The sequence below is a fragment of the Lepidochelys kempii genome, chromosome 27, assembly GCF_965140285.1.
Source record: "Lepidochelys kempii isolate rLepKem1 chromosome 27, rLepKem1.hap1, whole genome shotgun sequence".
NCBI lineage: Eukaryota > Metazoa > Chordata > Testudines > Cheloniidae > Lepidochelys > Lepidochelys kempii.
In genome coordinates, this window is record NC_136406.1 from 15,273,845 (window position 1) to 15,334,792 (window position 60,948).

Consider the following 60,948-nt stretch of genomic DNA (forward strand, 5'->3'; position numbering starts at 1 on the left):
GTCGCAATGCCACTCACACAAATTTGGCCTGGCCAGCTGCCCCACATCAGGGGGCTGAGCCCAGCCAGCCCAGCAGGACAGGAGCTGGGAGGGAACAGTTGATATCACACTCTCTGGTAAGTATTGCCCCCACACAATGTACTGCACTCCCAAGCTGGACAACACCCCATCTTCCATACCCCCATCCTGCACCCCAGGACCTCCGAATGGGGACCCCAAGGTACATCTCCCACAAAGACCCCTCTGTCATACCACCCTTCCGGATCCCCAGCTCTTCCTCCACTGCCACCCCAGCCCCTCCTGCCCCCCGACTCCTTCCCCCAACCTCCCCATCTTACTTACCCCCAGGACCCCAAATCCACCCACCCTTTTACCGTCTGCCCCCCATGGACATTTAGGGGTTGTGTGTTTTGGGGGAAAATCAGCTCATTGTCCTTCCCCCGGACCCCTCTGTCCCCATAACCTTCCCCAGCCTCTTACTGTCCCCCCACACCCTGCTGCCCCCCCATTCCTTCCCCATCCCCCTCCAGAAGCCCCAACTTTGTTCTCACTATACCCCTAGGTGCCCCAATCTCCCCACTTCACCTCCAAGCCCCCAAATCCCCCCTTACTCTCTGCCTCCCATGGGCCGTGAGGGGGCTTTGTAGTATTAGGGGGTTGTCTTATCTCACTGCCCCTCTCCTCAGTTGCTGGAGAGGGATATGCCCCAGCTGTTCACATCTGGATGGAGCACTTGGAATTTTAGTTCTGAGACTCTCCCCCTCACTGAATCCTGCAGGGGGAAGAGCATCTGGTCTGGGGGAGCAGGGGGTATCTCCGGGTTGTGACAGACCATGCATCAAGATTTACAAACGGGTCCTTCACTCCAAATGGTTGAGAACCACTGGCCTAATGGGTGTTTTCCCCTATTGTGATCCTATCCACGCCAGACATTTGCGTGGCCACCATCTTTCCTGCCTTCAGAACTTGTGAAAATCACTCCTTGGTCAGCCAGATGGGCAGAAGGCATCCTCCACCCCCCCACTTCCAAAGGTGCTAGTACATTCCCAGACCTTATTTGCTACAGATGGAGTGTCAACAAAGTTTTATGGTACACGAACCATGCATTTATCTTGTAATCTAAAGTGATTAATTAATGAACAATTCATTCACGGCTGCAGTGGAAATCAAAGGTCATGATAATAACAGGGACCATGCAATGGGGGGGAAAGGTTTGCTCCACTGGATCAGAGAAACCATCCGTCAGAGTCTGCTTTCTTACCTCCGGTAGCTTCAAAGAAAGGAGGAGGAATCCTCATGCACCAAACAAATAGGTGAGGGGCCATCTGGAGAACAGAAAGTGTCCTAGCAACCTGACAGTTATACCACCTGCACCTCACGCACCCTAGGAAGCATGGGGCGTGCTTGTGAATATTCCCCACTCTTGAGGAGTAGGCTGTGAAGGATCATGTCAGACCCAGGCCCGTAGGTCCTGCTCAGGCTGGGGCCACAGCAGCTCACGAGAATCAGTGGCAAAGGGGGCTAGCGGAACTCTAGCTCACAAAGGACTCTGCCCACAAAGCTCCTGACTGGGGGAGACATCTGTGGTCTGAGCATTGCCAGGGGCCCGATGGGTCTGGGTTGGGGACCCATGGGGTTTGAGAAAGAAAAGGGGTAGGGAGGAGGTGGGGTCATGGGCCACTGCGCCTTCTGTACACCAGCCTGCACTAGTGGGAGTAACCTGCAGTTCCCTCCTTGCACACGAGTAGGCAGCAGTGAGAGAGATTTCCCTATTTGAGGCACAATATCTCCAGCGCTCTATCATCCCTAAACAGGGTTGTGGCATGAAAGATATAATCTAGTCCTAAATTGCTGAATGGACGTGTGTACAAACGTGTGGGTATGTGTGTGCACAGGGGTGCGTGTATGTGCATTCATATATGTGGCTAGATCCGCAGATGATGTAAGTGGAGCTATGCCAGTTTACACTGGTTAAGTATCTGGTCCATAGTAACATAAACCTTGGAGACAAAAATAATAAATTAACACAATGCTTTGCATTTTCATAGGTTCTAAGGCCAGAAGGGAATATTGCGACCATCCATTCTGACCTCCTGTATAATACTGGCTACAGAACTTCCCCAAAATAATTCCTAGAGCATATATTTTAGAAAAACATCCAATCTTGATTTTAAATTTGTCAATGATAAAGAATTCACCACTACCTTTGGAAATTACCCTCATTGTTAAAAACTGTGCCTTATTTCCAGTCTTGAATTTATCGGGTCTCAATGTGCAGCCTATTGGATTACGTTATACCTTTGTCTGATAGACAGAAGAACCCATTATCAAAGATTTGTTTCCCCTGTAGGTACTAATAAACTGTGATCGAGTCACCCATTAACCTGCTGTTTGTTAAGCTGAACATGTTGAGCTCTTTCAGTCTATTGCTATAAGGCAGGTTTTCTAATCCTTTAGTCATTCTCATGGCTCTTCTGTGAACCCTCTCCAATTTATCAACATTCTTCTTGAATTATGGAAGTGGACCAGAAATGCATACGATATTCCAGTAGTGGTTACACCAGTGCCTAATACCTATGCCTTTACATTTAGCTGTATTACATGGCATATTGTTTGCTTGTACCCAGCTTACTAAGTGATACAGATCTCTCTATATCAGTAACTGTCTGCAAACTTTATCAGTGGTGATTTTATAAATATGTCATTCTCCCCAGTCATTCATAAATATGGTAAATAGTATAGGGCCAACAACCAGACCCTGCAGGACCCCACTAGAAACACATCTTTATAATTATATTTTGAGACCAATCAATTAGCCAGTTTTTAATCCATTTAATGTACATCATGTTAATTTTATACTATTCCAGTTTTCTAATCAAAATATTGTGCTGTACCAAGTCATACGCCTTACAGAAGTCTAAGTATATTACATCAACACTATTACCTTTATCAAGTAAATCTGTTATCTCATCAAAATATATTAAGTTAGTCTGACAGGATCTATTACCCACAAAGGCACATTGATTGGCATTAATTCTTTATTAATCGAGTCCCATAGAAGTTGGGCCATTATCTTTCCTAGGATCAATGTCAGACTGACAGGCCTCTAATTACTCAGGTCATCCCATTTACCCCTTTTAACTAGAGGCACAACATTCGCTTTCTTCCCGTCTTCTGGAACTTCCTCAGTGTCCCAAGAGTTATTGAAAATCAACATTAATGGTCCAGCAAGCTCCTCAGCCAGCTCTTTTAAAAGTCTTGTATACAAGTTATCTGGACCTGCTGATTTAAAAATATCTAACTTTGAAATATTTATTTGCTTTAGCAAGCTAAAGTAGTGGTAGCTCATGTAGAGAGGTTTTAGCTTAGTAACTCTTGAAAGGAAAGTGTGTTCTTCTAAAAACAATTGTCTGCCGGGACTTTCCTTTCATTGGCGAGTCTGCGTGTTACAATTGTTAGTTACTGTTCTGCACTCTCGCTCCCCGGAGAATTTCACTAGCTGCACAGGTGCAATGGTTTGCTGATATGCAAATGGCAATACAAATATAACCTTCCTCTGATGGAATGTCTCTATGTTAGCCTCATGACAGCACATGGGCCAGGAAAAGGAGAAAGAGAGTGATTCCCTTGAGGGCCTTGGTCTGATAACTTGTGAAGGTAAACTTCCTTCGCCAGGGTGCAGTTTGTCTGGTATGGACCCGCTCTTGCCAGTGTGGTAACATGCATCCTTTATGCTTGACTGAATTGTTTTACATAGGGCTTGAAGTCAATGGGAGCATTCTCGTAATTGCTACTCACTGTAAGGGCGGCATGGGCCCATGGTATTAGTGATTGTGTCCAGGCATTCTTTTTAACTAAGAACTAGCTTTTCCAAAGAGCTCAGCAAGTTGAGTGCTGAGCTTTTTTGAAAATGTGGTCCTTATTTGGGTGCCACAATGGGAGCTGGGCCAATTGCGGATGCTGAGCACTTGAAAATCTGGTCCTGTATGTGTAGTGATGTTTTTTTTTTTAATGTCTCCTAAATAGGGAATGATAACTGTTTGCACATCTATAGTGTCTTTCATCCAAGCAGCTCAACATGCTTTACAAACACTTAAGGGTCCAATCCTGTTTGCAATGACGTCAATGGGAGTTTCATAATTAACTTCAGTGGAAACAGGCATAGCCTATATTTAAGCCTAGCAATTTACCTTTCTCGCCACACACCCCAGTGGGGTAGATATTATTATCTCCCTGTAACAGAGTGATAGGGAAGCAAGTTTTCCCAGGCCACATACAAATATAGCTTGAGAAGGAACTAATTTACAGTACATAAGCAGCTCAAACTACCTCCTTTGCTCACCTATAGATAATGGCCCTGATCCAAAGCCTACTGCAATAAATGGAAAGACTCCCATTGACTTCAATGGGCTTTTGACCAGGTCCTAAAAAAACAGAAGAGGCAAGCAACATAAATTTACTTGAAGTGAATAATGTTTTGGTGTCCAAGGGCCTTGAAATGTACTGCTGCTAACTTCATTTGGAGGTGCTGAATGCTCCAGAACTGGAGGATTAAAGGACTTTGATCAGAGACTGCATGGCTCAAGGGGTTAGTGATAGGCTGGGAGACTTTTAGGGTTCCAGTTCAGATCCAGCTCAGGACATTAATGAGTGACCCAGTTACCATGTGATGACCATTCAGTAGCCCACATGGAATGAGTCTGGTGATCTTTGTATGGTTTCCAGTGTGTAGCTAGCTGAGTGTTTCACTAATTGGCCTTCTCACTGGCAGTCTCTGCAGAGAGACCAAAGACAGAACGTCTGTCACCACTAGCCCTGTTACCTTCTGCGAAATAGGGTAGAGACAGTCTTGCAAAAAGCATGAGCACATTAAAACATTCAAATGATGCGGTTTAATGCTGTGTACACTTTTTTAGGATTTTCATGCATTATAAAGCATGTTTGAACACTACAGGCAAAATGAGTTCTTCCATGTTCTATCACAATTACAGTATATCAAAAGATAAGGATCTCTCTGTCCTAACATCAACTCAACACCTTTATAAACCTTATGTTTATGCGTTTCTGGTTCCAGGCACATGAATATTTTTTTCCATTGACAAAAGAATTATTTTTATTAAAAGAAAAGCCACAATGAAGATACATTAAAAATTAAAACAGAGTTTGCTTCTTAACATTTTGCTCACTGTTCTAAACCTGCCAGTACTGCTACATTTCAAAAACTGGAAATTATTTAGATAATTCTTTAAGGCTTAGTGTGAAAGTTTCGCAGCAAAATGGGGAAACTATTTACAGTTGTTTAGGTTTTACTGGGTGGTGGGAAGGAAGTAGGTGACTCTAAAGAAGAAAATGCATTGACTTTTTCTTTTCTCTCTCTTCTGTTAAGCTGGTCCAGTTTATTGTGGTGAAAAGTGTCAAGAGGGAATGAAGTAAGTGTGAACAAGTGTGAAGTTGTTAAAACAGGTGCTAAAAAAGGGCCTGCTGGCTGTCCTAGTATTATCTTGAAATGCTACTTCTTCCACAACTTGTTACTGAGGCTTCCCTCTAATTGATGTGCTCTAGAGCAGTGCTTCTCAAGCTATCTGATGGGGGGGACCGGCCATTTTTTTTTCCAATGCGCGCGCAGACCGGCAGCCGGTCGGCGGACCACCACTTTCAGCAGCACTACTCTAGAGAGTTAGGTGCAGCTCTAGTCTTTCAGAGACTCCTGGATACTTGAGCCTTCCACAGAACTCCCCAGGGGCATAGAAGACTAAAGTGTTTGTTCTTAAAGCACTTTTTAAAAAGAAGCTGGGAACTATGGGCTGACTGTAACCTTCAGCCCACTGTTTTTTGGTGCAGAAAGCACTAAAGGTAGCAGAAGTGACACAGTTCCACTTCCTGAGGTGGAGCAAGCCAAGGACTAGCTGTCATGGGGAAGTCTACCCCATGTGCTCACCGCATAGTTCTATTCCACAGTGCCAGCAATACGGAAGGAAGGAAGGAAGGAAGGAGGCAGGGGCATGGCAGGCACAGGCTCCGACTAAATAATGGAGCTACCACTACAAGAATCTACAGGGCTAAACATCACACCCAGGAGCACCAGCTGTTACTACAGCCTTTCCCTGTAACTGTGGCAACAGATTAGCCACCCAACCACTCCACACTTCTGGATTAAGGGGAAGAGTAGTCCTTTCCATTTTAGGTATTTCTATACTGCCCCTCACTCTAGTAGCCAAGTGCTTTTAAAGGCCTGTGCAATGCCTGTTTAGGCTTTGCATGAAGAGTGTGAAGGTGAAAAGCCTTTGACCCTATAATAATGTAAAGTCACTTAAGGTCACCAGGCAGTATGTGTAGATAAATGGAATTTCTATTCTTCAAATCCACTGCTAACATTTACAGTGTACTTTATTTTCCACTGGCAAATCAACTAGTTCACAGGGAGCAAGAACCCCACTATCTCCAAGGCCAACCTGGCTTCAGTAACATAGAGCCAAAAGAATGGAGATTCTTAAAACACTGGGTGACAAAGTAAGGACCAGACTCTGCCTTCAGAAATATGCACACAAAAGTCCCAGAAAATTTGGTAGGAATTACTTGTGTATATCCCAGGGCAGAATTTGGCCTGTTATTCATCTTTATGTGCCTATCCTTGATTTGCTTGGAACGCAGGGAATGTGCAGTCTAAATCCAAAAGGTCAAACAAGGCTCCTTTTTTTGTATATATATAATTTATACATCAACTACCAGTATATACTATACTGATATAGTTTTTCCACAATTAAAAGAGTAGCCTATATTATAGTTAAATCTCTACATTTAACAGAGTTATATTAAGAAACTATTTAACATTCTGTTAACCACAGCCATCAAGCTCATTCTTAAGGGTATAACACATAACCTGCATATTGACCATAAGTTTCATCACAATTTCTTGATTTATAAATATGAAATATGATAGATTAAAGCTTAGTAAGACAAAAATTCTCAACATTTGGAAGCTAGGGGCTGCCTATCTGAATTAATTTGTCTTAATTAAATACAAAAATTTATTCAACATATAGAGCATTATTATTACGTGTGTTTTGTAGCATCTAAAAGCACCAATCAGGGATCAAGGCCCCATAATGCTAGGCCTTTTACAAACACAGAATTGCATTACATCTATTTGTTATATCTGCTGAGACTTCTTTAGCAATTACAAATATTAGACATTCTTTTTGTAGGTCTGTCCTTCAAAAATTCAATAAAATATTAAACAAAAAATAAAATTTATTCCTTAATGATACAATACAATTTGAAAAACCATATCAATGTTTTGTATGTGTGCAATTTATCAGTTAGCACAACAAAGAATTGACTGAGACAGAGAAAACTGTTGATCAGGCTGCATTTCAGAAAAATGTCTATGCAAAATGTGTTTTCATACTGAAATCAACTGAACCAGCAGTGTTAAAATAGGCCAGTAGAACAAATTAGGCTAGCAACAGTTTGCAAAGGTTTTTCATTTTGCAGTTCAGGTAATTTTGCAAAGTCATCAATGGGTTTTTCAACTCTGGCGTTTGAACTCTTTGCAGCAGGGGTTGGCAAAATGTATCTTGCAAGCTAAATGTGACTCTCAGCAGCCAACGTTGTGATCCACCTTCTTTCTGATAAACAGACATGGCCAAAACAGACTACTTGCTTCACCATGCAATCTTTCCTCTTGATCCAGTGGAAGGCTGCTGAGATCAAGATGGAGCACTGCAAGATGCAATCTTTAGTGTCTGTGAGCTACCCCTCCATATTAAAGATGAGGTAAGTGTCAATCTGCTCAATTTTATGCCAATTAGGGGGCAAATCCTTTTAAATTAGGGGGCAGATCCAGATTTAAATGGAAAGCAGTGGTGCTCAGCACTTTGCAGGTGTGGGCCTTATGTACTCCTCAAGCTTCAGTGCCAATATGTGACCAACGCAGTCCTGGGCCCAAGTGGGAGTAGTCCCAAACACACACTCATGAAGTTAATGAGGATTTTCATGTCAGATAAAAGGTACTCATTAAAATACACTGCTCATTGGGCCCAGAAAATGGCTATGAGCAATTTATTTTGGTGCAGTATATCTTAACAACACTTCTTTGCCTGAGTAGTGGTGAGAAAAGTCTGCCTACTAGGGGAAGATACTGTGAAACCTCTTTCAAAAAACTCTGAATGTAGCTCGAATTGAACTTTTCACAGGCGCAGTGGTTGATTGCTCACTTTATCTGGGAAATAATGGGTGGGTAGGTGGTTGAAGCCCTGCCTAGCTGAACAATGAGTGAAGAGTGGGAAAGTAAATTCTGGGCAAAGTAATCTTCAAGGATTCTATGGTGGAGTGAGAAAGAAGCTGGTGGTATTTGATGTAATATACATGCAGTAATTCAAGGTGTTTCCTGTGCTAATGACTAGGTAACACTTCACTATTTGTACTTTGTCTTATTAATCTTTCTAAATGATTTTGTTTAACCCTAATGAGAACCATTTTTTCTATGGTGTACATATATATTGATCATTTTTCCCATGAAAATACAGCCATCTTTGGAATGAAATGTAGAAACTGTTTATCAGCTCACAGTAATTTAGGACAGGAAATAAAGAAGAATACAGTATGTTTCTGCCCCACCGTTTTTAGGCAACCTCCTATTGTAAGAGACCAACTCCAAAGTATTTCCAAATATACTGAGCATGAACCTAATGTCCTATCTGATTTTACAGATCTTCTGTAAGTCAGGAGTAACTCAACTGAAGGGTTTTGTAGTAGTGCTGCGGCATGGGTGTGTTTGGGACGTAGGAGGGACATCCACTCAGCTCACTAAAAATGTCCCTGGTAATCAGAAGTTTTCTACCACAAAGGGATTAATAAAAGTATTTTACAAATATGTATCTACAAATTGAACACAAATGGACAAAAATATCTTCCCCACTCTGCACAAAATATATATATAGACATACACTTAGCACTTATATAGTACTTTTCAACTTCATAGCATTTTACAAACATTAATTTTATTAATCTTCACACATACCCCTATCAGGCAGAGAAAATATTATCATTCCCTTTTTACACGAGGAAAATAAGTCAGGGAGAGGTGAAGTGATTTGTCCAAGATCACAGAGGGAGCCAGTGTTAGAATTCTGTATTTCCTTACACTCAGTCCTCTATTCAGAACACTAGCCCTCACTTTTGCTCCATGGAAAAAAGTAAAACATTACACAGCAGTTGACACAACACTGAAAAAGTACAAAATAAATGCTCAGACCAAATACCCACTGGATGAAAAAATCCAGCAAAACACATCTAACTCTACATTATATAAAAGATTTTAAAAAAATAAACATACACTCAGCAAAATTATCATATTCACATCTTCAGCACAATGACTAATAATACAGCTGCAGAACAATGATTAGATTAAAACTATTTTAAAAACTGGCTTCAAAGTAATCGCAAATACTCATTTTGCAAAACAGCACATTTCACTCCAAGGGATATCCCCATGTAAAACCAGAAAGTGTGATTGAATTGTCCGCTCCCACACATTCTTACATGAAGATTCTCACGGTAGCTACTGCAAATTTTTGCCAGGACACTATGATTCTACTTGGCAACGCTAAATCCAAAATATATTGAGTCAACTTCTATGCTCATCTGCACAACCACCTGGCCATCATTGAAGTTACATGGGTGTAAATGAGGGTAGCATCTGATACAATAAATTTTGAGCCGAGCGTTCCTCTCACAAAGGTGTAACACCAGTGAGAGGAGACTCGGGACCTTTATTTTCACATTCAGTACACTGTCATTAGAAAATTGCTTTCTCAATCAAAAAGTTTTCTTTTTATTTGTTCTATATGTTATCGTCTCTGTTCTCTCCCTGAGTTATAGTAACCTCAAACTGCCCAATCCTGCAGCCCTTAGATAAGCAAAAATTCCATTTGCCTTAATGAGCATTTTGTCTGCCCATTGCTATTTTAGAGACTGCTCCTGCACCAGGTGAAGTCAGTGTGAGTTTTGCTGTTGATGTCAACGGGAGCAGAATCGGGTCTTGAGTCTCATTGCAATTTTGTTCTGTTAGAAAGACACATACTTGATCCATTAATGAAAAGCAGGATTTCCTTCAGAATTTAGGGGCAAGCCAACAAATGGTCTCAATGGGTATCCCAAAAGCGTACACAGTTACAAAAACTAAAACCCCAAATAGCTCAGATGGCTTATTTTGGTATTACTGAGTAAGAGATGAGGTGGGGAGAGACTTTAAAGAAAGTGAACAGAGTGGAGTAAGCAAAAGCAAAGTGTGGTGAGACAACACACTTTTAAGACTTTGGGGGAAACATTTAAAAGTTATTTGATACAATCTCCCCAGATATGTGTTTTCTGTGTTTCAATAATTTGGCCATTTTAGGAATACCTCAGAAATTGAAACACTAACAGAAAGTGTCTCTTGGGTGTTATTGGCTGGAATACAGTGGTTCTGAAAGGGCAGTAAGGATGGACAATCTTTTGTGCTGAATTTCAACTTTTTTTATGAGAATTATCACATCAATATTTGACTTTGTATTTCACTCATAATACAGCTAGATGGCCATTTTGCTATTACTGGAAGCAAATGTTCTAACAAAAATACATGTTAAAATATTTAAAAACATCTTAAGTTGCTATAAATTTTCACAAACATAAAGTTCATACAAAATCTGTATCTGGCTATCTTTGGTGTTTATATATCGTGCCAGTCACCACAGTATCTAGGCACAGATGCTACAGAATACTGCATTTTGAGTAACAAATAAAAAGCCCCATCAGTACTTTGCTACTACAAGGGACACTAACTCTTTTAGGATTGGCACAGAAAAATATTTAAGCAATTTTTTTAGTCAAATTTAAAAAACAAACAAATCTAAAACAGATCCTTTGGTCTCTTGGAAAATCAATCCTTTTACTTCAGGACCACTCTGTGCTCTCCTCGTGCTATATGTGAGGAGAATTCATATCTGTCTTGGCTTCTGTACCCACACATGTTGCATTCGAAAGGATCACGGAATCCGTGGCATCCCATATGAATGGTGAACATCACATAATCCAAAAACAAGACACGACAATGGTCACATCTGTAGACCCCGATGACATCACCTTCCTTATTGATAACCTTAAAGGCATCACGTGGGCATATGGTTGGTGGCTTGATTATGTCATATGGCCTTGGGAGCTCCTTCAAGGATTGGAGGCCATTGCGGACCTGGGAGGGGATCATTTGGTTTTGATGGTAGGTGTGATTCTGGCGCTCCTCATGGTTGCTATCAGTATCTGTGGAGTCTTGGCCACTGTTGTTTGGGGAAAGGCCTCTGTCAGAAGACAAACTTTTGTCTCTAAGATGGGCATGGCTCTTCTCTGTATCTTGTGGATTGCCATTTGACATTTCAGAGCGGGTGAGTGGTATGGGATACAAGCTGCTGATGACAGGGACCATCTCAGAAGTGGGAGCTGGTGGGGTTTGTACAAGCGGACGCAGTGCTTCTGCTCCAAGATAGCTGATCGCATTATTTATGGCCTGGTCCATCATACGTCCTTGCATCATTTCACTTTCCTTTTCATACAAGAAACTGGAATTGTAATTAATGTCAAAGCTATGTCGCTTCTCACCTACAAGAGAGGAAAGAAACTGAATTACTGAGTGGATTGTAAAAGTATTGAAACTCTAGGATCCTTTTCTAAATAGCAGTAGGCCCTGAGAAGGAAACAGATTTGAATTTAGCTATATGCTCTTTGGGGCAGGGATGCTGTTTATGTAAGTAAATTGACTTTTTGACGCACAAGCCTATAGGAAATGGAGCAATAGAGAAGTTAGTTAAGCAACTTGCCGGCCAATCCATCACTGATCTTGATGGTTCTGGGATTTAAGGAAAAGAGTAAAATTAGGAAAGCTCGTCAAGGATTCATTTCCTTCATCTTTACAGAAAATCATGTGAAAACTGATTCATGAAAAATAAAACAGGCAAAAAAGTCAATTAGTCAATAAACAAAATCCACAGCAGGTCCTTAAGGTTTAGAACATTCCCTCTAGCTCTTTGATCATCTCCTGAGAAATTGTACTCGTCTGTGACGGGGAGGGTAAACTGGCCACTGTCAGAAAACAGTATACTGGGCTAGATGAATCCGTGGTCTGACCCAGTATGGCTGTTCTTATATTCTTATACCATTCATTGATAGATATAGATATGGATTTTATATAAATATATGATGTATTCTCCCCTTTACTCATCTCTTTCTAAATTAAGTAGTTGGAAGGCCCCTTCAATAAGATTACATAGGCATAATTCTGGGACGACTGCACTTAAATCTTTTTACATTTCTTTGCATGGGAGCCCTCACTTAAACTTTCTTTTTCCAGCTCTTTTGTTCTTATTGGGCCTGATTCTTCATGATGTTACTTGGGTGTGAAACTGTAGAAGTACATTGGAGAATTACACCCATTGTATTTTAATACATTAAAATTAACAAGAATTTATGCATATTCCCAACCTAGACTGTGGCATAATATAGCTCCCCTTGGACTGGAATTGTTTCCTTTTAACTCTGTGAAGGATCTCGGATAATACAGTATTGAAAGCCATATAAGTAGAGATAATGTATTCTTTTGGAACATTACATTACATAGGGCTAGATTTTGACCATCTCTAATGCAGTCACACAGGGGAGCAAGCCCACCTCTGCCCTGACTATGTTAACGCTGCACACATTGTACTCAGCCAGGCATCAAGGGAATGGGGAGAGAGCAGAGGGGCTACACAATTGAAACGCTCCTCATACCCCTGCTAGCAAGGTATGGGACAAGGAAGGTTACTGTGGGTGGAGCCATGGCCCAAACCCTTTGTGTGCCAGGTGCAAGGAAGGAAGAAAGCTGCACTCCAAAAAAGACTGAAGTAACTCTTTTGTGGATGTCTAGAAATAAGTAACTGAATTCTGTGGTTTAAATGAAACTTATAATCTTTCATAGTTAAGAAAATGGACAAGCCTGAATGTTCACATGCAAGTGACTTGCAAACATCAGATCCACTAATCTTTGAGTTACGGTAACTTGAATAGTACAGATGTTTATCAGTCACCTGTAGACACTATGACTCAATGTATATGAAACTCACCAGGTTTCACTGCAAAGACAGCAAAACCAGAAGCTCACGTTTCTTTTATAAAACACTTTTATAAAAAAGGTTAGTGAACCACAAGAATGTAACTGCTTCCAACCCTCAGCAAAACTTGTGATCCAACTTCTATTCAGAGGGAACAACAATGGTATAACACATTTGAATGACTCATAATACCAGTTCTAGACAAATGAAAGGTTTAATCAAAACTGAAATAAAAAAATAACAAGAGCAAAAACATACAGAATCTTACTATGAAACTCCTGTTAAAAAGCTCAGCAGTCATTGAAATAAGACATGAAACAAATGTCCTGCCCTCTTGTGGTCATTAACGATCTGGCACTACTTTTCCCAACAGAGATGTGAGCCCTCAGGACCTGTTCAAATTCCCACTTAGTTAATTCCATTCTGCTTCCCTAAGATTCCATATGATAGTTCAGTTAGATAGAATATCCTACTTCACTCCCCTGACATAAACAGGGATGTCATGTGCTGTGCACCTTTAAAAAGCTTCCATATTCCACACCATAAACAGTGGTGAGTGAATGATTCCTACATGTATTTATCAGGTTATTAAGTTTGTTAAGCACTTTGGGATTAAAGGTGTTTCATATTAAATAATATAGTAAGTGGAATTATTATTAGATCTCATTATTGAAGGCACTAAATGTCAGAAAAATTAATAAGTGTATGTTCTTCCCTGCATTTACATCATACCAAATGATAACAAAACATTATAGGCAAACGGATGGAGTTCCACTGGTTTTGTTGTGTTCTAAGTCAGCAACCCTTTACTTAAAAGGAGACAAAAGGCAGCTCAAACTTTGCCTCATTAAGACAGCAACAAGACAGGGGTGAAAGAAAAGAAGAGTAGATTAGGAAGAGGCAAGAGAGCACGAGAGCAATGGAATAAAGTAAAGAAGATTAATTAGGGCATAAAGTAGTGATACAATTTTATTTATTGCAGCATTGTGGGACATTGCAAGAGATTACTGTGAGTTAAGTTGCTATTGCTCCCAGAGGAAGCACCAAAAAGTTACTGTGAAACACCAAATTAAGAACCAAGCCTGCATTCTCTTCTACTGTTGATTTACAAAGCTAGCTACTACACATTTTAAGAAACACCTTTCCCCAGTTTATCTTTTTCAACTCAGTGCAATGCAAAACTTTCCCCTTCAGAATTCACACGATCATATAATGCAAACACATAGCCAGTTGCTGCTCAGTGATGCTTACTCTACAGCAGTATGCAGATTTTTGTGACATGATGAGGTGTGGACACTGGAAAAAGGGAGTGAACCTGCTTCCTGTTGCTCTGCTAACCAAGGCAGGCCATTTTTCATTAGTTACTTCACACAGAGAGCTGGTGGTATTTGCTGAAGTTTCAGAACTGTACGAGCACATTTACCACTGGGGAGAAAGATATTTTTAATGCTGCTCTCAAAAAGAAGGTTTCAGAGGAACAGCCGTGTTAGTCTGTCTTCGCAAAAAGAACAGGAGGACTTGTGGCACCTTAGAGACTAACCCATTTATTTGAGCATGAGCTTTCGTGGGCTACAGCTCACTTCATCGGATGCATACTTCTCAAAAAGAAGTAGCACAAAATGAGCCATATGGGCAGCTGTGTAAACTGGCATAACTTAATTGATTTCAGTAGAGCTACTCTGATTTTCTATTAATAGAGCTACCCTGATATTCTATGATTCTATGATTTACACCAGCTGAGGATCTACCCCAATGTATATTCTATTCAAGAGATGAGGAAACACAAGCATAGTCACTACTGAGTGCAAGTTTAATTGAAAGGTGTGCCTACCAAGCTATATTCCTATTACTGGGTATCAGATCCACTTAACACACAACTAGAAAAAATGGCTAACTGAAATGGTAATTACAAACTGCTAAATACTACAAGTTTGGTGCACAGAAGTACACATTAGAAATCCGGCAGGAAGATGGGGAGTGGAACATGGAAAACTTTTGCCTGAACAGCTGTTCTCCCAAAATCCATGGAAAGGCCAAAGGCAGAACCTCTGCAACAGGAGCCATGGGGAAAGGTCTCAGGTAAGTTTTAGGAGTCAGGCATATGGTTTGTTCATATATATTCATATTTGTCCTGGCAATTGAAACTGCACATACCCACACAAATTATTTACACCAGTGGTTCTCAACCTGCAGCCCAAATAGCACACAGCTGCGGCCCATCTCAGCTGTGTGCTAAAGGCCGCAGGCTCCAGGCTCCCAGCTGCCCTGTCATGCAGCGGGCTCCAGGCAGCTAGCTGCCACACGGCCCCGCATGGCGGGGCTTGGGGTCCGGGCAGCCAGCTGCTGCTCAGCCCCGCACAGCAGGTCCGGGGTCCTGGGGCCCCGCATGGCGGGCGTTGGGATCCCTGCCCAGCTCTCCACTCCTGGCCCCACTCTGTGGAGGTGTCTCTGGGCAGAGGGTGCGGAGCATAGGGGTTTGTGCGGGGGTTTAGTTGGGGGGCACTGTGGTTCTCAACCTGCGACCCAGATAACACTTAGTGGTTCTCAACCTATTTAATATGCAGCCCACAGAGTTACACAATGGGGCCACTGCTGGTCAGAATGTGATACATAATCTTTTAGAGCCATTTACATGATGGGCCAGAATTTGGCCTACAGGAAGTGTGAGAGTCTGCAGTGTCATCAGAGGAGTCAACAGACAATTTAATAGTTTTTCTTCTCAGTAGACTTTTTCATAGAAATGAGCCTAGGCTAGCCTGTTGGTTTACATCTCCTTATCCCTCCTTCCTGAGGAAATGAAAAATCAGCACCCTTCTGAGAACTCTTGTTTCCCAAGAAATCACAAAACTGTCCTGGCAGATTTTTCCTCCTGCTCATATAGTTCAAGAAGTCACAAAAGTCAAGTCAAGGTCGGACAGACTGCTGCTGCAAACATGCCACTCAGGAATAAGAGGGAGTGAGTGACTCATGCTTTTTTCACATATTACCCAACATCATCGCTGTAGTAGAGGTTCTAGAGAAACAGCATGTTTCAGAACTCGATTACTCTATATCACTAAAAGAATGTCCCCAGTGCCCCCAACCTTACCCCCCAAAACACTTATTTATACCCCTGTGTCAGCTTGCACTGTTAATAAACTGTATCAATGCAGCATTACAATAGAATAAAAAGGACTCCGTCCTGCAAGGTGCTGAGCCAAAGCACTTCAGCTCATGCTTAACTTTAAACACATGCTTAAGTTCTAATGAAAAATTCAACACGTGCTTAAGTGGTTTACTGAATCAAGGATTAAGTTCTTTGCTGCATTGGGCAAGAGTGTTTAGCACCTTGCAAAATCACACCCCCAATGAATTATGATGACAAAAATCTGAGGCTGGTCTCAATACCAAAAAAACGACCTAAAGAACTTGAAAAGCATTTTAGGAATCACAGTATGGCCTGCAAGGCCTAATCCCCAAGGCCAAAATTTTCAAAGCTGGGTACCTAAAGTTAGAGTCCTAAATCCATAGTTAGGTGCCTAAGAAAAAGCAGCTTGTTTTTCTGAGGTGATGAAAGTTGACAAATTCCCACTGAAACCAATGGGTGCTCTAGGTGCTCAGCACCTTTGAAAATCAGGTCACTTTTATTTAGATGTCTATATTTTTTACTTAGGAGCCTACCCTTTGGTACCCAGATTTGAAAATTTGGGCCCAGAATTTCAAGAAGCATCTTTAGTACCCCTCTGTGCAGGGTGCAGATCAGACTATATGAAAATGGATTGCTCAAGTTCTGGCAGATGATTTCTATCACTATTCTCTTCCTTTCTCTTCTCCTGTGAGTGTGAATGTAAATTACCACAGAGGCCAATATTTGCAACAGAAAATGTATATTAAGAAAAGTAAACATCTTGTACCACATATATCCCTCTGGAAAATTTATGATTAAGGCATAACTGCAGGCTAATTAAACTCCCGAGCTCAAATGCAACTTCATATAGTGCAAAATAAATAACTATGACCAACAGACAGAGATAACAGCATCAAACACTGCTGAGAAACAGGACCTGCCATCAAACTCAGATACACAGGATTATTTAAAAACTATACCTTTGATTGGTTAGCTATTTTAATTAGAATACCACAGTGTATAGTTTTTTATTCTCTAGCTATATATGAGGTAAGTATTATTACTAGTACTATATACCCATTTCAGCAGGCTACTTGACAAAAAGAAATGTGTTTTAAACTTATTTTAATCTCTGCAGAAAACATCAGGCATATTTTAGTACACCAGTGGTATAAACTAGAGTCAAATATTTTTCTGTGATAATTTGTTATAATCTCATTTTGAAAGCTCAAGATTCAGTAAAACTTTTAATTTTATAAACATTCATTAAAGAAAACAACAAATTATATCAGACCTTGCTATCTAAGATTTCCAATTTGCCAAACATTGATTTGATAAAATTAAATCCACAGTAAATTTTATGGAAATGTATTGTGGCCATATTTTTTTTAACCAGAGCAAGAAAAGGGGTTGACCCTATCATTCATCATTCAGATTGAAATTTTTAAAAATGACTTTCAAAAATTCAGTAATTTTCTGTCTTTGGGCTCTATTCTGCAGTGCCATATGCCTCTGCAAGGAGCTACTGAGCACTTTCAACTTCCATTGACTACGATGGGGGATAAGGTACTCAGCCCCTAACAAGATGAAGCCCTCTGATTCTTCCCCAGTAAAACCCTGGTAGAAAGGTTTTCACACACACATACAGCTCCAAAACAAAAGCCCCCATAAAATATATATTTATTAACCATGCAAACACTAACACAAACAAGTACACAAAATACAGTATGAATTCAGATCTATTGGTCATTTACCTAATTGAACAATTTCTCTTGTTTATCAAATACATATAATCAGTAAGTAGAAGCACAGCAGGAAAGCAGAAGTTACCTTATTTAAATACATGATGGACTAGAAAGGGCCCTTCAAAACAAGTACTGCTATTGTACCTGTTGGTTACCAGCCCTCACACAGTTAACTGCTGCATGTGAAAAGACTTTTTATTCTTACCAATAAATTTCTGAGGCATTGAACTTTTTCGCTTTGCCACGTTGCTCGCTAACCTGTCCAGCACGAGTGCTCTTTCAGTCCCCATCTCTGCTTTGATGTGCCTTGCCTCCACGCTTGCTAGTTTGGAAAATGTGAAAAGAAAACACACGTAGGTTAAAAAAAAAAAAAAAAAAAAGGAAGAGATGAATGGTTTAATCTCCGGAGTTTGCCACAGTAACTGGAAGGAAACAGTTTGGAGATCTGATGTAAACTTGTTTTGTTGTTTTTCTGTTGTTCTTGTTCTTTGCGTCTTGGGCACCAGTTGCGGTCAGTGGAACCAAGCACAGAAACGCACAAAAATCTTGCAGTCTTAAGCTCGTGCAGGAGAGCATAACCCATACAAAACCAATATCTTCATTAGCAAGAGGAAGTGTAAAATAAACAGGCTGGACGTGGTTGGTTACAAAATACAGATGGAGATATAAGCCCTGCTCGGCTTTCCTTTTGATTCTGAGTAACACTATGTGACAGCTGCAGACCAATATAATTCTTCAAGACAGCTTAAAAAAAGATACAGTCCCTATGTTATATTATCAAAAAAGCTCAAGTATTTTAATAATACTGCTCAGAAACTAGGGTTGTTAGTAAAATAGCAACAAAGAAACATAAAATCTTTCTATAAATTTACATTTTTTAAAATAGTCTTACAATACTGTCTTCCATTCCCAATTTTTTTCCAGATTCTAGAAAAAGTCTTATCTAGTCTTACATTTTTTCTGTTTGTTACAACTGAAATTCACTGTGCACTCTCTATGCATCACTTTCAGTATTATTATTAGATATTCAGAGCTATTTAAAACTATTTAAACTGCCTAGAATTTCTGAAATTTAAGCATACTTGGTGTGTGTCTGTTCTATGTACCATTCATCTAGTGCTGTGGCTCTAGCATTTTCCAGAGTAAGACCCTAGCTGTACTAGCCAGGGCCCACTGTCACACATTCAGCTGTGAATGCTCTCAACCTCATCAAATTATGAACTGGACCAGCCATGACTACTTGTTTGTCACCTCAACCCAGTACTACCAGTCTCATTCTGATTTTAACTGCTCTAGCCCCCAAATTCTTGTTTTCTCCTCAGGAACAGGTATTATTACTAGTGATATGTATTAGAGCACCACTAAGAGACAAAAAGAAAAGGAGTACTTGTGGCACCTTAGAGACTAACCAATTTATTTGAGCATGGTCACACCGTGGTAGAAACTAAACAAACATATTAGAGACAGACTGTGCCCCAAAGAGCTTACAATCTGAATGGACAAGATGGACAAAGGGTGGAAGGGAAGTAAGTTGCCCAAGGCCCCACAGCAGGTTGGGCTGTGGGATGACCTCACTGTAAATGGACAATTTAAATGTTACAATATTTCATGTGGATACCATAAGCTTTGGTGTCTTGCCTAGACAGGAGAGAAGTCTTATCATAAATGGAGGATACATAAACATATCATGCTGCAGACCAATTAAGTGCAGTTTATAAAGTATTAGACCTAAATTAATCTATTTGCTAAAAATACAGCAGTAGAAATAATGTAAAATATGGCTGTGATAACAAAAGTGCCCAATCATTCTCCTTTAAGCTACTGTGCAATATTTTTCTGACATTTAAAAATAATTTAAACCTTAGATGTTTACTGTTACTGATATTGGATGTATTTTAATCAGTACTAACCATGACCCACCAAACCTCAGCCATTATTTAGTTTGTCAGTGTTTGCACAGCGTTTTGAAAATGTAAAGTGCTTCACAAGTGTTAAGTATCAAACTGCTCCTGCCATGAAATCTAGCTATATATATGACTCAGAATGGATGGAATAACTGGGTCTGTATCTCCATTGTGTTACTCTGGTTTTATGCAGGTGTATCTCCATTGATTTACATGATAAATCAGGCCCACAAATGAACACATTCACAGTGTTTTAAAGGTAATAATATCTTGCCTTTATATTGTGGTTATTTTTAATCCAAAGGATCACAACATGCTAAACAAACTTAAGAAAATATACATACTATAAACAGAGATCACTATATCATCAGCTAAAATGCAGCTGCCTCTGGGGTGAAAGAGTATACAAACACAGCATAACAATTGAAGTGAGAAAGTGAAGCATACCAGAATCAGTTGAAACGGCAAGAGAAAGTTAAGTTGCATTTTGGCCAGTATCTTTGAATTAACTCTTGCAAAGCATGCAATGGGATCTTTAATGTCAGCTTACATCTCATCCAAAAGCTGTCACATTCAGCAACACAATACGCCCTAGCATCATGCTGGGGAATTTGGTTTGATACTAAGTCAGGGGGAAGAGCACCCACTACTAAATCCCCAGCACCACTCCATATGGCACCCTTGGTTATCTTTGGAGGTCTCCTATCCAAGTTCTGAATCATCCTAAACCCAGTAAGCTTTTAATTTTGACAGGATCACTGTACAAGGCAGTTTGCTATTAATAATTAAAAGAAACTCAGCAACCCACATCTGTCCTGAACAAAAACAAGTTAGGTATTATGTTTTCAACTATGGTCACTTTTTATACCCAGAAGCTTTTCACTGGAACGAAAAATATCCATGCAAAAGAGGGCACAATAAATATGTGATAACAATACTGCTTACTTGTTTATTTCTTTCCTATTCACAGCTCTTTGTTTGCTTTTTCGATTTTCTTTTATTCCTCCTACACCTCTAAGTCTTTCCTAGTATCCTCTCATCAGTTGTTGTTGTTGTTTTTTAATATACATTCTCAGAGCTACTTTATATATCTATTGGTAGAACTCTAGGAGCAAGAAACGGTGAATACAAGATGTTTCACTCAGCGCAAGACCTATATTGGGAGTTATCCTTAGCATCTTGATGTCATATTGGTTTTATCAATGCCATTTATTTACCACTGATGGAACCTCACTACATTACAGTCTAAAATGGTAGACATGCAGCTTCCTGCTGGGTGACACTAATATTCTGTGCAGAGAAGATATTGCTGAAGAGACACTAAATATTGACCTACATAGTATGTTCTGGGTCATCTGGAAATGTCAATTTTCTAGACTGTTGTGTCTCATGATTTTAAGCTTTTCTTCTGCATGCTAGTAGCCCTTTGTTTTTAAGAAACTGCAAAATATGGGCTGCAAAATATATTTGCAACCTCTTCAAAATGTAGTTCTAGAAAAACAATATGTTTGTTTCTGTAGCAGGGGCATACAGGCATAGGCGCAGCTGTCCCACACCTTATCAGTGTAGCTCTCCCTGTCTAAAGGCTGGCCTGAGATACTCCCATCTACCTGTTCATTCTTGTCCATTTAATTAATAAAGAATCATACTTAGCAGTTATGTAGCATTTTTCCTCATTCAAAGATCACAAAACACTTCTCAAAAGATAGGTAAGTATCTTTATGTCCATTTTATTGATGAAGAAACGGAGGCTCAAAGAGGCAACATGTCTTCTAAAGTGACTGCAATTGCAGTTGGTCAGTTTTTGGCCAGTCTTTAGGAATGGAACCCACATCTCCTGACTCCTACTCCGGTACTTTATTCACTTGATTTGTGCTGGAAATGGCCCACCTGTTGATCACTTTAGATAAGCTATTACCAGCAGGACAGTGGGGTGGGAGGAGGTATTGTTTCATGATTTCTGTGTGTATATAAAGTCTGCTGCAGTTTCCACGGTAAACATCTGATGAAGTGAGCTGTAGCTCACGAAAGCTCATGCTCAAATAAATTGGTTAGTCTCTAAGGTGCCACAAGTACTCCTTTTCTTTTTGCAAATACAGACTAACACGGCTGTTCCTCTGAAACAAGTAGAAACTGTCATTTCAACATGTAGTTAACAATATAATCCAAATACACCAGGCATCTTTTTTTGTTTTTGTTATTTTGTCACTTATTGACCTAGGATGGTTCAGAAGGATCTGGATTTAAATCAGCAACCATCTGAACACTGATTTCTGAATGGCTTGACAGAGGCACAAGGAAATGACAGATGACTTGCCCAAGGTTACATAGAGAGTAACTGAACAGCGTGATCAAAAACCTAGACTCTTAATGAAGTTATACTACTTTAGATTGTGATCTTGATATGTCATTCAAATCAAATAATGTTGGCCATGGTTCATCTTTGGATGGGACAGCACCATAAAAATTCCCAAGGATGCTGCAGGAAGTGTTGGAGATTCATTAGGTATTATTCTTCCCTCTGAACCTTCACTAATCAATGCCCTAGCATGGTGTTAGAAACACTGAGGAGCTGTCTTTCAAGTGAAATGTAAAGCCAAGTTTCTGATCATGGCCTTCTACCCAAGAGTAGGACAGTGTTAGCTCTAGTGTCCTGACCATTTTCAACTAAACTCTTCCTGAAGTCGCAATTGGGTATGGCATTCTTCACTTAATATCTTAGACATCTATGTAGTGCTTATAAATGCTGTTGTCCAGTGTTTGCATTTCAGGTGTAAGTGTATGTGCATTTCAGTGTTAGTCCTGTGTTTAAAAAACATTTTGGGATGAAAAGCATTACATACATGTGAGCTATTTTTCATTACGGACCACCAGTCTTTTGCTATAACCATTAGATTAATTATATTAATTTCTTAAGAGAGCAGAGACTCATTATACTAATTTCTTAAGAGAGCAGTGTCTCTAGAAAGCTCTAGTGTCTACTACCCTGCTGTAGAAATAGAAGGAGCGGGTCCTTTTCTTCCAGTCATGAACATTAATATTTTATCATTTGGCCTGTAATGAATTGTTTCCACAATGTGGTCTCTGTCACACTGTGACTATACTTTTTAGTGCATGTGGGCATCATTAGCAAACCCTGAAGTGCTAAATGAAGCTCAAATTAGAGGCATTGTTTCCTGTCTCATCTACTATGTGGTCACTAAATAATGGAGAGTGGAACATAGAGGTGGGTTATTGTGCTAAGAAAACGGTGTGATCAGAGATTGTTATCAAGGACAGAGCTAAGTTCTAACAATACTGTTACATAAAATCTTTTTTTTTTTCAGCAATATTGTTACCATGCCACATTCTGAGCAAGTAGAATACTAAAATGCAATGAGAAATTATTTAAAATTTTAAAAGAATGAATGAACTAGAGACTGCTGAAAATTCTGTTTCACTAGAGATCTGTTTTTTATTTATTTCCCTTTTCCTTCAGTTCACTTGTTTAAATTGTAATTCTACAAACAGTCTGACACTCAACTTTTAAGGGATACATTAGGTTTCCATAATACATCTTGTATTCTGCTGCTGCTACTATTATTACTACTGTGTTGTGTTTTTTTCCAGTGATCTCAAAGAGCTTTACAAACAATAATTAAGCCTCACAACCTTCTGGTAAGATAGGTGCAGTAAATCGTATTCCTGTTTTAGAGAAAGATAAACTGAGGCATTAAGAGGGTAAGACACTTACAGGACTCCCTGTCCCCTGATATTACTTATAACTTTTGGAATTCAACTTTAGATATATGGACTTTGTCCAGGAGTCATTAAAAAGAATAAATATTCTCCAAGCTTTGTACAGAGCCTGTGTGCCTCAGGGAAATTATGTTTGTGTGTTTGTTTTTAGTTTATTTTTTAATAAAAGAAGGTTAACTTTTGCATTTAGAAGTTAGTAACAACGTACAACTACTGGAGAAGGATGAGAAAAATATGGGATCTGCCTCCAGATTTTATCCTCCTGAAAGCAACAGGAATAGGCTTGGAAATCAAAACATGGATCTATCTTGAGGAAAAACTTTATGAAGTATATTGTCTGCTCCTGGGGTCTATCTAGTTCCTCTCCAAGCCAGAGTGAATTTCTGGCTTTTACTCAGAGAACATAGGTCTTGGTCTTACTCTGCTCTGGTTTTCATAGAAGACAGTAAATAGAAAAATCTGATCCATTTAAGTACAAATCAGAATATTCATCCAGTTCTGAGACTTAGGACAACATTTCCAAAAGGGCTGAAGTGATGTAGAAGCCTGAATCCCATTTTCAAAAGAGACTTAGGCACTTAGGAACCTAAACCTCATTGACTTTTGATGAGACTAAGGCACATAAATGCCTAAAATCACTTTTGAAAGTGAGATTTAGGAGTCCAACATCTCTTAGGTATTTTTGAATATTATCCTGAATGTCTAAAAATGTCAGAGCAACACTGTAATGTGTAATCCTTGAAGCTCCATATGGAAATCATATAATTGTTCCCATGGCTGATCTACATAATCACATGTTCCTATTACTATTATCCTCATCCTCCCCCCACAATTTCCTCCATGTATTTATTACACCCCTTTCCTGCACCTTGTCTTAAATTAGGGTGTAAAGCTCTTCTGGATAGAGACTGTCTTTTACTATGTGTTTTTGCACTTATTATAATAAGACCCTTGTATTACTTAGGCCTTCTGGACACCACTGTAATAAATAATAATCATCACAATAGCAGCAGCAGGGTTACGGGTAAGAGGAGCAATGACATGACAGTTCAAGATTTTGCTCTTGCTGTCTCAACCTGTGGGGAGGAAATGCCACACTGAGGTGGAAACTTCTGAAATGTTGACAAATGTAAGGTGAATCTTTTTGCATATCAGCCATTGTCATCAATGAACATTCTACATGTGGAACAAGGGCAGAATATGCCATCTAATACAGTGCCTAACAGCAGCGAATTGAATAGAAATGCCTCAGCAAGATTGGAGTTCCTGTTTTTCATAAATCTTACAGTGCCACTAAAAAACATTGCAGCATTTTTTAAGCTGTGAGGCCTTAAAAGCAGAGTATACTGATACATAATGCTGTACTGGAAATTTATATTTCCTCTATGACCAATTTACGCACTATTTTAGCACTGTTTATGGATAAGTGAAAAGTTGCCATTCTGAAGTGAGTACAAATGATGGGAACTACTATAATGCAGAAATCTACAGTAGGTATAAAGTTTCTGTGCCTCAATTTCCATGTGGTGGGCATCTCAATGTGATTGCCACCATCTGAGTGTACCTTGTAAGATAAAGCTGAAGTTATGGTATGTACAGGTTCTCATGAAAATCACAACTTGCTGACACGCTCAGTTAACCATTTCTTTGTGCGCAAAAAGGAAAACATGCTATGAAGCACTAATTAACCTTGATAAATCATCATTTCCTGAATTTTTTTTTGCACACTAACGGCCAAACCTGCAAGCAGCTCTGCAAGTTGGGGAGGAATCCTTGCACCCATTACAGAGTTCTAATAAATCAATGGGGATTCATGAGCTCAAGGGCTTACCTTTGTGGTGCTACTTGCATAAATAGGGTCTAAAATAGCTGAATATTTTTTCTTGATAGCCATATCCCTACAATAATTTTGTTATGTTTGAAGTGTCCATGTTAATTCTGTAACTTTATTACTATTTATTATTATTCACATAAAAGTATTTTAATCCTTATTTTTAATTTTTTAATTTTCATATTTTATCAGAGTAAAACATGCACTTAAACTCTTTGTTTGAAAAGAAACATCTATTTCAAATTCAGAACCAAAAATGAGGGGCTTCATACTTTACGTTCACTTTTCAAGGCAGGAAGTTCCTAGCTATAACAGCAGGAGAATGGGAGCCAGAATGCTGAAGTTTTCATAGATACTAAGGTCAGAAGGGACAATTATGATCATCTAGTTTGACCTCCTGCACAACGCAGGCCACAGAATCTCACCCACCCACTCCTGCGAAAAACCTTTCACCTATGTCTGAGCTATTGAAGTCCTCAAATTGTGGTTTAAAGACTTCAAGGAGCAGAGAATCCTCCAGCAACTGACCCATGCCCCATGCTACAGAGGAAGGTGAAAAACCTCCAGGGCCTCTTCCAATCAGCCCTGGAGGAAAATTCCTTCCCGACCCCAAATATGACGATCAGCTAAACCCTGAGCATATGGGCAAGATTCACCAGCCAGATACTACAGAAAATTCTTTCCTGGGTAACTCAGATCCCACCCCATCTAACATCCCATCACAGGCCATTAGGCCTATTTACCATGAAATATGAGTTTTAGACTCATATCTGCTACTGACTAATTCTGTAAACTTTCAGCAAGTCACAACCTCTCTATGCCTGTGTAAAATGGGGATAATTATATATTTCCTACCTCATAGGGATGTTGTGAGGCTTAATTTATTTTATGTTTTGAAATTCTCTGATGAAAATAGCTATGAAAAGGGAGAGTATTATTGTTGTTACTTTTGCCACTGAAATATTTTCTGAAATCCAGTATTGGAGTAATGAAAAGGAAAACAGAAGTTCCAAACTATTATTGGAAATTAACTTTTAAATCAGGTGACAAAACTTCGCTTCAGAATAACTAAAGGAATTCAAGTAGCTGACCAATATAGACTACATGAATGTAAAATTAGTTTGCCTGCATTCACAAAAGGTTCTGTTCAATCATTAAACTACTTAGCTACTATCACAATATACATGACAGTTATTTTTATTTTGTTTCAATTTAGAACAATAAAAAGAACCTCTACTCTGGCTCTGAATGCTGTGTCACTTATTTAAAATTACAAAACTAAGCTCAATCAGTTGATCTCTTCTCCAAGTAGCAACTCATAATCAAATACTAATACCCATTGCCTTTGCCTATACCTCAATTTTCCCATTTCCCTTCAAAAGCCAAGTATAACATATGGGCCCCCTTCAGTGTGCCCTTAAAGTGGGCAAATGGAACATAGATTCTTTCTGTTCACATAAATATGCATATTTCTATCTCCTTGTTTATTATTGAATATTTCTCATCGAAACTTCTCTCTACATTAGAGGCTGGTCCATCAAGAGTGTCAGGATCCCCACCCCATTTCCATCCCCTAGCCCAATACTTTTGCAGTTTGAAACACTTACAAATTCTAACTGATTATGATGGTATCAGCAAATATTAATCTACTGAAAAATAGTTCTGAATGGACTAACACATGCAAACAGTTGCTGTAATGAAATACCAGCAGCAACTCATCCAATGAAATAAACCACATAATAGTACTAGTGTAGGACTAATTTAATTTAATGTGGGTGTCACCTACAGAAATGCTGTGTATGAAGAATTCTGGATGTTTTATTGAAAGTAACAGTGAAATAAAAAAGTAATTAAAATAAAAGCATTCTTTAACTAGCTGCCTGAGGGATGCATTAAACTAGACCTTTTTATGAGATCTGCAGCCCCTTAGGTTACTTGAAATGATTGTAGTGAAAACTGTTTTCAGGCTGCAAATTAACAGTTTGCCAGATGCCCTTTTAAAGGCACTGTAACATACAAAGACAAGCACTGTAATCTGATAAACTTACCAGCCTCACACATGCCAGTGCTCTGCAAGTAAGTACGACAGCGCTCTTTATGCTCCTCTAATGAGCTTCTCTGCTTGTAACTCCTTCCACAAAACTCACATTTGTAGGGCTTCTCCACTAGAAAGAAAAGATGGCAGGATAAAATAACCACATGAAACTGATGATGCCTTCCTGGCATATGAGCACATAATTACTGATAACTCTCAATTTAACACTTGGGGAATGCCTTAAATTCCTATATAATTGATAACTATTATTATTATTACTATGAAATCAAGGTTAACTAAGGGTGAAATTCACCCTGGTATGGAGGGTCCATACATGGCCCTCTTCCTTACTTAAGTCCAGCAGTGCCCTACTACAGTGATGGAATATCTGTCAAAGAGCTTCTGCACTGCATGCAGCTGAAATTTGTGTCAAATAGGCTGGAAAATAATGGGCCAACAGGGGAAGACCAAAGGGGTCACTGGACCTGGATTTGCACAGATTCATATATCCCAATATGATATCATGACTGCAGAGGGGCTGTACTGGAACCCTGCAGACTGCTCACAGGTCAGGGTCCAGATTCTGTTCTCACCCAAACTCTGCAGATCAATCAAATTTGTGGTGTATGGGATATAAATTCATCTGATGAAGTGAGCTGTAGCTCACGAAAGCTTATGCTCAAATAAATTTGTTAGTCTCTAGGTGCCACAAGTACTCCTTTTCTTTTTGCGAATACAGACTAACATGCTAGCTACTCTGAAACCTGTCACCCTAGGACAGTAATTTTATGTTAGTAAATTTATAAATAATTGCTAAAATATGCCTGAGATTTTGTAACTAGGCACAGTTTTAACAAAATGAATACAGCACTTTGCATGGCTGATTTTTCCTGGTAGAATATAAAATAAATATGCAATAGATACATATCTGTTGATACCATGATAACATCACTAATGTAAATTATCATCATTTAATTAGCATGTTGCTTTCAAAAGATCTAATCAGAAATTATCGTCTCCCTCTGTTCATCCTTAGACTAACACGGCTGTTACTCTGAAATCAGAACTGTTCAGTTATCCTTAATGCATTTCATATCCTAAGATTGTAGGAGGCAGTGCTCTTAGGATCAGAGTTTCATAAGTTAGCCCCCACATTTGCAGAATCAGGAACAAAACCTAGGAGCTCTGATTCCTAGTACCCCACTCTAAGCACTAGCTTCTCTTAGCATAACCCCCTAACGTAGAGACACTACACTTGTGTGAAACAGGACTTGCACCATTGTTACTTAACCTGGTAATTTATAGGGGTGAGGCCCTGTCTGCACACAATCTTGTACTGATTTACTTAAACAGGTTTAGTTAAAACAGTGGAAGCCCTTGTGTGGATGCTCTTATTTCAGTTTCAGAGTGGCTTATTTCAATGTAGGTTAAACATGTTCCTAATCAATTTAAAATAAACTGAAATAAACCTGGTTTTAACTGAAATAAAAGTGTCCATACAGCCTTTACACTGCTTTAATTGAATTAGTCTAAAACGCCCCTTAAGTTAAACTAGTGCCACTCTATGTGTAGACAAGTTCTAAAGGCACATAGGTGCAAACCCCTTCTTGAAATCAGTACAACACATATATATTGGGGGTTTGCACTCTATACCAGTACAACTCCCCCCCCCCCAAAAAAAACCCAGTATAGTTAGGACCTTTGTTTATGTATTTAAAGATTTTAACATCTTTTAATTAGTCACTAACAGGCTTCTCAGAACAACTTTAATCACAAACAGCTTCCGATTGTAAGGTTATTAGTTCACATATTGTTTGGCAGCTGTGCCAAAGAGGGTTGCTGCATTGTTGATTAAGATGTGTTTGACACATGATGTTTTTATGTGAGTCCTGATGGGGACATGTAGTTTTGTTGATCTGGGCCAAAGTCAAATCAGAATCTTGTTTATCCATGTAAGATAATCTCATTTTTAACTTTCAGAGTAGCAGCCGTGTTAGTCTATTTGATTCTTTGTACGGTTAAACTTTTTTTCTGCATGTGGTAGTACATAGATAGTATCTGTCATTCAAAATCCTTGAATCTGTCATTCAAAATAGAGATTTTTCTAAACCTCTATGTAATACAGTAAGGACATATAAAAATAAACAGGAGTAAGTGTGATCTGATTGTTAAAGAGCAGGACTAGGAATTAGAATGTATGGGTTCTATTCCTAGGTTTCTGATTGACTTGCAGTGTTGGGACAAGTCACCCCCAGTTTTGTGCCTCCATTTCCAAATCTGTAAGAGGGATATAATATGCTAACGGGATATTGAAAAAATTAATGAACATTTGTTAAACTCTTTAAGATATTCAGATGAAAGGCACTAAAAAGGGCAAATATTATTTGGTAGTTGAGTGACACCAGCCCTGGGTATTCTCCTGGGGCCATTCTGATGATACAGGATAGGATAGCTCTAATAGACAAGAATGAGAGAAAGCCCTAGTGGAGTATAGTTCACTGCAACTATAAAAACGGAGGGTCTGATGGCATGGCCACATCTCCTAATGGAGAGGCCATACCTAGATGTTATGCAGTACAAACAAGTGGAGTAGCTGGGTCTCTCTCATAGTACTCTCTCCTGAAAGTAAGGCTTCCTACAGCCTTTTCCCTCACTAGCACATCCATGCAGCAAAGAGCAGAACTGAGCCCCAAGGTGGAATATACCATATATAGAACTAGGGGTCATTGCTAATTGTTAGGTCTCCAGAATCCAACTGCCAGATTAAACCTTGTGGATTAGCCCTTTCTATTTTCCACAACTGATGTCCTAGTGACACACATTTACAACACCTACGTGTCTCTGTAGGCACTTACCAGAATGTGTCCTTAAATGACCAGTTAGTGCATCTCTCCTTTGGCAGGCATAGCTACAAAGATGACATTTAAAAGGTTTTTCCCCTGTATGTAGTTTAATGTGGCGGAGGAGGTTACCCTTCTGAGTAAAGGAAGCTCCGCACTGATTACACTGGAATGGCCGTTCACCTTAAAATGACATACAAAAAAAAGGACATTTAATATTTATATGGATATCACCTCCAGCCCCTCACCCTTTCCTTTTTGGAGGAGTAAAGAATGAGATACTGGATCAAATTCTGTCCTGGGACACAAACACCACTCCTGTTAACCTCAGTGGAAGTTACTTGTGAATTTGGCACAATGTGTCCGTTTATGAGAAATATTCCAAATGTATAGTTTTTCTGTGGACTGGAAATAAATGTTCTTGAGGAAGTTGATTCTAATATGTTGAGAATTTTCAGGGGAAAAAAACTTTTTTAATTCTTCCCAGTCTGTACCTAATATGATAGTTGACTTTGTGTTAAGGTATGGTACAAAGAGAAGCATGACATACAAGCAAGATGCAGCAACCAGCAAAACAGCTTGACTCCTGGTTTTTGACTAAGTATTTATGTGATGAAGTGCTAGTGCCTTTCATCCAAAATTCTCAAAACACTTCACAAACATGCTTTTACAAACATTCAACCCTGATGAGATATGTAAATATTATTGTACTCATTAGGCAGATGGGTAAAGAGAGGCACAGAAAGATTAAGTGACTTGCCCAAGGTCATATTTGCAGGTTCAGGAACAGAACAAAGAGCTGTGATTCCTGCTACCCTTTTAATCACTAGACCACACTCAAATCATATGGTATCAAAATGTAGCTCTTTTAAGGATAATATAGGGATATTTACCAGTGTGGCTACGTTTGTGAACCATCAAGACATTGAGGCTAATGCAGGCTAATCCACAGACATCGCAGTTCATCTTTCCACTAGTTGGCCTGATGTTGTCATATGAACCAGAGTGTCTCTCCAGTTTAATGCTCTCGTATTCATTATATTCTCTTGGATAGCTGTAAGGTATTTCAGATTCTTCTGTATTTTCCATAGGCTCTGAATTCAAAGCACTCTCTTCTCTTTCATTGTATTCACCCTTCACTTTAACCAAGTCATCTGCAGGTGAACAATAAAGCACAAAATGAAAAATTATGTTAGAAGCTATAATGTCTCTCTAAAACAAATCCACATCAGCTAATTTAATATAAAAATGTTTAAAATAACTCTGCATGTTTGACGTAAATCCACAAAAAACAATGAAATACAGTTAAGACATCAGTCCTCATGGATCTTGCATTTATAGTGATAATCTTAAAGAAATAATTTTTATAAAAATTATACATATTAATTATATTTTGGGGATATTTTGCTTCTATGTTATATAAATATATAATACACCATATATCAAATTGTTATTATGTTATATATACTGTACAATATATAAAAGAAAATATTTGTTCACATAATACATAATTAGACTATAGAGATTATTGCCTCAGGGTGTCTGTCATTGAGGCCAAGAATGCAGGGGATTCTTGTCCCTTCCTCTGAAGCATTTGGTGCTTGCCACTTGACTAGATGGACCACAGGTGTGATCCAGTATTTAATTCTGCTGTTCCTATGTTGTAGTGTGAGGAGAGCCCCTTTTAATTTAATTCTTCTCAACAATCCTCATCAGGATTTTCACTAATTATCACTTCAAACAGCAACTTCTATCCAAGGATCTCAAAAGCTTTTAGAAGCATCCATTAATTTCCATTAAAATTGCAAAGAGAACTCAGGGGTCAAATTCCTCCCCAAGATATTTGCTCACAGTCACATAGCACGTGTCTGACAAATAATTCAGGTAGCCCTGATTATCAGCATCCTGCCCTACTGGTAGGGCATACTTGGCCTCCTTCTCCTAAATGTCCCTGGATAGGCTCCTGGTCCTTTGAGTTCCCATTTTTTCTGGGTGGCTAATGATGAAGACAACCTCTTAGGTTTTGGTTAGAAAATGACCCTACTGGCAAGATGGGACAATGGTGCAAGTAGTTAGCCATTTGCAAATAATAACCCCTCACTCAGGAGACAATGCTCCAGGAGTAAAAACATGAGGAGACTGACCATTCTCTTAGAGATAAAATATATAATTTCCTGTTTGAAAGTATTGCACTCCTGGCCACCTGCTCCTTTCCAGAAATGAGGGTTAGACAGTTAAATATGGCCTTCCTGCTAAGCAAGGTGCTTGCCCTTTCTCTAATGTATAGAACATGGACTATCAAAACTGCATTATCTCTGGATCTGATAAAGAAACCACATCAAATGCAGAGAAAAAACAATTGGTGCTAGTGAAAATGAAGTGACAGCATAAAAAAAAGTGAAAAAATAAAAACCAAGCAATAAACCCTTTCATGAAGTCAAACTTCTCAGCTGAAGTATGGAAGAAAAATACTCCTTTGTCCTGAATACTTGCAGTGAGCTCAGGCATTTATATGGGCACCAAGTATGCTTTTGTCTAAAAATATAACCCTTTCTCACTAGGGTGCAATTTTCTGCCTGTGGCCTTACTTCTGGCTTAAAGGTGTGGGGATGAGGGGGGGAGCAAGTGGCTGTGAGGGTCCTGGTGGTGAGGAAAATTCCAGGAGGTCTCCCTCAGTTTTTCCCTTAGATGATTCTGTCAGAAGGAAGTGTGTTTCTTTCCCCTTTCCTCTCTGTGAGTGGGGAGGTTGGCACTCAGAGCCCACAGATCACCCAAGGATCCAGACTGGTCTTGGGTAATGGTCCACCAGAGGTTAATCTACACAGGTACCTTATTTCTCCTTATCTGTTTCAGGAGTAACCCTGCCTCCCTATCTACCTCCTGGACAGTGCATCTCCTCAGAGTAGCAGCCGTGTTAATCTGTATCCGCAAAAAGAAAAGGAGTACTAGTGGCACCTTAGAGACTAACAAATTTATTTGAGCATAAGCTTTCGTATGTATGTAGCTCACGAATGCTCAAATAACACTGACAGCGTTTCCCTGCTTGAAACTATTGCTGCCCATTCCCATGCCCCCAAATAGGGGATCCTCCAGAGCAGACTGGGCTCAAGCAAAAGTTAGTGTAGCCTCTAGCTGTATAACTTTGCACAATACTGACTGCTAGTTGTTGGGGGGAATGTTAAACAAAACTCTTTTCCACACAGATTTATTTTTTAATAAAAGAGGGCAATCCTTACAAAATAATTCATCAGGTCCTGCACAATGTGTTAAAAGAAAGTGCACATTGCAGCTGCACCTTGCTGATACCTTCAGAAATATGTTTAAATTTCCACTTACTAATTAATGTTTTACCTGTCATCTGTATTAAATGCAGCTGCTTAGGGGAACAGGTTGGTCTTAACCTCTGATGTAGAAGACTTCTCTATAGTTTTATCCTTTATGTTTCCCACCACAAGTTCATGGTTCACATCTTTTTACTCTTTAGAGAAATATACCAATGTTCGTGAATAATATACATGTGTTTTGTCCCTGATTTCCACTGGGACAGATTAAGCAGACTGATATAGTTTAGGCTATATCTCATGGTTCCACCATGGAAAATAACTGTGTTTTGCTTTTTCCTTATTGCACACTGTTTGCAATGTTTTTGTTTTCTGATGATAGATGAGAAGGATGCACCTGAGTTCTGATCAAGGCCCTCCCCCCTAAATCATCACTACCACTCCAGCTGTCGGTGATATCCCACCAAAGCTTGAGTGCTTTTCAGTTTGCACGTAGGCGTTAAAAGAACCTCAACGGAAAACTGCAGCTACTGACAACTAAAAGATAGCAGAAAGCAGAACCTATTAGGGAAGAGTTATTTCATTTTGAGTGAATGTTGGTATAGAAATATTACCTTAAGATGTTGGCCACAATTAAGGGGAAAGTAGTACTAACAAAGTACCTCAGTGTGCTTGTGATAGGCGAAGGGAACAAGTGGCAATATTTATGCCATTTTCCCAAGGAAAAGAAAAGAAATGGCCTAGGAAAAGTAAGTCAATAACTGATCAAGTGGTAGTAGAGGTCTGCACTGCCATGCAGGAGACAAATTCAGTTTCTAGTCTAGGCCTTTTTGCTTTGCAAGCTGGCAGGCATAGGGAGGCCTCTGGAATCATAACACTAATGGTTGGGTGGGAATGCTTCATGTTGCATAAAGAGAGATTTTGACAGGTTCTGGAGAGTACCCAATCTAGTCCTCCTCAGACAAAAGGAGAATGCACAGAATTGTGGAGGAGAATTAAAGTGAGGAAAGACGAGGATATTCTTAAAGGGCTCATTGAAGTACATATAGGAACCACTTGGTTAAAAAGAATTATTGCCATAAGAATTATTGCCTCTTGTGTATAAGAATTATTGTCCCTTACGTGTTCAGGAAAGTGAAGAGGTTAATAGAGAAGAATTAATTAATCTGTCCTGGCCTGGGTAACTACTTTTTGGGGCCTTCCGGAAGACAATACACACAGCAGAAAGGATCTGGTAGATTTTACACAACAAAGTGGTGGTGTGATACATTAGGGCTGATGCACATGGTTTCATTTCCTGGGGTGATGATTATGAGATGAAAGACATACTCCAGAGTAATATTTTTGTTTCACCTGAAACGCTGTAAAAACAAAGGGTTCTGGAAAAGATCCAAAATATAAAGCTGTGATGGCAACATCAGACTGAGTCACCACAGAAACTCTGCATATATATGCTCTGTAAATTCAAGAATAATAATACACAGTCAACAACAGCAAATAATTAAGAAAAACAAGTGTGTTGTCTTGACTATACTCTCTAAGAGGAATTCTCAGGGGAACAGCCTTCAATTGCCATGCTTAATCCAATTCCTTGACATCAAACACAGGGAAAAGAATGTGAGTTTTGTGCTGTTACTGAGCAAAGTTTGTTACTGAAGTTACAGAAGACAGAAAGATTAAGAATCAGAAGCCATTAAAGGCAACAGCACAACAGGGTGATGTTGCTCAAGTATTGTACGAGGAGTGGGGTCATAATAATGAAATCCTCGACACATGCAAAAAGTCAAATGGATAACAAAAGAAACTTAATCATCTTAATGTGGCGTTTTAATGATGCTACTGATTTGCTATGCCAATTCTGAGATAATGAGCCCCCTAATGCTACAGATGTTCAGCCAGACTTAAAAAAAAAGAAAAGAAAAGAAAAAGCTTTTCTTGTATGCCATTTCCTAACTATCCAATTAAACAAATTGTGAAAGCATCTAGATAGTTTACCAGATTTTGACAGCTGTTCATAGGATTTAGAAGCTTGGAGCACTAAAGAACAAAAACAAATCTCTCTCTCTCTCTCTCTCTCTATATATATATATATATAGAAGGATTAGAATGTTTTGTGACTACCTGTACCTGACTGATATTAACTGATGAATTGTTACATACAGTATGCAAATGTCTCCACAAACTGTTCCTAGAATTGTGAGTACAAGAGAGAATTGTGAGGTACTAAAACCACTCTTTGCCATCTCACAGAAAGTGAGATTTTCTAGCCTATGCTGACAAAATAACACAGTTGCATACCACAAAACTGAAGAAGTCATAAGAGTTTACATATTAAAGAGAATTCACAATCCTGAATGTCTATGAAAAACTCAGCAATCACTACGCAATGAACATAACGCAATGTGTACATACTGTAATTCCATAACATGGCAACCATTTTCAATCCTGTCAAGTGAAAGCATAAACAAAGAAGAAAAATCCATAATCAAATACTTGAGGAGATGCACACAGTTCATCCAATTACAAAACCTTAGATAAATTACTTCTTTTCTTTCCTTTCCATGTTTTCTTAAGATTCACAAAAGTGTTAAATTACATGTTCATTAAAAATTTCAATAAAGATTACAAAAATATTTTTCAGTATATTTAGTACTGGAGAAAGGTGCCAGGCAGGCAGCTTGCAATTTAGGCCAGGTCTAAACTACAAGCACTTTGCCAGTATAGACATAAAATTTTTATTAACGTTAATGTTAAAAATTCTATAATACACAGGTTAAGAAAAGAGTGTCTGTACATCTGGGTATAGTGCATAGATTATCCACAAATACAATGTTTGTTTAAAAGTCATAAGATACCTATAGTGCATAATCAGCAATAACCCAGATTTAGGTGAAAAAATTTAACAATACAGTTTAAATATTAGCATCCAAGTATTTGAGTACATCACTCATGAAAAGTTGTACAGTGAGTTGGTTGTAGAAAGCAAATATAGGAATGAGTGTAGATTGTCCCTCAATAATTGAGCATTTACGGTAAGGTGTCCATTTAAAAAATACATATACTGGTAAAGCACTCCTAGTGTGGATGCAGCTTTTACCAGTAAAACTATGCTTTTGCTGATATTACTGCATCTAAGGGATTTTGATGACACAGCTAGTTGGTCACAAATCACACCTCATCATATCTCTGACCAACACAGTTATGCCTGGCCTTACCCACAGGACAGGGACAACACAAACAGATACAGAGGAACTTTCCTTCACACCATTATGTCAATGTGGCTGCAGGTATCAACTGTAAGGATGAGAATGGAATTCAAGTCCTCCTGGCCCAGTCAGACTTTGAGGTTTCTCTGCTGAAAATGGTGATAAAGCCAATTAATGATGACTGTGATGATGTTTTCTGTGAGAAGATCATTTGTCAGCTAGGCACTGAAATGGATATTCTCAAGTCATTTCATAGTCCCCTGAACAACCATCAGATGAGCTCTACTAATCTGGACTGGATTAACGGGCAAGTAGAAGTAAAAGATTCCACTGCCTAATACCAGTCCTCTGAGCCACCCCTCCTCCATTGCAGCTCTGACATGGTCTGGAACAACCTTTCTGTATTTCTCCACCTGATTGTCCATTTAATTTCAAAATTCATGATTCCCCAGCAGTTGACTCCAGCCATGTCCCCTTCTGCCCTAGGGATGGAATAGACATGGCTGGAACTCACTGTACTCTGGCAATCCCAGTAGGTCTTCTAGCCCCATTACAAGACAATGGGTTTACCAGCAGGCTGGGGCTACACTACATTGCACCAGGGATTGGGTGGAGCAGCACAAAGCCAACTTTGCTTCACGTTCCATAGGTGTTCCAAGCATTGAGCCAGTGTGCCTGAGATTTTGTCTTATCAAAATAATTATTTAATCTATGGGTCAGATCCTCATCTGGTGTATTTCAGCAAAGCTTCATTGGACTTCAGTGAGTATCTGGCCCTACTGTCCTTTATTACCGTCAGATTATTTTTGCCTGTTGCAACTAGTGTCTTTAATCTTAGTTCTATAATTCACCGTCTACATTTTAGTGATAAAGAAATAAACACCCGTTTAAGTTATACACTGTATACAGCACATTTCAAGGGTGATATCTAAATGAGCCAATGTAGTGTGCACCTGGTAGAAATTTCACTTCTAAAAATAGAAGAGAAACTTTTATAATTCCTCTCTGTGGAATGCATGTTTTATGCTAATTAGTCTCTTTATTTTTATTCAGACTTCAGATAAAAATAGAAGCAAATCAGACTGAAGTACAGCACTTCAAATAGAAAAATCAGGAATACTCTTCCAAGCATTTGTACATTTAACTTCTATCTATAACAATTCCCCTTTTAATAACTGTCCTCCAAAAATCAAAATAGAACCTGATGTATCTTAAAATATAATTAAATTACCACAAAATAAATCATAAGAATTATGCTGGAAACTCAATAAATTGGTTAGTCTCTAAGGTGCCACAAGTACTCCTTTTCTTTTTGCGAATACAGACTAACACGGCTGTTACTCTGAAACAGGAAATTCAGAGTTAACCCTAACCCTCAGCTTCTAACATTCTGTTTTTTTTCCCCTGTGGAGACCTATAATTTCATGAAGGATCCTATGCCCAAATATTTTAAATGTCTGTTAGCTTTTGTGTATTATCAATTGTCTGCCCTATAATAATGGTCTTTCACTTTATCGTGCTTTCATTCAGAAAGATCCCAAACCACTTTACAAAATGTTACTGATTGATCTATCTATATAGGAATTACATTGTCCAAAGCTAAGTGCTATCAACTCTGGACTGAAAGATAGCAACCATATATTATATCCAACTAAAGCTGCAGTGGGAATTTAGGGAAGCGGACTGTAATCATCCTGGATGGAATGTGACTAGAACACCAGGCATTATTTGGGGATGAGAGTTTAGTATTGATTCAGAGAGAACACCACTTCCTACTTCATCACCTGCAGTGCCTGAATTTTATCTTGAGTTCTCCCATTCAAATCCTGTCTCTGCCAATGTTGCTTAATTTACAAGATCTTCTGGCATTGATTTTCTGAACTTTTTTTTTTAAAATAAAAAAAGAAGATTAAACTCTGAGTTTTTCTGTTACTATTTAGATAACATGAGTCAGAGAACACAACTTGTAAAACTACAATTCCTAAAGTCCAGAAAGCCAGATACTGAAGTGTGATTTAATGGTTGTGATTGTAAGACAGTTGAATCAGAAAACATCTGGACATAACAATCAGACTGAAAGAGGTTATATGTTAAATTCTGATAGTATAACCTTTAAACACTATCGAATGAGATTAAGAGACATATTACTAATGTGATCAGTCAGGCTTGACTTTCTTTGGTCATCTGGTTTTTAAAATGCATTTCAAAACCTGAACTGTTTAAAGTACAATCTTGCTAATCACTCTCAAATAGATTTTCAAATGTCCTTTATTCCAATAGCACCTGATAATACTAACTGACATTTATATAGCAAATTTGATTCCAAAATGTTTTCAAAATTATGCACAATATACAGGATTGAGGAATCACTCCTGTGTGGAGTTTAGCAGCCAGTACACCATAGTGCATAAGGAAGGGAAAATTTTGGCCCAAAAAAGCAAGGCAAATTCCTACTCTTATGAAAAGTACCAGTGGAAATTTAATGAACATGCAGAGAAGACAGGACCTTGGTTTTTAAGGTACTGCCCAAAAGACCCAAACAGATTAAACCGCATGAAACTCAAATTATCTATTTTGGAAGAATGAAAGGTGAGTCAACCAAACCAGGATTTGAATGTATAATTCTAGATAATCCAGGTTTTGAAACTAGATTTTTAGATCACAAAAAGCTTCCCCTCCAGAGTTACTTTGTTGCGATAATATAATCCATTAATTACTTTTGCACTTTAATCTAGCTTTGACCGCCTCTGGGTTAATTTCTGCATTCCAGCATCCTTCCAGTGACTCAAACATTATTAAACTCATCCTTTTTTGCCACATAAATAGGTCTGGGGATAAAGTGTGAGTTATCTTAATTGATATCCTCTACTAGCCCATGTTTCTGTAAACTGATTCTTGTCTAATGTGACGTGTGATCTGATTTCCAGGGCCATTCTCTCATCTTCACCTCTCATATGTTGTGTACCGCATGGGAAAAAATAGGTCCCCGGTCTAGATTTCATTTCAGTACAAAAAGAATAAAATTGTCCCAGTTTTAATTTCACAGTTGTATTGTATGGATCTATGGGTTACATACAGTGTGAACAGAGGAAAGGGAGTACAGACCTTGAGAACTAAAAATCTATTGAATAATAGTATGTACCTTTTTCCTCCTTGGCCTTGCCTTCTCTGACCAGATATGATACAGATAGTCACATACCTCAAAAGAAATTTAGTCTTTTTTTCCTAGGTAAGGATAATGGATTAAACAGACTAAGGAAATGACTGCACATTTCTGGCTAAGGCAATCAAGATTACTGAGTTTTCATACCTCTAATTCCTAATTACATACCCCTAATTCCCTGTTATAAGTGCCCAGTACAACACAATCTGCAACTGTATGTCATTCATAAACAAATTGTAATGAAACTGACTAATTTTTGTTGATGTCATTAAAAATGTTTGGCAGTATTGCTTTTTGTTGACAGTACAGTACTGCAGAGTTAAAACAAAGTAGAGTAAATCTTTTGTTGATAACATTAGGGAGATGTGACTTTCAGTTCAGACATAGCTATCAAAGCTCACAGACTTGACACAGTTAACCAGTACAGACTCCTTGCCTGGTTTTAACACTTACAGAAATCCCCTGTTAAGTGAACTTCTGCAGCAAAGTACTGCTGATGTTGTGAGATAACCCCTGAGTCCCATGAGCGGCAGGGCTCGATCTAGGCTTGGGAGATGTAATATTCTGATAAAAAACGGCACTTCCTTTTCAAGCAGATAAGTGCGTGTGCTAAACAGCACCACTGGAACCTCAGTGAGCGCCTAAGCGAGGGTTTGTCAGCCTCTCCTGTCTCACTCCAGCCTTTTAACCGCCCCCTTTCACACACCTAAATGCAGCAGCAATTAGCATCCATAAACCACAAATGTGGCTTCTATTTCTTTTTATTTCACAACCATGAAAGCTAGCTAACATTCATAACACTGAAAAAGTAGTCTGCCTCAACCAATGATGGAATTGAGACTTTAATTATAGTACTTGTGCTTGACCTGTGTCTCCCATGGAAACAAATATTTTTAATTTAATTTTTAAATTAAGGACTCTTCACTTAAGCATGTGCGCCACTCAAGGCCACCAGGGTGGGGGATATGAAAAGGAAAGGGAAGTCTAAATCCTTCCCCCAATATCTGCCTCGTTGCTTGTCTCTTTTCTGACTAGTTACAGGAAGCACCATTGGAACACTTTTTTTCATAGTTGCAGGCAGGCATACACCATGTGCACCACAGCATACAACTTCAATTCCCTTGGGGCAGCAAGGGTTCTTTTTGTTCTTCACCAAGCTTTTTATTAACCTGCTACTACAGTTCTCTGTCTAACTGCTTGCACTATATTCAGTGATCATACTAAGGTCAAGCTCATTTCCTTGGGCTGTGTGTGTGAAAGGCTGAATTTCACTCACCATGTGTAACCTTTCTATGGCAGGTTTTGAGCATGCGGCATGCAGGCAGAGGGAGCATCATATCACCCAGTGTGTGTTTGTTTGGCCAAGGGACTGTACAAATTCGAAATTGCTAGCTACAACTGCAGATTTTCTTACAACTGATTTGCAATGTTCCTGGGATGCTGCTTCTTGTTTTCCACTGAGAACAATGAAGAGGGATACAGAAATGCAACAAGAATATTAGCTTTGATGAGATATTTTGACATTATATCATAATTCATTTATTGCCATTATTTTCTGTAATGTCAAAAAATTAGCCCAAAACTTCTACCAAACCAGTCCAGAGTTGGACAATATACAGATTGCAGTTGTCCCCACCTCGCACAAAGCTTGAAACTATGTCTCCATTACTCTATATGGAAACCACCTCCCCTGATAATGCAAGATTAATAAGTGAACAAGCTCTAAGAAATGATCATTGTTACCAGGTATGGATGATTTAATCATATAACAGGGAAAATGCTGGCTTACAGCAGTAATGAAAGACAATTATTATTGTTGGAGATATCTTTAATTGAAAAAAAAAAATACTAAACTATCAAATGCCTGATCGCCATCCAAATAGATGGCTGCCTGCCATTCAGCAGCTGGAGAACACCGTTTGGGAATGGACAATGACCACAGGCTGGTGGAACTGAGTTCTTCTCAAAACCTGGCATGAGCGTCCATGGCTGTATAACATCAAGATAGGAAAGGAGGCTTCTCGGTAGGCCTTTGGTGAGCTAAGCTTGATAGTGAAGCACCAGAACACAGGGATGAGAGCACTGCTTCAATGTGGAAGAGATTTTGGACTTCCCTGTGAAAAAACTGTCCACCCTGGTCTTTTGGGGACAAGTTTGATGATGGGAAGTCAATGGAGGGTATGTTGTGGAGACTTGCAGGACAATACAAAATGTGTTGCAGGGTGCGTGATCAAACGGAGTAAAAAGGCCACATGAGGGGCCAGAATATGGACAACCCTGGTTGCGCAGGTGTCATCAAAGCCTGGTTTGACCTGTATAAGTTTTAGGATTGGTGATGATGAAAAGATGGAAAGAGCCCAGCTTAGCCTGAGTCTGCACTCCTCACTTCCATTTCCAAAGTCGCAATGGTGGCACCATCTTTTCTGCTACTAAACTCTTCCTTAGGCCTGGAACATGCCAGAACCCCAGCCTCCTTCCCACATCCTGCTATAAGTCAAGCTCCATGACATTGTGAAACAGGGTTCTGTGGTTTGCATGGGGTGTGGAGGTCCCCATGTAGCTCTTCCATGGCATCACCACCCAGAAGAGTGGACGTTGTCAGCTTTGCTACTCTAGGACCTTCTCCACCCACAACGGGATTGGGGCAAGCATAGCATTTGATTCACACTAACTGAATCCATTTAAAACTCTTTACATTTAAACATTTATTTTTAATCTTCAAAGCTGCAGGGGTGATGAAAGCTTTGGTGGATCATCAAGGGATGTTCATGAATGTGTACACAAGGTGGCCCGACAAAGAGCATAATGCCAGAATTTTCAAAAACAGTGGACATGTGACGAGCAGAGAAAGGGGAACTGTATTCCTACTAACAACACTGACATGTTACCACTGTGATTCTGGATGACTCTGCATACCCATTTTTGCCACGGCTAATAAATCTTTTCATAGTTACAACAAACCCAAAAAGATGCACATCCACTAATAAATCCAGCAGGTGCAGCATGGTGATGGAATGTGCATCCAGGTAACTGGAAGTAAAATGAAGATGGTTGTTGACCTGCAATGACTGTTCAGTGACTAATGTTCGAATTATCATACCCAATACATTTTGTATAGCATATGTGAAAGCAAACGTGAAGTTTTTAATTAACAATGGAATGCGAAGGCAGCTGGATTGGTATAAGTTCATGCACATACAGTCACACAAGCAACTGTTCTTGAGCCTGTTAGCATAGCCTGCACTCAGCATGCTGCACAAATTAGAACTACTCTGTGCATAGACTATCAGACTGATGGTGCAGAACTGTATGTGAAGCAAACACAAAACACAAGAACCAGAGGTCCCATAACACAAGAACCAGGAGTTACTCAATGAAATTACCAGGCAGCAGGTTTAAAACAAACATAAAGAAGTACTTCTTCACACAACATATAGTCAACCTGTGGAACTTGTTGCCAGGGGATGTTGTGAAGGTCCAAAGTATAACTGGTTCAAAAGAACTAGGTAAATTCATAGAGAATAGGTTAATCAATGTCTATTACTCAAGATAGTCAGGGATGCAACCCCACGCTGTGGGTGTCCTTAAGCCTCTGACCGCTAGCAACTGGACGATATATTCCCTATCACTCGATAATTATCCTGTTCTGTTCATTCCCTCTGAAGCATCTTGCACTGGCCACTGGTAGAAGACAAGACACTGAGCTAGATGGACAATTGGTCTGACCCATTGTAGCCATTGTTATGTTCTTAAGTAGTAAATGTAATTTTATGTTGTGATGCTGTGGTATGTCTTTTTATGTATTAACATCCTTCTCCTATTTCCTCAAAATCTCTTTATTTGTACATTGAACATCTTCATAGAGGAGTGGATTATTGTGGTGTTGTAGTGGGTTTATACTCTGGGTTGTTTCATGAAGGATGAATGTTATAATGGCAAGGTAGTTTATTGAAGAGTGAATTGATGATGTATTGTTATTAATAACAGTATCTTTGACATGTAAAATTCACAGAACCTTTGTTTTCAAGAATAAAAGTTATTGCACAAAAGAGGGTTGCAGCAGGTCAGCTGCCATATAAAATAATATGTACAAGAGCAGGGTCAACATAAATGTTCTCTTCTCTGCACATAAAATATATTTGGATATAGCTTTTCTTTCATACTATTGCAGGTAGGTGAAGTGCCTGGAAAAATGTCATGAAGGAGCTAAAAGTAGGGGGCAGTCAAGTAACTACTAATGTCCTGATTGATGCCAGGATATTGGGCAGGTGATACGTTTTAGGTTCAGGCCAGATTTTCAAAGATATGTATGTGACTAAAGATGCAAAGGGGTGCCCAGTGGGATCTTCTAAAGCACCTAAGCAGTTTTGTTATTTAAATCCTATTGATTTCAAAGGAAGTTAGGCAACTAACTTGCTTACACACTTTTGGAAAATCCCATTAGGCATCTATATGCATCTTTAAGTGACTAAATACCTTTGAAAATCTGGTCCTCAGTCTCTAAGGATATGTCTACACTATGGAGATGATACCGGCACAACTATGTCTGCATATGTTATGCTGGCATAACCCCATAGTGTAAACGCAGCATACATTAACAGAAGTGGTTTTTCTGCCAGTGTAGCAACACCACCTCCCCAAACAACGTTAGCTACATTAATGGAAGCACTCTTCCATTGATATAGCTGCATCTACACTGGAGGTTATGTCAAGATAACTACATTGGTCAGGATTTTTTCACACCCTGACTGACGTAGTTATACAAATATAACTTTCAAGTGCGGCCAAAGCCTAAGTAGCCCATTCTTTGGCAGAACTGAACACTTTTGCAGGATGTGGCATGGAAGCACTTTCTACTCCTGCTGCCTGTGCTGTACCTAGTTTGTGGAGAACTAGAGGACTTGCCTCATTCACCAGTTAACACTAAATTTACTTTATATATCGTTTTGTATTTTGTTAAAGCAGTTTTATTTTTAATTACTGAAAGGTTCTAAATGTGAAAGTTCATTTTAGACCAAAGTAAAACTGTTACTTCCAAGTTATGGCAAAAGCAGATAACATCTAACTTTAGCCATTTAGATCAGCGGTTCTCAAACTGTGGGTCGGGACCCCAAAGTGGGTCTCGACCTCTTTTTGATGGGGTCACCAGGACTGGCTTAGACTTGCTGGGGTCCAGATCCGAAGCCCAAGCCTCAGGGCTTTAGCCCTAGGCGGCGGGGCTCAGGTTATAGACCCCCTGCCTGGGGCTGAAGCCCTTGGTCTTCAGCTTTGGCACACGTAGGGCAGCAGAGCTTGAGTGGGCTCAGGCTTCGCTCACCCCTCCTGGGGTCATGTAGTAATTTTTGTTGTTAGAAGGCGGTCGCGGTGCAATGAAGTTTGAGAATCCCTGACTTAGGTGACCAATTCAGAGAAAAAAATTTTAAATGTCATGATTTAAGTAAATCCTGATTCAGAAAACTGCCACCTGAAGCCACAGACATAATTTGTCTTGATACTAGTGTATTTTCATGGACATGGTGTATTTGAGAGGCAATATGAAACTGCTAAAACACCACATGGCTTTTCCTCAGTATATATTACCACATCCTCTGCCAAGCAGTATTTTTCACTGTCTGTGGTTGAGAACTGGCATAAATGAACATGCTCTACTCAGAGTAGCTGGAATGTTTATTAATGCTGTGATTTCACTTTATGACCATCTAGATACAGAGACCTTTTTCAAGGCCCCCTATCTCAAATGTTGCAATCCTAAAGGCCACACCATGAAAGATTTCCAAGAATCTAAGGACTGCATCTTTTATCTTTTTTGCCTATTAGGTGCTTTGATACTACAGAGAAGAAGCCATACCAGTTTCTAGATAGAAAGAGTTAAATAGACATATAAATGTACATAGGATATCTTTTCAATTAAAAATAGGTACACATGGGTGTAATATTTGTATCTTCCTTGAGAGATATATAGAAATTGTTTGAATTCATGTTCAATAAAAACCTAGAGTTGCTCAGCTTTTTCCTCACTGAGCAGTTACAGGGAAAAGATTACTGTGTGCAGCAGTTTAAGATTCCATAGTGCACTCTTGTTCCAGGAGTACAGAATAATCTACCCTTCCTTTAGAAAATGAAGCTGAAAGCTGTGAAAATATTCTGAGTTAATAAAAGTGGTGAAGTGATATTGATGCACAGTGCCTTGCTAGCATTTATATTGTTTTATCTGAAACAAACTACTTGTTTCAAAACATTTCAGTGTATGATTTTCAACAAGAAAACTTCGAGTGAATGATTCTGCATGAGGTGCATTACCCAAACTGCCTCTCATTATCTGAAAGTCTGTCACGGCTTCCAACAAAATTGCACCCAGAGTTACATAACACTCCCTTCTTCTACAGTTTTGGAATCTGATATATTATTACTTACTATACGTGTATGATCTGTTATGTCTGTGTAAGTAATACATTATAAGTTCTTTGGGGCAGGGACCATTTTTCCTTGAGCTTTTGTACAGCATTGAGCACACTATTAGAGCTTGCTAAATAATAAATAAAGTTAATCTATAAACTCATTCATAAACCCAAGATTGAAATGTACAGCATTTATCTGAGAGTGAACATTTCATGGGTCCTGTATAAATGACCTACGTACAATCTGCACATGGAGATTGTTTGATGGGAAATAGTAGTACTTCCTCCAATCTCCATATCACCTGGGAATCTGTTAAAATGTTCAGACCTCAAACTCATATTTCTCTGTTTGTATATCACGTAGCACACGGGAGCATGATCCTAATTAAAACTTCTAGGCACGAACATAACACAATCAAAGGAAGAAGAAGATCTTTAACTATTGTTTTCATCATGCAACCCCTGTTTACCTCCTGTTTCTTCATGAGGTTGACTGTGCTCTTTCATATCTTCCCTACTATCCATGTTTTCCATCTCCTGGAATTTGTTCACATTACAGTCTTTCAAAACTTCCTGTCCTTCTGAAGAAAAGAAAATGTTAAATGATAAGTAACCCTTCAATAGCATCTTCCATGTGATTATCTCAAGGCACTTTGCAAACTTTAAAATAATTTTCACAACACTCATGTCAGTCACCATTTTACGGATGAGCAACATAGCTCAATGATTATGATCATTCACTGAGTCACGGATAGAATTGGGAACAGATCCCCAAAACCATACACCCTTCTAAAACAGCAACTATCACCAATGCTATAGAATATACATCTAAAAGGAGTGTTAATCTATTTTTCAGACTTAAATATTCTGGAACTGTTCTGAGTCAGGTTAAAACAGATATAAACTGAAGTATAAGTAATTATATTTAATATGCCGTAGGACCTTGCTAATGTGTCCTAATGACTAGGAAACCCATTGCAAATTAGTTAATTTTATGAATTAGCAGATAAATAAACAAGAACTTTAAATAAAGCATAGAAAATGCTCACAAGATGTACTTTGCTCATATGGGGCTCAATCCTGCAAGATGCTGAAAACTCTGGCCCTTATCTAGTAAAGTGCTTGAACACATGCTTAACTTTAACCACGCGAGTAATCTCATTGAACCCAATGGATTTGTATCCGTGCTTTTGGAAAAATCACCCCCTTAAATAGGAAAATTGTTAACTATATCACTGGTGATCACTTTGGCAGAAACAGCAATTAATGTGCTTATCCCACAATTCCAAATTGCCTCCCAGGCAGAAAAAGGCCCAACTATCACTTAACCAGATACCAAAACCTCCAGCTTAATTTCTAAAACCTTTTCTTTTGTCCATGAGCAATGATAATTCTGAATCACATTCTTTTAATTTCTCGTCTATCACACTATTTTCTAAAATTCTATTGCCCTCTTATGCATTTACTTCAACTCAAGAGTTTAATTTTCTGTCCTCTAATGTCCATCTTAAGTTTTGTAATGTATCATCTAGTTCTAGTACATTGTGCAATTCTTCCATTTTTATTCCATTTAAAATTAACTAAGATTTTAAAGAGGAGGGTGAGAGAAAGCTTAAGGGTACAGTACCTGTAGCCACTGACTGTTCCTGAGAATTACTTAGATCCATACCTGACTGTGTATCTGGAAAGGACACAGACAAAGTAAATACTAGCAGCACTGTAAATTGCTAATAATATTTTTTAAATGATCTCTGCTCTAACAAAGCTAGAAGAGTATAATTTATTATGAATAAACCTAAACAGCAAAATTGACATTAATAATCTAAAGAAAGAGCTATCAAACAATTATTTTTATCAAGTGGAACTTGTACAATATAATTAATTTATACCCATTCTTTTTCTATAGCTCGACTAGTGTTAGGTGTCCAAAACAAGCAAACAGCATTCTTCCTTTTACAGTTTCTCAGTGTTACCGAATCAAATCATCTATGTTTTCCATTTAAGACCTCATTCTGAATGCAGCTTGATGGTAGTAGCTATGCATGGGAGGGATTTCTGTGGAGCAGAGTACTAGATGCTCCTAGATTCCCTTATTAACAAAAAGGAAAAAAGCTCCTATTAATTTTGTTACATCAAATTTGTTTAAATAGGGGTGCAAAACTAACTTTGTTTCTGATTTCTCATAGGGATACTGGGGCAGAGATTTTAAAAAACTGGAGACTAAAGATAGGCTCCTAAGTCTGTATTTAGGAACATATATATGTGGTGTGATTTTCTAAAGTGCTGAGCACCCAATAGGTCTCTTTGAAATCAGTGGGAGCTACAGGTTCTCAGCACCTCTGAAAATGACTTAGTAGCTTAAGCAGTCATTGATTTTTTTAAATCCTGGCCTGTGTAGATCAATGTACTGCACTTTCTAGATGCCTGTACTGTCATGACAACTTACAAATGTGGCTGATATTAATATTCACCTTTTTAATGGTGCCGTAGCTCCCTGTTCCTTTATTTCCTCTTTCCTTCACTATTTTTGTTCCTTTACATGTCAAAAAAATCTTGAATTGTCTTTACATAATCAAACAAGAGACCCAGAGCACATAAAACTCATTCCTGACAGTTACATAACAGAAATGCACATACTGTGGCAGTGAGGTGTTAACCACTACTGACATTTACCCCATAATTATCTATCTTTACCACCACTGTTTATGGAACATTTTTGTGGTCTCTTCAACATCAAAATGTAAAGCTTTGGTAACTAAAAAGTAAAGATGCCTGGCACTGCATAAGGTTATCCTAAAAATTCTGGGCGAGTGTGACCTTACTGACCTGCTCAGCTTAGTAAAAGTAAGTTAAAAAAAAAAAAAGTTTTGTACCTGCCTGATAAAGTTGCTAAAAATTTTGGATCTATTTTGGTCTCTTAAATGCTTGTGTTTAGCTTTCATTTCTCAAATATTTTATCTGTGTCGCTCCCACTATGGTTAAACAGTAATGAGCAGGGGGGGAGGAGCGAGGGCTCTGCAGGCTCAGGGGCAGGAAGGGGTGGAATGGGGGCAGGCCCTGTGGCAGAGCCAGGGGTTGAGCAGTGAGCACCCCCCGGCACACTGGAAAGTTGGCGCCTGTAGCTCCAGCCCCAGAGTCGATACCTGTACAAGGAGCCGCATAGTAACTTCTGAAGAGCCACATGTGGCTCCGGAGCCACAGGTTGGCCACCCCTGAGCTAGACCATAATATTTATTCTAGGGCTGTTGATTAATCGCAGTTAACTCACGCGATTAACTCAAAATTAATCGCGATTAAAAAAATTAATCAGTGTTTTAATCGCTCTGTTAAACAATAGAATACCAATTGAAATTTATTAAATTTTTGGATGTTTTTCTATATTTTCATATATATTGTAGTCTGTGTTGTAATTGAAACCAAAGTGTATATTATTTTTATTACAAATATTTCCACTGTAAGAACGATAAACAAAAGGAATAGTATTTTTCAATTCACCTCATACAAGTACTGTAGTGCAATCTCTTTGTCCTGAAAGTGCAACTTACAAATGTAGATTTTTTTGTTACATAACCACACTCAAAAACAAAACAATGTAAGACTTCAGAGCCTACAAGTCTACTCTGTCCTACTTCTTGTTCAGCCAATCGCTAAGACAAACACATTTGTTTACATTTACATGAGATAATGCTGCCCTCTTTTTATTTACAATGTCACCAGAAAGTGAGAACAGGCATTTTCATGGCACGTTTGTAACTGGCATTGCAAGGTATTTAAGTGTCAAATATGCTAAACATTCTTATGCCCGTGCATGCTTCAGCCACCATTCCAGAGGACATGCTTCCATGCTGATGATACTTGTTAAAAAAATAATATGGTAACTACATTTGTGACCTAACTCCTTGGGGGAGAATTGTATATCCCCTGCTCTATCTGCATTCTGCCATATATTTCATGTTATAGCAGTCTCTGATGTTGTTCATTTTCAGGTTTTAAAGTAGCATCCGATGAAGTGAGCTGTAGCTCAAGAAAGCTTATGCTCAAATAAATTTGTTAGTCTCTAAGGTGCCACAAGTACTTTTCTTTTTGTTCATTTTAAGAACACTTTCACTGCAGATTTCACAAAACTTTTCACAAATGCTTTCAGAAGTCTTAAAAGAGCAACACTCTGATGCGGAAACTACAGAATCCAAACCACTAAAAATAAAAATCAACCTTCTGCTGGTGGCATCTGAATGAAAATGCGTCAGTCCACACTACTCTGGGTTGTTATTGAGCAGAATCCGTCATCAGCATGGACGCATGTCCCCGGGAATGGTGGTTGAAGCATGAAGGGACATATGAATCTTTAGCGCATCTGGCACATAAATATCTTGCGATGCCAGCTACAACAGTGCCATGAGAATGCTTGTTCTCTCTTTCAAGTGACATTGTAAACAGGAAGCGGGCAGCATTATCTCCTGCAAATGTAAATAAACTTGTCCGCCTGAGCGACTAGCTGAACGAGAAGTAGGACTGAGTGCACTTACAAGCTCTAAAATTGTACATTGTTTTATTTTTGAATGCAGTTTGTTTTTTTACATAATTCTATATTTGTAAGTTCAACTTTCATGACAAAGAGATTGCACTATAGTACTTGTATTAGGCGAATTGAAAAATACTATTTCTTGGGTTTTTTTGTTTTTTACAGTGCAAATACTTGTAATCAAAAATATATATAAAGGAGCACTATACACTTTGTAGTCTGTGTTTTCATTGAAATCACTATATTTTAAAATGTAGAAACCATCCAAAAACATTTAAATAAATGGTATTCTATTATTGTTTAACAGTGTGGTTAATTTTTTTAATTGCACGATTAATCGTGTTTAATTTTTTTTAATCGCTTGACAGCCTTAATTTATTCATGTCTCTTCATCCCTTCTAAGTCACCATGAGATCTCTATATGCGATCTAAAGCAGAGATATTCATAAAGACAAAGATGTCATAATGTAATTCCTAAACATAAAGAGCTAATATCTCTCCCTCTCTTAAATCATTTGTTTTTCATTTAACGGCTATGGGATGTCACAGCTCTGAAATCTAATAACTGAATGCCATGTCCAGATTTATATGAAGTCTGATAATTCAGTAATATCTGGATTGTGGGAATAACTTAGCATTTTGACCTCTTCCTGGTCACTTCTGACTCTTTTTGATTTCTGAATAGAGTTGCATGTTGCGAAATAAAGTCTTCCAAAGTTAATGTTTGAATGTGTAGTTCAAGAAAGAACTTAAGCATATGCTTGAGTGTCTAAGTGTTTTCCTGAATTGGGGCCCAAATTAGAAGGAAAGTAATTGGGGGGGGGGTTGGTTGTCCATGCTAATTTCTATAAAATAATGTTATACTTTTAAATGCTTCACAATAAATGCCCTAAAGGTTGCCTTGAAGGTACTTCATTTTGTATGACAGTTTTTTCCACTAAGAGACAAGGTGGGTAAGGTAACATTTTTTATTGAACCAGCTTCCGTTGGTGAGAGAGACAGTTTTTGAGCTACACAGAGCTCCTCTTCAGGTCTGGGAAAGGAACTCCCAGCATCACAGCAAAATGCAAAGTCGAACAGATTATTTAGCATAAGTAGTTAGTACATATTTTCCACTGGTTTTCTTGCCCATACATTTCACCAGGTACCTTATGTAATGAAAAAAGAGATCCCTTAGGTCAAAGACTTTCAGACAAGACATCTTCTGAAGAACAACCACCAGGGAAAGCTAACATTTGTCTTCAATCCCATTTACTACCGATATCAAATAACCACTTGATATGTTGATCATCAACTAAATAGAAAGGCTAAGTAGTTTTGTTCCATTAATGTTCATTTCCTTCTGTTTTACTCTCCGACTTTTTGGGCAACCATTTGCCGATCTGGTGGGCATCATTCACATGCAGTATTTACTGTACTTGTTCCACATGTATTGTTTTGATTTTTCCATACTCTGGTTTCAGCTCTAATCTTTTCATAGTTGAATGGACAAATAAAATGTTGGTTTTAGCTACATGACATACATTCTTAGCTCCTGATGGGCCTCATCCCAAGAAGATAAAAATATCCACCTCTAAAAAGGCAGAGACTGTCATTCACTACAAGTTTGTACAATGCCTAGCACAATAGGACTCAACCTGTTGGAGATATTTAGGTGCAACCGCAATATAAATGTTAAACAATATGTTTGATTTTTTTAATCAATACTTCAAAAGAAAAAAATTCTGTGATATCTGCAATGTAGATCTCAGAAATACAGAAAGCTGTGTTTTATATACTATAACATATAGTGCATAATTTGAAGACCTACTCTAACTTTCACAAAAATGTACAGTACAGTTCTCCAGTTCTGCATGTCTTCTGAATTTTTGACAGCAGAGTCTAAGAAAATAACATTTTGACCAAAAGTGGGTGAATGTATCCAGAGACAAAAGTCACTTATGTGTTATCTAAAACAGGCTGATCTTTAGGCAAATTATGGAGTACATCCTGTTCTATAACCTTTTTGGAATAACTTGAGATCTTAAGCATCTCTTGAAGTGTTCTCAAAAAGGAATCATCTGGCATCATGTGATATTACCCACCATTACACTAAATAAGAAATCCAAATGCAAAATCCACCGTTCATGTATCTCATGGCACTGAGTGAATACCTGTCCACTGATATATATATGCCATTCCTGTGGCTTTCTTTCAGTTTTTTTGTTCCCCCCCAAATGAGCACTATCCCTGTTTTTTTCCATCAGGAATGTAAAAGGGCTAGTATTTCCTTCTGACTATGTAAACTCCTCAAATACTCTCCATTGGGAATAAGCACAATTAATAATAAAAGAAAAAATAGCTAATTCTCTGATTATTAATGTGTTCTCCAGTTACATTTTCAGTGTAATAATAAACTGTGAAATGTGAATTAGCTTTCCATTTTCATGTGATAAGAGATCCTCTTCAGAAGCCTATTTTATCTGAAACCATCAATCCTGGGAATAAAAACAAATTACTACACGTCTTAACACTTCAATAATCTGTTTTTTTCAAAGCCTAATTTATTATATTCAAATCATATCCAAAGAAAAGGTGTTAAAATGCTCAGCAGAAAAGGTAGAAGTCCATTGGTTCATGCAATGCAACTTTTTTCATATTTGTCTTATATCATAATTAAACACATTACATTGTCATGTTCCAAAGCCACAGTCAAAAAGTTAAATGCAAAAAAATTATATATTACTAGAAATACTGGACTTAGAAATCAAGGAGTTTCACAGCTAAGGCATTCGATTTGTCATTTTCTTACCTTATAAAGTCTAAATATGAAGGCCTAGAACAGTGTATGACAGGCTTCTACTGTGATACTTATGGGAAACTCCCAGCTGATAATAACTAGGTATATGTCCAGTTGGGACCATTGATACCAATTCTAATTAGCTGCATGTTTATATCTTCTAGTTGTACAAACAACTAGTGTATGTACCAAACAGCCTGATTTTGTTACACTATCATATTTTTATTCCACTCTGACATAATCAAGAGGCCTTAAAATGAGTGGGAAAAGCTCCCTATGCGAACATGGGGGGAAGGGGGGAGAGGGAGGGCACCTGGCTGGTGTGGAACTGGTGTAAGGACTCTGCAGGGATCAAACTCCCAGAACTAAACACAGTGGGTATATCAGGAACATGTTGGGGGCGTGGCTGCACTGTATTGTGGCAGCTATTTGCTTGAGGGCCCACAAATAGATTCATAGATTCATAGATATTTAGGTCAGAAGGGACCATTATGATCATCTAGTCTGACCTCCTGCACAATGCAGGCCACAGAATGCAAACCATCTGAACACTGATTTCTGAATGGCTTGACAGAGGCACAAGGAAATGACAGATGACTTGCCCAAGGTTACATAGAGAGTAACTGAACAGCGTGATCAAAAACCTAGACTCTTAATGAAGTTATACTACTTTAGATTGTGATCTTGATATGTCATTCAAATCAAATAATGTTGGCCATGGTTCATCTTTGGATGGGACAGCACCATAAAAATTCCCAAGGATGCTGCAGGAAGTGTTGGAGATTCATTAGGTATTATTCTTCCCTCTGAACCTTCACTAATCAATGCCCTAGCATGGTGTTAGAAACACTGAGGAGCTGTCTTTCAAGTGAAATGTAAAGCCAAGTTTCTGATCATGGCCTTCTACCCAAGAGTAGGACAGTGTTAGCTCTAGTGTCCTGACCATTTTCAACTAAACTCTTCCTGAAGTCGCAATTGGGTATGGCATTCTTCACTTAATATCTTAGACATCTATGTAGTGCTTATAAATGCTGTTGTCCAGTGTTTGCATTTCAGGTGTAAGTGTATGTGCATTTCAGTGTTAGTCCTGTGTTTAAAAAACATTTTGGGATGAAAAGCATTACATACATGTGAGCTATTTTTCATTACGGACCACCAGTCTTTTGCTATAACCATTGGATTAATTATATTAATTTCTTAAGAGAGCAGAGACTCATTATACTAATTTCTTAAGAGAGCAGTGTCTCTAGAAAGCTCTAGTGTCTACTACCCTGCTGACTTGGGAAGCAAAATATAAATTAAAGTTACCTAGAGACCATCTTAAATTAGGGCTGATCTATGTCAACACAGTTTTTGTACCCCTATATTGATTTAGAAACCAATATAGCTAAAGCACTACAACTCCCTAGAGTGGACACAGTTATACCACATAAAGGTATACTTTATTCAAATAAGTTATATATAATATAAGCACCTTTGTATGGTATTCAATCAGCTATACCAGTATAAGAACCTTTATATTGTATTCAATAATCTATACCACTTTAATGCACTAAACTGTACCAATATAAGCATCTTTAAAGGTATAACTGTGTCCATACTAGGGAGCTGTACCATTTTAACTATATCCATTTTTAAACCACTAGTTATGGTGGTACAAAAACTGTTTAGACCAGCCCTTAAGCTCTCAGTGCAGGGACTATCCCTTTATGTGGATTTATACAGTGCCTTGCACAATAGGACCCTGGTCATGAGTGGGGCCTTTGAGAAATATAGCACTATAAATTAATTAATATTAAAAAATAATGACATTATGTATCATGTTTTTTTCCCCATTCACTAATACCACAGTATTTGCATAACTTTCAGGCCTCAATATCCATTCATCTGCACCTGGTTTTCATCAGACGTTAGTCTTCTCTAAAGGTCCTTCCTTCAAGCCCTTATGTTTTCTTCATACATCCTCAGACCTCCCTTCTCAATAAAATATTTTGAGCCAAATCCTTCCTTGTACCATGTAGGTGTGCTAGAAGGAGAAATGGACATAGGAAGCCTCTGTGCTCCATGAAAACAGTAGAACAATATCTACTTAGCGCTCAGAAAAGCACAAGGTGGGGCTCACTTACGTATCGGCTAGTCCTCATAAACTTCATGGGGGCAGGAACTGCCAGCTAGGGTACATGGGAAATGTGCAGCTGACTAAAGTGTATGTTGCATTTGGTGTGCAATGTTCATTTACAAAACAGAAGTAAAGTGCAACAGGTAGTGAGACTCACTCTATGCCAGCATCAGAATTGTCAAATAATACTTAACAAAAAAACCTTATTCAAGGGATATTATTTTATGAACGTTTTATTCTGTTATTTGACCAGCATACAGAAGTGGCTGAATAACTTGTGAACATATGTAATTAATCAAGTATTCAATGACTTGTGATCTTGACAATTAAATATACAGTGAATAATATCTTTCTATTGGCCACACATCTAACCAGCGGAATGGCAAGTGTGAATCTGTCACTGTTATGTTCTCTTCTCTCTGTTTGCCACCACCAGTTAAGAGCAGGATTTTGCCTTCTTTACTAGTATACAGTTGCACTGGAAAATGTAATAATTCAACATATCAAGGATGAAATCTTGGCCCCACTGAAGTCAACTGAAGTTTTCCAATTGACTTTAATGGAGTCAGCATTTCACTGCAAATACCTATTTCACAGATTACTATTTGCATTCTCTTGTATTTTCAATTTCTAAAGACAATTATCCCTGCTATTGTTGCATTCTATACTATTTGCATTCTCTTGTATTTTCAATTTCTAAAGACAATTATCCCTGCTATTGTTGCATTCTATACTATTTGCATTCTCTTGTATTTTCAATTTCTAAAGACAATTATCCCTGCTATTGTTGCATGTAGTAGAGAAATTAAAACTATTTACTCTGTCTTGATACCATCTTAACAGGTGCAAGGAACCTCTGAAATAAAAATACAACAGTCTAGGCCTCTGTCTGCAATCAGAACTACACAGTTTAAATTTTTAATCCACCAAGAGTCCTAATGCAAGATCAGTCTTTATTACATATAGTATGTAATTTCTTTTGCCACTGTCATATAATTTCCAATATTTTTCATATTCGAAACCATGTTATACTTCTAACACGTGAACAAGGGAAAGCCTATTTAATTTTCAGGTTGAAGTGCCTTATTTGGCATTTCAAACTTCAATAACTTCCTGAATAAAACACTTGGCCCTATTTCATCTTTTATTAAACAAAATTATTTCTTTTTACTTTTTAGATTATATCTGTGTGCCTAATAGTATCTTTCTCATAGTCTCAGAGAGTCCAGCTAATACGGCATTAAAGCTCTTTCCCTTTAAAGCATTCCCTTTTTCCTAGTAATTTTCATTCCCTTTTTAAATAATTGAGACATTTCAACTTTAGAAATAAATTATGTCATAACCTAAGTAGACTAAACTGATTCTTTTCCACATTTTCCACCATGGCTCTCTGCTAAAACCAGTATGCATTTTGAAAATGACCTTGAAAATTCAAAACACAAGAGTATTCAGGTTTTTAGTCTATAGATCCCTCAAAATAAACATGATGGGACTTTAATCTGGTCCTATAACATTGTGCTACTCTGATGATGGAAATGCCCATAATCCTGAGAACTATGCTGGTAGGAATATAACCGGTAGGGCCACCCATGCCAGATAGGCTGAAGGGTAGGAGCCAGACCAAAGGCAGTCTACCTGCCCTCCTGCTAGGAGGTTGAAAGAGGGCTAACAACCTGTTCCTGCAAAAAACAAAGCCATTACAGAAATATACAATACTTCTCGGCTCAATATTGGAAAGCTGTGATGAAGGCCCTATGTTCCCCATGGAATAAAGAGGCATAAATCAAGCCAGTCTTATGGACTATACAGTACTTGAAATTAGACTTCGACATATGTTGGAAAATATAATATCTAGCAGTATGCAGTTATGGACAACATTCTGATTTTCACTTTAAATTTTGATCTACATTGCATCTATCTTAAGAAATTGACCTTGTGTAGTACGTAGGATATCTTTACTCAGTTTATTCATGCCAATACATTAAATGCAAATACTAATCACACAAGGTCAAATTCTGCATTCCTTAATAAAATAAACTTCCCCTAAACTCTTTTAATATTTGGTCAAGTAAGGACTACAGAATTTAGCTCATAAACACCAGGCCCAATCTGAAAACCCTTACTCTTGCAAGTAACCATTTATTCATGTGAGTAAAACCTCACTGACTTCCGTCGGATTACCTCTTCTTTTTTTAGGGCAGGAAAAACAAGGGAAGACATCCTGGCCCCACTTGAAGTCAATGGTAAAGCTTCAGTGGAGCCAGGATTTCCCCTAAAAGTGTAAAACTAGGATTATAAAAGAAAACTTTATAGTTATTGTGTCCAAAGAGAATACAGTGTAACTTTATTCTGTACAGCATCTTTCACATAAATTGCATCCGAAAACATAAGAAACTTTAGTACACTTCAAATGCATCAAGTGAACTTCAGAGTGTAGGATGTCACATAGGACCCACTGGCAACATTAAAACTTGAACCATCAGTAGCAAGATATATTTTACTTGCAAGAGTTTTTAAAAGACAAATAAGCAAATTTTTGGAGAAAAAAATATACATTTCACAGAGATAGAGGCCTGCTCATTACTTATTCAGAGACTGTTCTTGTTTGCTGAATAAAAACATACAGTAAGTAATCACAACTTGATCAACTAAGAAAAATGAAACTGACACATGCAAGTAGACCCATTCTTTCAAAGCATTCACGCTATCAAGCTGTGGCTACCCGAATTGAGTCAGATTGTATTTAAATTATGAGTCTCACAGAAATGTACATCTCAAAATCTTTCATCACAAGAGGGCTAGACATTGTTAAAACAACATTTTAATTTAACCTAAAATAAAGGGGTCTCCCCCTCCGAGTGAGTGAGACTAGGCAGGGCGGATTTTACTCTCAGGCTTTTTTAACATGAAGAATCGAAACAATGTATTAATAATCTCACTCTCAAACTACTAGTGAATGGGACTAATTGCAAAGGTTGTTAACAATATGAAGAAACAAAGTATTTTGCCTCGTTTCAAATACTAGAACCTAAATTAACCTGCAACTTCTTTTTAACTGGATACGAAAGTTGCGTGCGCTTTTTATAAGCACAAAGAAACCCACACGCCCTTAATTCGTTAAAACCCAGAATATGAGCTGTAGTTAAACCAGGCTCTAAATCTATAACTTTAACATCTATGTTGCACAGGTTCTGAAATTAAACGTAGAAAGAGGCTCGACTCGTTTCCTGTTTTATTGCAACACACGATTTGATTCCACCTCTATGGATTGCAATCTGGTTGCAGAAAAGGTGGCAAAAGAAGAAACTTTCAACTGACTGCGAGGACAATCACGATTTATAAAATACTCCATTAAATACGATTAAAGCAACAACAAAAAAAACCCAGGGGTCCCTAAACCGGTGCACTACACCCTTGTAAAAACAGCAGAGTCTCTTCTCACCTTCCATGCTGCTGTTCCACGTGTGCTCCCTACTCCACGTGCTGGTCCAGGGCTCTAGGATTCTCAACTGCAGCAGGCGGGAGATTCCCAGCGACTGGGCTTCCGCTCTGGATAGGAGACTGTGACATCAGGCATTTAAAGGGACAGGAACTCATTGTCTGTGTGATTAGAGCGGCGCCGGGTGGTGGTTTGAAAACCTCGTGCAAAACTGCTGCGAGAACACACAGCCCCTGTAATCCCTTTAATGAGTCTGGGTGCAAAATTTCAACCTCTGGCAGGAGAAATGGGTACATTTCAGAATTAGCTGTTATTATTGTTAATTAACTAATTTAAAAATTCATTAATTTCATAAAAAGAAAAGGAGGACTTGTGGCACCTTAGAGACTAACCCATTTATTTGAGCATGAGCTTTCATGCATCCGATGCAGTGAGCTGTAGCTCACGAAAGCTCATGCTCAAATAAATGGGTTAGTCTCTAAGGTGCCACAAGTCCTCCTTTTCTTTTTGCGAAGACAGACTAACACGACTGTTACTCTGAAACCTGTCATTAATTTCATGTGATTGAAATATGTTTAATTTCAGGCACAAAAAATGCCACCTCGATAGCTAAAATGTGTTACCGGCAAGTTATCTAGAGTGGGAGGAAATTGGTGTGATTTTGAGAGTTAAACTTTTAAGACCATGCATGTTGATAGGCGGAGGCAGTTGGACTAGTGCTAAAATAAACATTTAAAATGTCATTAGGATTTTTTAAAAGGCTTCTTCATAGTCCTGTAACCTGAGATTTATAAACATCATAACGTTTTACTTTTCTCCAGCACCCTTTATCCCAAAGTGCTTTGCAAACAACCTACAATGCAGAGGCATTGTAATGCAGATATCTGAGGGATATAGGATCCTGCCTCACCAATCTGTGTGCAGGATGCTTAATAATAGTGCAAAGGAAGGGGGGATTTTTGGTAGGGATAGAAGGGCAAACTCCTATTCTCACACAAAGCACCAGTGACTCAAAAAGTGCCATGGCAAACCCTACTCTTAGAAAAAGGGTCACAACAAATGTCATGGATCTTTATCTCCATGTCTGCAGAGATGACTTTATGACCTTCCAAGTAAAGAATCAAAGGCAGAGTCCCCAGAAACATGCAGATACTACTTGGAGAGAGGAGCAAGTTGTACAAGACAGAATAACAACGCTTGCCATTCATGGAGCTACAGCAGTGGCAGAGTTGGGAACAGAAGCCAGGTATCCTGATTACCAAATCCATGTCCTATTCCCTGGATTACATTGTCTCCCCAGAAGCTTCAGAAGGAGTCCCAAAAGCATGGGATCCATCCTGGAGGTGTTACTGGTGAAACTGGGAATGAGGTCTTTTGTGACTGCCCCTCTCCATGATCCCATTAACAGAAAGGGAAACTGGGCTCTGAGTTGCTGAGGATGTTATAACATCCCTAAAATGTGGTGTCCTAAGTCATCACATCTTGACACTTACATATCTTAGTTCCCAGTGACTTGTTCCACAGAAGTTTCTTCACATGCACAACATTATGATTAAAAAAACATGGTTCTTTTAAAGGAATGGCCAAAGTGCATTCAAGGAATTCCACATCTCCCATGTCTGCCCTCATCTTTAATACAAACAGGACATCAGCAGATACTACTTTCCAGCATGGATGACACATCTTGGTCCAGTTGAACTACTGTTGTCTGTAAGATATAT

General features: G+C 38.6%; 1 protein-coding gene across 1 annotated transcript; it reads right to left on the reverse strand.

Moving 5' to 3' along the window:
• Positions 1 to 8,919: 8,919 nt before the first annotated feature.
• IKZF3 (IKAROS family zinc finger 3) lies at positions 8,920 to 59,440 on the reverse strand. Its single transcript, XM_073325781.1, has 8 exons — positions 59,231 to 59,440; positions 47,996 to 48,049; positions 46,839 to 46,949; positions 31,214 to 31,474; positions 30,336 to 30,503; positions 27,494 to 27,610; positions 18,178 to 18,294; positions 8,920 to 11,634 (listed from the first exon to the last, which is right to left on the reverse strand). Exons 1-8 carry the CDS (start codon positions 59,235 to 59,237, stop codon positions 10,931 to 10,933), a joined length of 1,539 nt encoding a protein of 512 aa, XP_073181882.1. The 5' UTR covers positions 59,238 to 59,440; the 3' UTR covers positions 8,920 to 10,930.
• Between the last annotated feature and the right edge of the window lie 1,508 nt (positions 59,441 to 60,948).

Bases quoted from the DNA above. Each gene is read 5' to 3' on its own strand.
- IKZF3 (XM_073325781.1), bottom strand. The intron at 31,475-46,838 runs GTAAACAGGGGT...GTTCACCTGCAG, and splicing joins ACCTCATGAAGAAACAGGAG to ATGACTTGGTTAAAGTGAAG. The intron at 11,635-18,177 runs GTAAGAATAAAA...CCTCTCTTGTAG, and splicing joins AATGCCTCAGAAATTTATTG to GTGAGAAGCGACATAGCTTT.